Genomic DNA, 63195 nt, shown 5'->3' with positions numbered 1-63195 from the left:
GAAGAAAATATCTAATAAAATAATTTTAAAAATATATATATTATGGTTTGCTTACAATATCTGGTTTATTTTTCTTAAAATTATGATCTCCAGTTCCATCATTTTTTTTCCTGAGAACAGTATAATTCTGTTCTTTATAGCTGGAAACTTTATAGATGGAAACTCAATTGTGTATATGCATGTATCACATTTTCTCTTTCAATTCATCTGCTGGTAAACACTCAGGCTGGTTCCATATCTTGACTGTTGAGAATAAGTGCATCAATGTACTTAGATATCTGTGAGAACTGAGATCCAGGAGTGGATGAGGGGGTCACCAAACAGGGAGACAGACTCTAGAGACCAGTACTGAGGTGCAGATCTACTGTTTTGCTCATCAGCAAGCATTTTTAAAAAACAACCTTTGGACACATGGGGAATCAACGCTAACTCTGGAGTAGCCAACTATCCCACTGTCACTATGGGAAGTGCCGACTGCCAGCACTTGCCAATCCTGGGGGACTTCTCTAAAGATGAGGGAAGCAGCCATCGCCCTGTTCCAGGCCCATTCTGAGGTTCTACTAGTCTGCTAGGATTTTCTATTTTGTGTCACATGGTAGGCCAGCTGACATGGGCACTTCTCCTATTAGGGCAGTATGGAAGCCCCTATCACCATCCACTGGGCCCCACCCAGGGGCCATAACACCCTCCAATATCTGAATGTCTATGGTATGCTAATTTTCACTCCTTAGTGAAGTGGAAACTTAAGGGTTCTTTGGAGAGTCAGTTGTGTTGAATGGTGTTTTGCTGGAACAAACATGTGAAGGAGTGTTTTCCTGAAGTGGACACAGGTGAAAGACTAAAGCAGACTGACTCACAAAGGTATGTTTCACTAAAGTAGACACAAGAGAGATGTTCTGCTAAAACAAACACGTGAAAGGACACATGATAAAGGAGTCTTCATTAACAATGAGCATATATTGTGATTCGTGCATCTTGTATAATTGAGCTCCATTTGTTGGACTCTGACGGAATCGGGCTGATTGGATATACATGTTGAAGCAAGACATGTTGAGGCAAGTCCCACGTTGAGACAAGACACATGATGTTTGTAGGATATAAAAAGGACTCAACAGAGTGGTGGAGAGAGAGCTGGGCTTGCTTATACAGCTAGCTATATAACACTAGTGGGTCTTGATTCTTTGCTGATCTTCACTTCTCTGAGAGAGACACAACAGAGGACTTCTCCTGGTGTTCTTGTTAGTCTCTCCTATTAACTCAAGCTGAGGTTGAGGCCTGGCTGTCTCTATTAGATCGTGTCACCTCTGTTGTTAACCAGACTCTACCAAACTAGACTACTGGTATATCTGTGAGGTGTTTACAAGTAAATCAGGCATAGAAGATACCATAGAAGAAATAGACACATAGATCAAAACAATGTTAAATGTAAAAAATTCCTCACACAAAACATCCGGGACATCTGGGATACTATGAAAAGACCAAACCTAAGAATCACAAGAATGGTAGAAAAAGAATCTTAGCTCAAAGACCCAGAAAATATTTTTAACAAAATCATAGAAAATGTTTTCCTAAACTAAAGAAAGGCATGCCTATAAAGGAACAAAAATCATACTGAACACCAAATAGATTGGACCAGAAAAGAAAGTCCCCTCACCACATAATAATCAAAACATTAAATGTACAGAACAAAGAAATATATTTAAAAGCTGCAAGGGGGGAGGACAAGTACCATATAAAGGCAGACCTGTTAGAATTACACCTACTTCTCAGTGGAGACTCTAAAAACCATAAGGGCCCGAATAGATGCACTGCAAACTCTAAGCATTCCAGACTACTATACTCAGCAACATTTTCAATCAGCATAGATGGAGAAAACAAGACATTCCATAATGAAGTCAAATTTAAACTATATCTATCCACAAATCAGCCCTATAGAAGGTGCTAGAAGGAAACTCCAAATCAAGGAAGTTTAACTACACCCATGAAAACACAGGAAATAATCTCACACTTACAAAACTTAAAAAAAAAGGAATATCAGTATCAATGGACTTAATTCTCTAATTAGAAAGACACAGGGTACCAGAAGGGGTGTGAAAACAGGACCCATCCTGCTTCATACAAGGAACACACCTTAACATCCAAGATACACATCACCTCAGACTAAAGGGCTAGAAAAAGAGTTTCTAAGCAAATGGACCCAAGAAGCAAGCTGGTGTCGTTAGTCTAATATCTTATAAAATAGACTTCAAAGCCAAATTAATTGAAAGAGATGTGGAAAGACACTTCATACTCATCAATGGAAAAATCCACCAAGATGACATTTTAATTCTTGACATCAATGCCTCAAATGCAAGGACATTTACAATTGTAAAAGAAACATCACTAAAGCATAAATCATACATTGAACCTCATACATTAATAATGGGAGACTTCAATACCCCATTCTCACCAATAGACAGGTCATCCAGACAAAAACTAAACAGAGAAATACTGGAACCAGTGAATGTTATGAATCAAATGGACCTAACAGATACCTGCAGAACAATTCACCCAAACATGAAAGGGTACAACTTCTTCTCAGCACCTCAAGGAACTTGCTCAAAAAAAAATGGCCATACTCAGTCAAAAAGCAAGTCTCAACAGATACAGGAAAATTGAAATAAGCTCCTCCTATCCCACTGTTAGGACTCTCACAAGAACACCAAGCTATACAACCATAACATATATGCAGGGGACCTGGTGCAGACTCATACAGATTCTGTGATTGTTGCTTCAGTCTCTGTGAGCCCTGCTTAGTTGATTCTGTGGGCCATGTTCTCCTGGTGTCCTCAGTGCCTCTAGCTCCTACAATCCTTCTCTTCCTCTTTTTTTGGGTTCCCTGAGATTCACCTAAAGTTTGGATGTGAGTCTGTGCATCTTTAAGTCCAAGGCAGTGTGATTAAGAATAACATCAGTACACGACAAACCCAACAGGTACTCATAAACAAAATAGGCATCCCATCGCTTGCTGGATGAAGCCTCTCTGATGATGATTACTCGATAAACCTTGTCTTTTTAAAAGCATTAGCTTTTTACAAAACACTGAGGTTGTTTTTTTAAAATATTCCCCCAAAATGAGATTGGGATAACACTATGGAAAGTTTGTCACATAGCATTCTCAGGCGTAGTTTTATTTAAGTTATTTGAGTATGTTTTCCTCTTTTTCCTAATGAGGAACTTTAAAAGATTTGATTGAGGTTAGGAATTGAGCCTTTTGGATAGTGCTTCAGAATGACTTAATCATGGTTTGTGTTACTGCACAGTGAGTCCATCTGAGTGTCTTAACAATAAAGCTCACAACTTTGATAGTTGCTGCATTGTTCCCACATTTGTGTAATTAGTGCTGCTGCACTGATGTGTAAAGAGATAGAGAGAGACTATCAACATTATTATTGCAGTTTCCTGTCTCCTGTGAAAATCACTACCAGGATTCCCCATGCTATCCTTTATCCCCAAAATGCCTATTTTGTCTATAAGTACCTAGCCGGTCTGTCATGTACTGATATTAGTCTTAATCACACTGCCTTGGACTTAGAGGAATGATATCCTAGCAGTAGCTGATCAGGGTCCCCTCTGCTCTTATACTCCCGTGTATATTTGAGTAAGGTCTAAGTACTTTGAGGAAACCTGGGAAATTAAAATGCCATGTGACCTTCCATGTTTAAAGTAGAAGAGTCATGGAAAAAATAGCCTCCATACCATGCAGTCCTGCACAAGGGGCGAGAGATCCTGGGAACACAGGAGAGCCTGATGCAAAGGAGTAGCCCTGTTTTATGAACTTGAGAATAACCGCCCCCACCCCCAGGTTTCCTGCCTAGATGACAGACAAGAGAGTGTTTCTTTGTAAGTAGAAATGTAGATGTTTGATATTCTTGTGGCATTCTTGGAATGCTATTGATTCTTCTGAGTAAAGTGGATTTTTTTCTGAGTAAAGTGGATTTTTAATTGGATAACTCATCAAGAATGGAAGAACACTGAGAAACCTGCTAGAAAAGGGCTAGATAACTTTAGCTAGGTTGTTTGTAGAAATACAGATGCTGAAGACCAGCAGTGGGGACTTAGAATCAAGTGTGGATCACAGAAATAAATAATTTACATCACTCTTTTTACTTCTTTTGAAACTGGACCTGTGTAGCTCTGTTGGGTACTATTGTCAGTGACTATCTGTATTTCTACAAACAACCTAGCTAAAGTTATCTAGCCCTTTTCTAGCAGGTTTCTCAGTGTTCTTCCATTCTTAATGAGTTATCAGATTAAAAATTCACTTTACTCAGAAAAATTCATCTTGACAGAGTCTATAACCACTTGTGAGATGGATGTCATGATTGAATTAATTGAGGTGGGAAGATCGTCATGCTGCGGGTAGTGCCATTCCTTGGTTGGGCTCCTGAACTGTAGAAATAGAGAAGGGGAGTTGAACAGTAAGATGTATTGGTCCTTTTCTCTGCTTCCTGACTATGGGTGCAATATGACCCAATGCTTCAGTTTCTGCCACATTGACTTCCATGCCATGATGGGCTGTACCCTTGAAGTGTAACCTAGAATAAACCCTTTGTCAAGTTGTCTTTGTGGAGGTATTTTATCACAGGAAGATAAAAATAAACTAATGCAGAAGTTGGTAGTGAGAGGTGGGGCTATTGCTATCCGGTCCATAGGCATTTGAAACTAGTTTCAGGAAGGATATGGGAAACTATAGAAGTTTGGGATAGATAAACGCTTGAATTCCAAAAGCACAACTCAATGAGTAATTCTGGTAGAATATTGAAAGATGGTGATGCTTGAAGAAACACTGACAGTAGAGACCAGGCTCATGTGGTTTTAGAGGTTGTTCTAGTAACTTAACACATCCTAGAGTCATCTGAGAAGGTTAGAAGTTGAGGGATAGTCCAGATTGGCCTGTGGGAATATCTGTTATATTGTCTTGATTGAGAATTTATGTAGGGGGGCCTAGCCCACTATGGGTAGCATCATTCCCTAGACAGGTGCTCCTGGGCTATGTAAGCATAAGCCAGTAAGCAATCCAGAAAACATAATATCCCTGTGGTTTATGTTTCAGGTACTTGTTTGAATTCCTACCCTGACTTTCCTCAATGATGGACTGTGACCTGGATGTGTAAGCCAAATGAATCATTTCCTGCCCTATGCTGCTTTTGGTTGGTGTTTTATCACAGTGACAGAAAGAAAACTAGGACAGACAGGGAAAATGATTCTTATCAGGAATTAGGCTGGGGGTGATCCATGTGATATTTTAACCATTAATAAGGCTTCTTTCTACTCAAGACCTTAGAATCTGAGTGAAGTTGAATTCAAGGTTAATGAACTCATTTAGCCCATAGAGAAAATTTCAAGGCAGTAGAATATTCAAATTGGTGCTGAAAAAGCAGCTGAAATTGAGATCAATAGCCTGAAGGTAAACCTCCTGTGTTGTACTGGGACAAAGGAAAGGTGAGCTGGTGACAAAATGACTCACCAGAGGCTCCAAAGGAGAAGAACCAACACTTCTCAAATTATTCCATTAAAAGAAAGCAAAGAATGTTACCAAACCCTGTTATGAAGCCAGTATTATGTTGATGTCAAAACTAAACAACTATAAGACAAAAATAGAAATTATGGACTAAGCTCCCTGAATAACATTGATGAAAATAATTCTCAACAACATGCTTGTAAACCAAAACCAAGAACATATCAAAAGGCTCATTCATTATGATAAATTTAGCATTATTTCATACATGTAGGGATGATGGTTCACCATATGCACATCAAAAATGTCACACAACATGCAAATGAACTCAAGGATAAGAATCCTAAGACCATCTGAGTAGACAGAAAAAGACTTTGACAAAATAAAATATTCCTTCATGATAAAATTACTGAAGAAAATGGGAATGGAAAGAATATATCCCAACATAACAAAAACAAAGTGGGACAAACTTACAGACATTATATAAAACATTTCTACAAAGATCAGGAACAAAAAGGAAGTCCATATTCCTTACTTTTGTGCAGTACAGGAAGTCTTAGCAGGAACAATCCTAAGGGAAACTAATAAAGGGAATACAAATAAGAAAGTGAAGTCAAAGTATCACTATTTGAAGATGATGTGATTCTACACATAAGAGATCCCAAAGTCTCCTCTAGAAAAAGTTTAGAGCTAGCCAGGCGTGGTGGCGCATGCCTTTAAGCCCAGCACTTAAGGCAGAGGCAGGCGGATTTCTGAGTCCCTGTCTGTCTCGAAAAAAACAAAACCAAACAAAAAAATGTTTAGAGCTAATAAACCCTGTCAGCAATTAGCAGGACACAGAATTAGCAGACAAAAAAAAATCACTACCTTTTCTTTATACTGGTAACAAACAGGAAGAGGAAGAAAGCAGGGGGAACTACTTTCATAAACATCAAACAAAATTACTTGGGAATAAATCTAATCGAGAAAGAGATAGAGCTCTATAGTGAAAACTTTAATACAAGAGAAGAAAGGATCTTTCATGCTCATCTATCAGAAGAATCAATAATGCAGAAACAGATGCCTTATCAAAAGTAATCTCAGATTCAATAAATCCCCAACTAATTCTAAACCCATTCACCATAGTAATATAAAAGGGTTGTGAGCCTAGCCTTTAACAGCTGAGCCATCTAGAACTGGAGATAGCCTCTGGAGGGTTCCAGACGTCAGGGAAAAGAGAGGCTCCCAGGACCCAATGGGGATGACTTTAGCTGAAATGCAAGTGAGATAGAACCTGTGGAGACCACCTCCAGTAGATAGACACAGCTCCTGGTTGAGGAATGGGGCCACCTACCCATCTCAAAGATTTTAGCCCAGAAATGTTCTAGTCCAGAGAAAGAACAGGGACAAAAAAGAAATAAGACTGAAGGAAAGGCCATCCAGGAACTGCCCCACCTGGGGATCCATCCTGTCTGCAGACACCAAATCCCAACACTGTTGCCATTGCTAAGAGGCGCTGCTGACAGGAACCAAATATGGCTGTTTCTTGGGAGGTTCTGCCAGCAACTGACCAATGCAGATGTGGATGCTTGGAGCCAACCATCAGACTGAGCTCTGGAACCCTGATGGGGGAGCTGGTGGAAGGACTGGAGGGGCGGAAGAGGATTGCAGCCCCATAAAAAGAACAACATTGGCTGGCCTGACCACCCAGTGCTCCCAGGGACTAGACCACCAACTAAGGAGTGTACAGGGAGGGATCCATGGCTCCAGATACATAGGTAGAGCAGATAACCTTGCCTGACACCAACGGGAGGGGAGACCTTTGTCCTGTGGAGGTTTGATGCCCCAGCATAAGGGGATGCTAGAGCAGTGGGACAGAAGAGGGTGGGTAAGCACACTCATAGAAGCAAAGGGGAGTGGGGAGGGGGTGGATGTGGGATGAGAGGTTTGTGGAAGGGTAACCGGGAAGTGGGATATCATTTGAGATGTAAATGAATAGAATAATTAATAAAAGAAAAAGAAAAATAGAAAAAATCAATAAATATTTTAAAAAGAAATATAAAAGGGAATCTTAAAATTCATTTGGAAGCATAAAAGATCTCAGGTAGTCAGTGCAACACTAAACAAAATTCAGTGAATAAAGTAAAATGCCACACTTGATCTCAAAGTACATTATAGAGCCATAGTAACAAAGAAGGATGATATTGGGAAAGGAAAACACTGATATGTAGATCAATCGGAAACAGACATAAAATCTATATAAAGCCATGAATTTTCAGCTACTTCATTTTCCACACAAATGCCAGAAACAATCACTGGAGAAAAGACAGTGTTTTGAAAGTGGTTCTTTTTGAAGGTTTGGTAAAAAGTAAAGTAAGCCATCCTGGACTTGGACATTTTTTAGTTAGAAAGCATTTTGTTTACTGATTTGATCTCACTGTTACAGACCTGTTTTTTTTTTTTTTTTTTGGTTTTCGAGACAGGGTTTCTCTGTGTAGCCCTGGCTGGCCTGGAACTCAGAAATCCACCTGCCTCTGCCTCCCGAGTGCTGGGATTAAAGGCATGCGCCACCACGCCCGGCGTTACAGACCTGTTTTAATTATTTCGTCTTGGTTTAATTTTGATAGGTCATATGAGTCTAGAAGTTTATATGTTCCTTTCAGAGTTTCCTGTTTAGGAGAGTATTGTGTCTCTTAATGATTTTCAGGATTTTACCAATATTTGTCATAGTAACTCCTTTTTATCTCAAATTTTACTCAGTTTGATATTTCTGTGTTTCTTTTAGTTTTTCTAAGGATTCCTTTTTATCTCATTTATCTTTTCAGAGAACTAATGCTTTGTTTCATTGATTCTTTGCAATTTTTTATTGAAAGTTCTTTCATTTCTGTCCTGATCTTATTTATTTCTTTCATTCTACTTATTTGGGGTTTGATTTGTTCTTGTTTTTTCAAAGCCCTAAGGAATATCTTCAAGTTATTTACTTGGGGTCGCTATGATTTTTTTTTTAATGTTAGCACTTATAACATCCTTCTTAGACTGGCTTCATTGTCTCCTATAAATTGAGGATTGTTTTTAAATTCATGTCTTATGAGAGTGAATTGATCTTCTTTATCACTTTTGTATTCAGTTTTATTTGAAGTCTAGTTTGTCATATTCTAGTATGGTCCCATATGCTGTTTCCATTTAGTTGAAATACATTTCCTCACCATTTTACCCCGAGGCAGTGTCTATCGTTTATGGTGAAATACACTTCTTGGAGGAAGTAGGTTGTCTGATCATTTCTTATTCCAGTAGGAGTCTCTTAACTATGAATGATCAATCTTATTAGTAAGATTAATTAATTTGGGGGGGCTGGAGAGATGGCTCAGTGGTTAAGAGTGCCAACTGCTCTTCTAAGGTCCTGAGTTCAAATCCCAGCAACCATATGATGACTCACAACCATCCGTAACAAGATCTGACTCCCTCTTCTGGAGTGTCTGAAGATACCTACAGTGTACTTACATGTAATAAATAAATAAAATCTTTTTTAAAAAAATAGAAAAAGAGATGAATTTCCAACATTTTGTTGATGCTGTGAAGTACTTGTTTTTTCTTTATCTTCATTTGCTTAATTGCTCTTCTAACACCCTTTGATTTTTACCTGTAGCCTCTTAGATGTGTATATTTTTATTTTCAGTCTAAAGAATTACTTTCCATGTCCTCTGTAAGTCTAGCTTAGTGGTCATAAATTCCTTTAATGTAATTTTGTCTTGAAATGTTTTTCTTTCCCTCTCAATAATTATAGATATTTAATACATATTTTATTAGTTCTTTGATAATTTCATACATGTTTTGAATATATTATCCTTCCCTCCTCCAATCCTTTCCAGATCTGTCCCCTTTCCCATCCCAATCCAATTGTGTCTTTTCCCCCATCAAGGCCAATTTGTGCTGTTCAAATACTCCTGAGTGTGTAGCCTTCCACTGGAATACTATAGATTTATCAGGGACTCTTGGAGAAAGCTGGCCTTCCCTCTCCCAGCATCTAACAAGTGCTAATATCTCCTCTGATTGAGGTGGAACTTTGTGACCAGCTCCCCTCTGGGCTAGAATTTGGTCCGGGTTGGGCTTGCATGGGTAAATACATGCTGTCACAAATTCTGTGAGTTCACATGCAAAGTTGCATTGCTGTATCCTGAAGCGACTGTCTCCTTGCCATCATCCAATGCCTCTGCTCTTTATGCTCTTTCTGCCTCCTTTTCAAAAATGATTTCTGAGCCTTTGGAGGAAAAGGTGTAGTACACATGTTCCATCTACAGCTAAAAATTCTATAATCCTCTACACATTGGCCAGTTGTGAGTTTCTGTGTTGATCATCATCTCCTACAACATGAAGTTTCTCTAATCAGGGCTATAAGATGCCTTAACCCAGAAATTAATCATATAATTCCTGATACTGTTAGGAATTAATTTAAAATTATATCTATTTATTAGAGTAATAGTAGTAGTTATCTTCTAGGGTCTGTGTTGTATTTAGTCATACATTCTTATCCCAGTAATGATGCCAGGTAGGGGTTCCATCTTATATAGTGGACCCTAAACAAAATCAAAGAGTGGTTGATTACTCCTAAGACTTTTGTACTATGATTGTACCAGTGGACACATCTTGCCTAGCCAGCCATTATTGTAACTCACAGGACTCACATCTAGGTAAAATTGATGATTACTTTTCTCCTCCAGCCCAGACTATAACAACTTCCTGCACTATGCAAGCTAGCCAGGGGGGATGAAGAATCCGGCTTCAAATCAGTTTGATTTCTCTGCATTCTATAACTCGGATATGTAGTGTCTGTAGCAGTAGAATCTTAGTATCAAGTGATGGAAGGTAACCAAGAACATCGAAAATATTCTTCAGTGTTTGGGGATCTTTGGTACCGTTGAGGCCAACAGCTCCAAGAAGAAGTAGCACACACTTGGGAATGGGCTTTTTATTTGTTAATCTCTGGTCTCTAGTAGGGTCATTGTCAATCTGTTATAGAATAACTCCATTTTAACTTTTTTAAACAATTTTTCATTAGATATTTTCTTCATTTACATTTCAAATGCTATCCTGAAAGTCCCCTATACCCTGCCCCCCCCCCCGCCCTGCTTCCCAACCCATGCAGTCCTGCTTCCTAGCCCTGGCATTCCCCTGTACTGGGGCATTTAGTCCCACTAAAATCAGGGACTAGACAAGGCTGCCCACTTTCTCCCTACCTATTCAATATAGTACTTGAAGTCCTAGCCAGAGCAATTAGATAACTCTTTTCATGCATTCTGCAAATATATTTTAGAAAGCTTCTACAGTAGAAACTTTACATATGATGGCTTTTTAGAAAAGTCTTTAGTATTATTTATCCCTCACAACTTCCCTCTTTTACTCTGCATTCCCCTCCTCCATTCCAATTTACCTCTTCCTGATCCATAATTCCTTTTTAAGCCTTTAAACGAGTGCATTCCAGCTCTCCTCCCTGGAAAGCATCTCTTCATGGCCCTTACAGTTTCCTGACCTCTATGTGAATTCCAAATAAAGCATACAGAAAGATTCAGAGCTAACATATACAAATGAAAGAAGAGGTGTGATGTACTGTCTTCCCAGGCCTGTGTCACCTCATTTAGAACGACTGTTTCCAGCTCCATCTATTACCATGCCAATTTCCTTTTTTTTTTTTTTTTTTGAGACATGGTTTTTACTGTTATGCCTGGTCTGGAACTCACTCTATAGACCAGGCTGTCCTCAAACTCACAGAGATCCTCTTGCCTCTGCCTCCTGAGTGCTGCTGGGGTTGTAGGTGTACACAACCATTCCCAGCAATTTCATTTTTCTTTTTTTCCAATTTTTTAATTAGATATTTTCTTCATTTGCATTTCAAATGCTATCCTGAAAGTCCCCTATACCCCTCCCCCCACCCCTGCTCCCCAACCCACCCACTCCCACTTCTTGGCCCTGGCCTTCCCCTGTACTGGGGCATATCAAACGTCCATTATCCATGTCTCATTGAATCAAGCAGAAGTGAGGATGAACAAGCAGCAAATATCTCTGTAGTAAGATCTAGAGTCCTTTGGGTATGAGCCCAACATTGGTATAGCTGGGTGATGTATTCCTGCCTTTTAGAGAACTACCACATTGATTTCCATCATGCTGCACCAGTTTTCATCCCTACCTGCAGAGAGCAAATGCTCCTCCTCCTCCTCTACATCCACGCCAGCCTTTAAAATCATTTGTTTTCCAAATCTTAGTCATTCTCAACTAAGGTAAGATGAAATCCCAAAGTAGTTTTAATTTGCATTTCCCTGATGATGTTGAATGTTCTGTTAGAGCAGTGGTTCTCAACTTGCAGGTAGAGACCACTTTGGGGGTTGAATGACCTTTTCACAGGGGTCACCTAAGACCATCAGAAAACACAGGCATTTACATTATGACTCATAACAGTAGCAAAATTACAGTTATGAAGTTACAATAAAAATAATTTTCTGGTCAGCACAACATGAGGAGGAAGTGTAGTAAAGGATCACAGTATTAGGAAGGTTGGGAAGCCCTGTGGTGAAGTTTCTCAGCCATTTGTATTTCATCCTTTGAAAACTTTCTGAATAGTTCTATGCTCTATTTTTAATTGGGTTGTTTTATTTATTCACATGTAATTTTTTAGTTCTTTGTATATTGTAGATGCTAAGCCTTTGTCAAATGTATAGCTGCTATGGCTTTTTCCTGTTCTGTATACTTCCTCTTCACTTGAGTGATGGTGTCTTTTGCTGTCCGGAAACATTAAGTTTCATGAGGTACCATTTATTCAATGTTGGCCTTAATGGCTGTACTATCAGGGTACTATTCAGAAAGTCCTTTCCTGTGACACTGAGAAAATAGGTATAGGTGATATATCCCAATATAATTAAGGCAATTTACAACAAGCCCGCAGCCAACATCCTTCTAAAAGGAGAGAAACTCGGTGCATTTATACTAGAATCAGGAACAATAGAAGGATGTCAACTGTGTTTGTTCCTGTTCAACATAGTATTTTAAGTCTTCCTAGAGCAATGAGACAAGTGAAGGAGATAAAGGGGATACAAAAAGGAAAAGAAGAAATAATGATATATTTATTTGCAGAACATATAATTCTATACATGAAAAAAAACCCAGATGAATCCACCAGACATCATCTGGTGGGTGATTAGCATCCCCAGAATAGTAGCTTTCCTTCCTATACACAAATGACAAACACACTGAGAGAGAATCAAGGTAACACTGCCATTCACAATAACCTCAATTTTTTTCTAGGAATAAATCTAAACAAGGAAGTGAAAGAGTTATATAATGAAAGCTTTAAATTGACATAAATACCAGAAGATGGAAAGACTTCTCATGCTCATGCATTGGTAAGATAGATATTGTGAAGACATCCATCCTACCAAAAGCAATCTACATGTTCACTGAAATATATATAATCCCTAGTATGAAAGTGCACTGAGGCGGTATGTAACAAGCACTTAAAATGTTCAGCTTTGTTGTTTCTCCAGACAACCATCTCAGGAATCTGTTATTTCCTGAAACCCTTTCAGGTCCAGGAAGCAAACTCAGGTTGTCAAGTGTCTCTTAGTCATCTTTCCAGCTCTTCAAAATTCTTTGTTTTTTTAAATTTTAGTTAATATTTTTTTTACACTCCAGATTTTATCCCCCTCCCAGTCCACCCTCTGACTGTTCCACATCCCACACCTCCTCCCACTCTGTCTCCACGAGGATGTCCCCACCCCCACCCCCCACCCACCAGACTTCCCCACTTCCTGGGGCCTCTACATCTCTGACTAAACCCAGACCTGGCAGTTCTCTGCTATATATATATATATATATATATATATATATATATATATATATATATATGTTGGGGGCCTCATATCAGCTGGTGTATGCTGCCTGGGTGGTGGTCCAGTATCTGAGAGATCTTGGGAATTCAGGTTAATTAAAACTGCTGGTCTTCCTACAGGGTCACCCTCCTCATCAGCTTCATCCAGCTTTCCCCTAGTTCAACCATAGGTGTCAGCAGCTGCTGTCCATTGGTTAGGTGCAAATATCTACATCTGACTCTTTCAGCTGCTTGTTGGGTCTTCCGGAGGGCAGTCATGCTAGGTCCCTTTTTGTGAGTGCTCCATAGCCTTAGTAATAGTGTCAAGCCCTTGGGACCTCCCCTTGAGTTGGATCCCACTTTGGGCCTGTTTCTGGACCTTCTTTTCCTCGGGCTCCTCTCCATTTCCATCCCTGCAGTTCTTTCACACAGGAAAAATTATGGGTCACAGTTTTGACCTTGGGATGGCAACCCCATCCCTCACTTGAAGCCCTGTCTTTCTGCTGGAGGTGGACTCTACAAGTTCCCTCTCCCCACTGTTCATCTAAGGCCCTTTGAGTCCTGAGTCTCTCACCTCTCAGGTCTCTGGAGGGTCCCCCCATCTCCTACCTCCCAAGGTTGCCTGTTTCCATTCTTTCTGCTGACCCTCAGGACTTCAGTCCTTTTCCCCCACCCAATACCTGATCATGTTCCCCTCTTCCCTATTACCTCTATGCTAGGAAATGTTGTTAGTTGGGTTGAAACTTTTTATTTTTTTATCTGGTGAGAAGTTTTAACCAGATTCTCAAGCCCCCTTCATCTTCACATGTCCCCATAATTTTCTATCCTGCCTCAAATGCTATCTTCCAAGATCACTAGTGTGGATTCAAACTGTGACTAATACTGAGCCCTTCACATAAACACTGCCACACAGTGAACTGATAACTGAGACCCTAAATAATTAATGAGTGGATAGCATTTAGAACATGAGTATGCTAAACAAAGTGATGCCCATGCCCACCAGCAACAGAGGGGAGACAGCATGAGAGTTCATCAAAGTACTCATAATGAGACAAAATTTATTTCTAAAACTTCCATGTAGTCGTTTGTAACTAGAATTGCTTGTCTATGACCAAAACTGACCAGAAAGGCGTACCAATTGCATGCTATTTCCCACAACAGCCTAGGCATGTCCCCTAATCATTTAGACACCTCAACTCATCCCAATACTGAATTCATGAACTAGTGATATGAAACAGAGTTGGGTTTTTTTAAAGGTATTTTAATATAGATTTTTATCTTGAAGGTTAAGGGAGAAGAAGTGCTCAGAAAGTAAAATACACATAAAAGTATAAGTGTGAGATTTTTCTAAAGAGAGTCTCAGGAAAGTACTGCTTAGTCATGCATGAGTATGGGTTTCTTAAGAGAAAGTTGTACTTCATTGTCTTTACAATAACTATATATAGGACTTAGATGGATTTTAAGGTTATTATTTTTGACAATTACTAAGCAAGATAAATGGAATCACAGAGTGGTTCCTGAGTATACCAGACAGGTTTGTGATAAGATCACAGGGATGTAGGGAAGATATAGTCCTCTTTAAAATTCCCAGAAAATGTTCAGAGTGAGACCCTACCCAAGATCATAGACATTCATGCCTTAAGTATAAATCACTGCAATTTTAACAAAAATATGCATAATTGAAATGAATACATTTTCCTAAAGTTTAACTTCCATTATTCCAATATATATTCATAGAATGAATATATACATACATATATTTATATATACATACAAGCTTCATATACACATATGTGAAGTTAAGCCACTTGGGCTGACAATTACCCCTGGAAGACCATAGACTGACAAAAACCCTAGTATTATTCAGAAATCAACATCATGGAGAGCCGGTCCCCAATGAATACATCTACATCACATCTACTGCATCTACGACTGAGGGAACATAACAGAAGAAGGGACAGGAAGATTATAAGAGCCAGAATACCAAGAAAGCTCCTGTGAAACAGTCTCTCGTAGAAATGGCCACATAAACAAGACTGAAATAATGGCAATATCACTGGGCATGTTAATTTGGAAAGGGGATACATTTTTATGTAGTCCCACCCTAAACAAATGCCTACAGGTAACTAAGGGCTGCTAGGAGAAGGAGAATTAGCCTCTTCCAGGCATAAGCCTTCTTATTAGTTATCTAGTACAGAGTGGTCAGCCTTAAACACATATGCACAGCAGCAACAAAAATGGATTCAGGAAACTGTATGTGTGTGTGCATGCATATATGCACACATGTATTCATGTATGTAACAATGGTACTCAAAGAAAATAGACTTAATTTGAGAGTGGAGAAGTGGCATAGGAGCAGTTTGAGAGAAGAATGAGATTGGAGAAATTTATATAATTCTATTTCAATTAAAAACATGTTTTTAAAAGGAGAAGGAAGTGTAATGAATGCCTCTCTTAGAACTTAGGACACCATGCAAAAAGGGTAGGTTGTTACAGGTTTACAAAAAAGAGAGAAGGGGCAGTCAACAGGATTTTGCTTATGTTTCATATCAAGGCACATCAAAGGGAAGGCTATTTCCTCCTAGGAACATTTTTCTTTCTCACAGGAGTTTCTTATCCTTCATTTTTAGTATGTTCTAGTACAGACTGCCCACAGGAGCAGCCTCAAACTTGATGATTTACTATAAGGACTCAAAAGCATTTTATATTCATAGGTCCAGTTTATTAAACTATCAAATATTTTATTGGCATTAGGTTTTGTGAAACAGGGAGTCACTCCGGAACCTTGATGTCCAGGGTTTTGTGTTGTAGTCAGCCATGGGTTAGACTGGGGACCTATCACTTTAAGACCAGATCCACACCTTAGGAAAGTCAAGCCACACTTGCCCCTCTGGTCTGGCCCTTGAGAGAAAGAATTGACAAGCCTGTTGTTCTGACAGGAAGACAATCCCAGACACTATTCCTTAGGAATTTGTATGCAAATCGTTTTCCTTATCTTTGTCCCTTTCTAGCTTGTGGAGATGGCAGAAAGCTTGTAAGCACGCGCTCTCTGCATCTGTTTCCGTCAGCTGCTGGGTGAAGTCACTAAGAGGACAGTCCTGCTAGCCTCCCGTCTGCAAGGATAGCAGAGTATTATTAATAGTGTCAGGGGTGCGCTCAGTCTCCTGGCATGAAAGGGAGAGGGACACAGCAGGAGGGGAGGAGAGAGGGAGAGACTGGGAAGACAGGAGGGAGGAGAAGCTCTATCGGGATATGATCTCCTGATCTCTGCTTGCTCAGCACCATGAGTTATGGCTCCCCATCTTTTGGAGAAAAGTTAGAAGGGGGATTTCTTTTTCTCCATCACATATTCTTGTGTTCTTTCTTTCTTTCTTTCTTCCTTTCTTTCTTTCTTTCTTTCTTTCTTTCTTTCTTTCTTTCTTTCTTTCTTTCTTTCTTTTTCTTTCTTTCTTCTTTCTTTCTTCTTTCTTTCTTTTTCTTTCTTTCTTCTTTCTCTCTCTTTCTTTCTTTCTTTCTCTCTTTCTTCCTTTCTTTCTTTCTTTCTTTCTTCCTTTCTTTCTTTCTTTCTTCTCTGCCATGCTTTCCATAGTGCCCACTTCTCTCACTCCTTACGTCAAGCTCTTTTGAAAGGTTCTCATAATGTCTTTAATGTTTTTCTGCCTCCAGGATGATGCACCTCCCTTCATAATGCTCTCCCCCACATCCAGGCCACATAAAAACTTATTTACTATTGCACTCTGACTTTCTGCATTGCTTCTCATGGTGACTTATGTCTAGACCACCCTGAAGCCTTCAGGCCATGACTCAAAGCCCTGCCAGCCCAGCCAAGCTGATAGATATGCCTATCTCCCAGAGCCATTTTCCCCAATGATGTTTTCCCCCTCCTGTAGAATGAATATCTTATGTATTGTATGGATCCATCACCTGTCAATTTAAAAGAGCTATGGCCTTTTAAAAGTGGTAGAATAGAAGGTGGGACATCCAGGAGGCAGGAAGAATTCTGAGGTAGAGCAAAGGCAGGAGATTTGCCTAGGAAGATGTGAGGAGACAGACACATGACACCTGAGCACAGGTGAGCAGCCACGTGGCAGTATGGAGGTTAAATGAAATGGGTTATTTTAGTTATGATCTAGTCAGAAAAGAGCCTCGCTATCTGTCCAAGGTATTTGTAAATATATTTTGAGTCTGAGAGTTATTTCTGGGAACATGGGGCTGCGAGGAAGAACCGGACTTAACTTCTACACCTCCTCTTCCCTAGTCTCTCCCCACACTGGGAGCTGCAAACTCTGGGATCAATCAATCCAATCTAATCCAGTCAAGACCAAAAATACTCAAATTTTCTCACCAGAAAATAGATCTTCGCCCTATGCTTTGCCCTTCTTGGTGGTTAAATGCAATCACGTTACATGTGTTTTTAGTGTGTTGTCATGTGCTGCCAAACTTGTTATGTTGAGGGAGTCAGAATGAGACAGATGTCTGATAAGCAGCCAGAGAAGGGCCATATCTAGGTAATAAAGATGGTAAACTCCCAAGATGGCAACTTCTTACTCAGCATCTTAATACACAGACAAGCAGAAAGACCTGACTTGGAAGCAACAAACAGAATGTTACCTACTTGTGGAGAGCTTTTGGGGGCCTCTTGACAGGAATCTGAAATTGGGTCAAGGAAAAGAAAGTGGGCTTCAGGCAGAAATTTGACAATGGGCCATGACAAGGAAGTAAGCTCAGGCAGAAATCTAATTTTAGGCTAGAACAGGGAAGTAAGTTCAGGGAAAAATCTGATTTTAGGCTAGATTGAGGCATGAATATGACGTTGGGCTAGGACAGAGAAGTAGGCTCAGATATCTTGGTCATCCTGATGAGCCCTTAGACACAGTGATCACAGGAGTGATTGTGGGGGACTTTGTTTATTGCCTTGCTTGTTCCTTGACTATTTGTGTTTATTGTCTTTCTTGTTTCTTAACCTAGAACTGACCTTATTACTTGCATGTAATTAAAATGGTATAAAAGCAGATTGGGAAAAAATAAAGCTGCCGCAGCCTCAGAACTGTCTGGGGTCATGCTACAATGTTGTCTAATTGTCTTCTTTCTATTTAATCCTCACTCCTGCCCTGGAGAACCTGTTGACTGAGCTGGCTTGGTCACCTACTTCACTCTCTCAATTTCTTTCCCTTCCTCTATACCCCAATCTCTAGTAACAAACAAATTTGAAGGGTTTTATCATAGAACAAAACTCAGCATGGAATTCTACTTATTATTGGCATGAAATTTCTTTTCCTTTTTCCAACTAAAGGTTGCTTTTTAAAGATGAACTTTTATACTTTTGTTTTTATATTGATATAATTACATTTCTCCCTTCCCTTTCCTCTTTTCAAGCCCTCTCATAATCCTAGAACATTGAGCAAAAGAGGTCTAAGAAAATAACACCACAACAATAAAATAAAAGGAATTAAAAAGCACTGTTTAACAATAACCCTTAATATTAATAGTCTCATTCCCCCAAATGAAAAGACATAGAGTAATAAGTTGGTTTTAAAAACAGGATCTATCTTTTTGTTGGCTCCAGGAAACACATCTCTCTATCACTAATAAACACAACCTAAAACTAAAATGATAGGGAAAGATATTCAAGGAAATGCAACTATGAAACAGGAAGTCATAACTATTCCAATATTTGAAAGAACAGAGCTCTTATAAAAACTAGTTAGAGGAAATAAAGAGGGGATTTATATTCATCAAAGAAAAGAATCCACCCACAGGATATTATAATCCTAAACACAGAGGTACCCAATTTCACAAATGAAACATTATTGAATATAAAACCACAGACTGGCCTGAACATCACACTAGTGGGTGATTTCAATACTCTGACCAATAGACAGGGCATCTGGAAAAAACTAAACACAGTCTTTGAGTTAAATAACAGTATAAATCAAAGACAGTGTATGTTTGTAGAACTTCTGCCCCAAATATAAAGAATGTACCTTTTTTCTCTGTAGCTAATGAAACTTTCTTCAAAATTGACCACATATTAGAACACAAAACAAGATTCAACAAATATAGGGAAATAATAGCTTGTTTTCTATCTGATCACAAAGGAATAAAGCTGTATTATCAACAGCAGTTGGCAAAAAGTACACACACCTATGAAAACTAAACAACACAATACCAAGTTAAAACTGAGTGAAAAAAGAAATCAAGAAAGATTTGATTTGAACTAATCAGTACCCCCTGAGCTCGTGTCTCTAGCTGCATATGTAGCAGAAGATGGCCTAGTCGGCCATCATTGGGAAGAGAGGCCCCTTGGTCTTGCAAACTTTATATACCCCATAAAGAGGAACGCCAGGGCCAAGAAGTGGGAGTGAGTGGGTAGGGGAGCAGGGCAGGGGGAGGGTATAGGGGACTTTCGGGATAGCATTTGAAATGTAAATTAAGAAAATATCTAATAAAATAATTTTTTAAAAAAGAAAGATTTGATTTGATTTCCTAGACTTAAATAAAAATATAAACATAACATATCAAAAAATCTGGGGCACATGTAAGCAGTCCTAAGAGGAAAGTTTATAGCACTAAATGCCCACATAGGAAACTGAAGGAATTTTATATTAATAACTTAATAATACACTTGAAGGTTTTAGAAAAACAGGAACATACAACATCCAAAAGTAGGAAGTGGGAAGAAACAAACTCAGGGTAGAAATTAGTGAAACAGAAACAAACGAACACAATTCAAAAATTTAGTCAAGAAAGATGGTTCTTTGAAAAGAAATTACAAGACTGGCAAAACTTTAGACAAATTAAGCATAACAAAGAGAGAGGATACAAACTAGTGAAATAGTCTTATTAAATAACAAGTATGAGAGAGTACCAGACCTAACTGGGCTGTCAGACCTACAGCGCCAGACTGAGGATGCTAAGGCATCCAGCTTTGTAGACCGAGCATCTACTGGTGCATAGTTTCTCCAGTGTGAATATAGCTATCGTTGGACAATCCAGACCACATCATATAAGCCAATCCAACAAATTTCCCAATAATACATATGCATTCTGTTCACTTCCAATCCTGTAGATAGCCCTAATACAGCTCTTTTATCATGAGTCACCTGGTAACAAAAACGAGCCCTGTCTGTATGTGCTCTTGGACTATTATGTAAGCTCTTACAGACTGAAAATGTCCTGTCTAAGCTAATCACAATCTCCAAGGCTAAAGCATACAAAAATAAGATTTTTTTTGGGGGGGGGGGTTGGTCAGTCTCGCAAGCACAGGTTATTACATAAATTTGTTTGTAAACAGGTCCCTGGTTATCAACTAATACAGTGAACTAAGCTCCCATATTGAAATTTAACATTTTTATAAGCCACATTCAGGAACTATGAGACACCTGATGATTATAATTTACCAGGTTCCCAGTGTATTTCTTTCCAATAGCCTGTGGCAAACATTGCCCCTTCAAGAATGTCTTTAGCCTGTGCTTTTTCTGAGGCACAAGGTCATTCTGCCCCGGGAACAAAACATCCCCAAGGACTAAAGCTGTTATATCAATCGGGCTTATTCACTTGCCTGAAATCTTTTCTCTGGGTCTTAGGATTGCTTCCATTTTGTCCTTGTTTCCCATTTCCAAACTCAAAAGTTAACTTACAGTGTTTGTTTAATATTGTATCCCCCCCAAATATCTGACCTTAGATTTTCTTAAGTATAATAAGATTACCATTTTTAAAGTCTTCTCCCCCCACCCCCAAGCACCAGCCCTTTATTGGACTCTAAAGCAATCTGGCTCTGGGCCCAGACATCTCCCATGAGGGTTTAGGACGGTGCCATCATTCTGTAAAGGCCCAGAGTCTACCAGACTTTGAGCCCCAAGTGAACTCACCAAGGGCCTTGAGGGAGCTAAAGGAAACAGACGGAGAGGGAAGGCAAGGTGCTTCAGTGAAGGCAGTGATATTATTCAGTCCCCCAGTGTCTCCTTGGAATGTACTGAGTCCTGAGGAAGACTACTTGGGGAGTGGAAACACCGAGGAATCCCTAGGCCCAGCAGCCCACATTTTAGATGGCAACTTGAAGGAAATGTTTGATGTCAGGGTTGATGTTGATGGTTTGGAAGATGCAGCTGTAACGATGGAAGGCCTCCCCTTCCAGCCCTATAGGAAACTTCAAAGTTCCAGGCTACATCTGAGTGACACCACATGATGAGCTTAGGACCTGTCATGAGAGAGAATGGGTCATCATAAGGGTAGAGCAGCTTGTCTTTCAGACAGGCAAAAACAGCATGCTCATTCTGTGCATTGACATCTCATTTTTGGGTAAGACTGAAGGTGAGCTGGTACCCAAACTCCAGGGCAGACATCCATAAGGCTGTTCAGGATCTACTCATTCTGACAGTTCTTCTGATGTCCTAACTGATGATAAGGAAGTTGAGAACCACCAGGCGCCTGGGAAAGCTACACTGCCTTCATTGAGCTGATTGAAGTCCACAGTAGTTGTTTCTCAGAGTGGTACCACACCCTCAATCAGCAATGCTCTGCCTCAGAATGTGTGAAAATCTATCTTTACCCCATTCACTGATGGCACTGAGAGTGTAGAAAGATTTCCAATGTAGGCCTTGGTGAAATGCAATCAAGTCTTACTTCAGACCCTGTGAAATATGCTTAACTATTTTGCTTTTGTCTTATATATACCCTTTTAAAAATAATCTTTTATTTTAGGACAAAAGTACCACCTAAATATCTTTTTGTTTTTAATCTGAAAGCATTTTCTTTAACTTTTTGTTACAGAAAATGTGTTCTTATAGTATATCCTTCTAAACATTATTGGCTCCTTTTGACTTGATTTCCTCTCTTAATATTAGGAGACACAACATATACACACTTTTAAATTAATTTATTTACATCAAATTCTGCCCCCTTCCAGTCCCCTCTCACAGAGGCCAGCAATCCCCCCACCCTTTGTACTCTGAGAGCGTGCCCCCCCCCCCGTGTATCTCCCAACCCTGGCACATCAGCTCTTTGCCATGGTAGGCCCATCCTCTCTCACTGAGGCTGGAGAAGAAAGCTCTGTGGGAAGCCTTATACCACAGTCAGGCTACAGTTTTAGGGAGAGCTTCTGCTCCAGTCAACATAAACAATTTTACCTACTTACTAAAAGTGAATTTAATTTGAATTACATTTGTGACATAGCACAACCTAAGGTTACTTGTCCATGCATTTTTAAATTATCATCTTCTTGTTCTTGTCAGATTTAAGCAGACTCTATTTCCATTTGAATTTTTAAATTTTATTTAATTACTTTACATCCTGATAGAAGCTTCCCCTCCCTCCTCTCCTCCTAGCCCCTCCTTCTCATCTCCCCTATTTCTCCCTTTCTCCCTTGATCCCTTTCTCCTCAGAGAATGGGAGGCCTCCTCTGGATATGAATCCACTTTGGCATCTAAAGTTACAGTAGGACTAGGCACATGGTCTTCTATTGAGCCTAGACAAGGCAGACCAATTAGGACAAAGGAGTCCAAAGGCAGCCAACCGAGTCAAAGACAGCTACTGCTCCAGTTTGTTAAAGGTCCCACATGAAGTCCAAGCTGTATATCTGTTACATATGTATAGGGGGCCTAGGTCTGTTCCATGCATGCTCTTTGGTTAGTGATCAGGTCTCAGTGACTCTGTGGGTTTTCTTGTGGTGTCCTTGACCCCTCTGGCTCCTTCAATCCTTCCTCTCTCTCCCTCTTCCACTAGATTCCCCAAGCTCTGCCTAATGTTTGGCTGTAGGTTTCTGCATCTGTGTCAGTCAGCTGCTGGGTGAAGCCTCTCAGATGACAGTTATGCTAGACACCTGTCTGCAAATATAGGAGAATGTCATTAATAGTGTCAAGGGTGGACTCTCTGAAGTTAGGCCAGGCATTGGTTGTCCTTTCCCTCTATTTCTGCTCCATCTTTACCCCTGCACATCTTGTAAGCAGGACAAATTGTGGGCTGAAGGTTTTGTGACTTGGTTGGTGTCCCCTTCCCTCCATTGGAAGTCTTGCCTGGTAACGGAGTGGCTAGTTCAGGTTCCATATTTTCTATTGCTAGAAATCTTAGCTAGGGTCACCCTAATAGGTTCCTGGGAGTTTCCCTTGTCCTAGATTTCTAGTTTGTCCCAGAGATGCCCATTTGGATTTTTCAAAGGGCTCTTTCACAAATTCTTCTCACTGCCTCACAAGTATATCTGGGAGCTACTGAATGTTACATTTTAGTAAAACTTGTCCATGATGATGGAGCTTTCAATGACCTTGGGGAGTGAAATATCTCATAAGCAAGAAAAAAACAGGACAGACAGTGCACAAACAGCTACAAATCTTTATTTATTAACAACATTATCATAGTTTGGGATACAGAAGATGTTTGTGTCACTGAAGAACTGAGCAAAATAGCAAATGGCTATGCTTTCTCGAGGACCAAGAAAAGAGAAAAGGAATCCAGTGTTACATGCTGCATAGGAGACTCAGTGTTGGGTCCAGGAATGGTATTAAGGCTTAATTTTATTGGTTAAAAGTTTTTACACGGGGAGTCGGGCATGGTGGCACATTCCTTTAATCCCAGCACTTGGGAGGCAGAGGCAGGTGGATTTCTGATTTTGAGGCCAGCCTGGTCTACAGAGTGAGTTCCAGGACAGCCAGGGCTACACAGAGAAACCCTGTCTCGAAAAACAAAAACAAAAACAAACAAACAAACAAACAAAAGTTTTTACATAGGCCAGGCAGTGGCGGCACATGCCTTTAATCCCAGCACTTGGGAGGCAGAGGCAGGCAGATTTCTGAGTTTGAGGCCAGCCTGGTCTACAGAGTGAGTTCCAGGACAGCCAGGGCTACACACAGAAACCCTGTCTCAAAAAATAAAATAAAATAAAATAAAATAAAATAAAATAAAATAAAATAAAATAAAATAAAATAAAAATAAAAAGTTTTTACATATAACTTAAACTATCTGATGACATTTTTTAATACAATGTCAAGTTAACTTTTTTTCATAAATTAAAAATAATTTGTTAATAATGTTTACATCTTGGGGCTGGAGATGTAGCTCCACAGTTAGGAGCACTTAAGGTTCTTCTAGAGGACTTGGGTTTAATGCTTAGCACCACATATTGGCTTGAAGCTGTTTGTAAGTCCAGTTCCAGGGGTTCCAAATGCTTTTCTAGCTTCCACAGGCACTGCATGCACATAGTTTACGTGCATGCATGCATACAAGCATACATGCAAAGAAAACATTCATACATATAAAATAAATTTGTTTTCAAAATTAAATAGTTATATCTTTAACAGGAATTGTGTGGGGCAATGGGCCACAGAATTGGAACTAATCATACGTATACTCTTGTCTACTTCATAGACCAATTTGATTTGATCCCTTTTCAGGGATTTATAGTGTAAACTTTTCACACAACATTTAATTAAAGGTGGATAACAAATATGCTAAATCATAGACATGGACGACTAACAGCTGGCCAGCAGTCAAAATGGCACATGAACACTACCGTGAGCACAGATAATATGATCTGAGTATGTTTGCATCTTTATATTTTTAAGCTGTAATACAGGCCTAGAGAAAGGAAAGGATCACTACCCTTGACCTGAAGAGGCAATATCATACACAAAGACTTGTGCTAGCAGCTGGCTTCAATTCACGTGGCTCCTCTGGGGAAAGTGGGCTGTGAAGTTTGGTATGCCAGCTGTGTCGAAGAAGTCAGCCAGATTGAGTTAGTAGGACATGCTGTCAGGGAGAGGCTAACTTTTCATTGTGTTTTGAATGCTCAGTATAGTGCTCCAAAGCATGTATGGAAGAAAGCACATGAACCTGATTCCTGGAACGAGTTACTGAATGATTGTTAACACACCCTTGTGTTTTTAACACACATCACCACTAGAAGCCAAAGTATTTAAACTACCTTAGGATCCTGTTCTTCCAGTGACAGAATCTTTGAAAAATAGTTATACCTCATGTATTTTTTTTTAGTTTGTTTCTTCATATGCAGTATGAATAATATTGTAGGATCCTATATGCTTTTTCTAAGAACAAACTCTGTACCAATATTACAGTGCTTGGCGTTTGAGTGGGTATATAAGTACATGAAATGAATAAAATATTATAATTAACATTTTATGTAGAATTTATCATTTTTACCAAGATCTGACTTTCTCAAATGACTATCGTATCACTACCATAATTTTAATATGACTCTTGTCCCTGTGTTTTGGCTACTGTTGAGTAAGATTAAGCTTCAGATTGAAATACTCTTTATATTAACTATATATAAAAGATATTTCCCTACTATGGACTCACTGATGTCAAATAAAGCTGAAATACTGTTGACACCATAGTCATCATTTTACATACATAATGGGTCTTTATGAATCCTTTGATGATGGATAAAATTCAGTCTCTAATTGAAAGCTTATTCATTACAGGCACAGTGTTTTTGTCCATTATGAATTTGCAGATGATGAGCAAGGATTGATTTCTGTTTGAAGATTTTCATGCAGTCATTGCAAAAGATTATCCAAGTCTTAATATAATTTGATCTAAATAAAAAGCATCATTATATTGATTACATTCAAAGGATCTGTTTACTTATATGAACTTTTTGGTGTTCTATTAAGATAAATGTCTCCAGCAACCCTTTCCCGTATTCATTACCGTGCAGTTTATTTCCACTCTGAATTCCCTCGTGCTTAGTAAGTTCTGATCTGGGCATGAATGCTTTTACTCATGAATTAGAATGAGGGGATATTTCTCTGCTACAAAGTCTCACATGGTTAAAAAGTCCAAGTTTATTCTGAAGCCTTTCCCATGTCCAATATACTCATTGTGTTTCTGAGCATCATGAAGTTTTGTATTTCTGAACATGCTTGGCCACTAACTACAATTTCTACTGCATGGGAAAACCTCTTCTGTGAAATTTCTTAGGCTGAAAGAAAATTTGAAGATTTCCCACATTTTTATAGTGATAATGAACCAAGAAATCCTTGGGAATGGAGTCTCTGGATATCAAGTATGACTGGTATCATGCTTGAAGATGTCATTATGTTCACTATATTTGTAGGACTTCTCCTAATTCTAAATACTCTGAGAAACCAGCTTTGACTGTTGACAAAATTTGCCTTTCAGTCACTGATCATACATACAAGACTTCCCATCAGAAATTCTTAAGTGTCTCACAAACCCTAAAACATTTGCAAAAGCTCTAGTCGCATAAATTACACTGTATGTTCTTTCTCCTAAGGAATTCATGCATTTAGCAAGCACTTAGCTGAGCCTTTTCTTTGTCATTGTTCTCAGCCTTTGTTCTTAGTAGCATTGTTCTTAATGGGTGGTGTGATAGCTAATCTTGCTTGTCTACCTGACCACATCTGGAATCAGCTAAAACCTGAGCACTCTTGGCATTCTCCGGACTATTTGAAGCAGGAAGACACACTGTAAATCTGGATCATGCCTTCTGGTGGTAGCCCCCATAGAACTTCATGGACAAAGACTGCTTTTTCCTCTGCTTGCCCTCTTGCTGGCAAGTTCATCTATCTTGTTGATGCAGCTGGTATTAAAATCCAACTTATTCGGGATTTCATCCTAGACTGAAAAGCAGCATCTCTCTGGGAATCCTTCAGAAGTACCAGCTTGGGACTGTAGAGGTATTAAGCTTCATGGATTAAACAACTACTGGATTTAAGTCTTTCTGGCATGAGACAGCTATTGCTGAACTACCCAGACACATCCTACAAGCAGAACTAAGTCCTCTTTTCATATGTATACTCATTCTCAGTTCAGCTATACAAGTAGTAAGTAATATTGTACATGCAACAGATTTCTGAAGAAAAGAGATGTATTAGATTCCTTTTTCCCTGTCAAACTTTTTATAGTTCCTCTTTTAAGTATGTTATTATATACCATGTCTTCTACACAGACAAGATTCTGACCAGCTTTTCTTGAGTTTTGGAACCATAATAGCTATACCAGTGGATGAAAAATTGTCTAAATTAATATCCAGCTATACCACTCTTGGGCATATACCCAAATGACTCTACGTCTTACTACAGAAACACTTGCGCATCAGTGTTCATTGTTGCTCTATTCTTAATAGCCAGTCATTGGGAACAGCCCAAATGTCCAACACCTGATGATGGATAATGAAAATCTAGCACATTTACACAATGGAATATTATTCAGCAGTTGAGGAGAAGTAAAATTATGAACGCTTTAGGTAAATGTATGGATCTAGGAACAATCATTCTGAGTGAGGTAATGCAGACCTCAAAACACAAATGTGTGTTAGCTTTTAGGCTTTAGAGATGTGTGCTTCAATCAGTATAACCACAGAAGTTAGATGCACAGTAAGAAATCAGAAGGGAAGAGGGAATCTTTCAAGGAAGGGGAAATGGACTATAGTGTTATAAAGAGATAAAGAAGAAATGAGAACAGGAGAATTAAATGGAGAGGAGGATGTGAAATCAGGGTAAAGAAGGGATTCTGGGGAGGAACAACTAATACTAAGGGCCTTTTGAGAAGTCATATGAAAACTTACTAATGTGCAATATTCCTAAATATATACATATACGAAAGGAATTTAAATGACACCTCCTGTGTCAGAAATGGGTTACATCTTGTTGATTCATTGGCCAAAGTGTTACCATAACCTTCCCCTGCCCACCTCAACATCAAAGGCTAATGCCAAAGGCTATTCTCACACAGGCTGTTCTCCACAACCTGATGATAAGGACCTGTTGTTGAAGACATCGCTGACTTATGTCATGAATAATCTTACTTCACTACAAACTTAAACCATAGTGATTAATGCTCATATTGCTAGAAGGTACTATGTACTCTGCATCCTACCAGAGGAAAAATGTAATCACCATTATCATCTACTTATGAATCCTTCAACCTATGACAGCAACCTGCCTGAAAGAGGTACTGGTGCAATGGTGACAGCAATGTTATGGAAGGAATCTTTTACTAGATTTAAGACCTACTCATTTTCTGTGGCAATATGAATAAGAAAGGAGGCAATGTGATATCCTATTTATTATTCACATCATTTATGTCATTTATAATTATATTAAATATATTTGGTCAATGACTTAAATAATCATCAGTGAACATTCCACTAATAAACAAATGTTGTCAGAAGGGACAAAGAGAGGAGTCCCTGTAAGTAGACCCTCAATGCACAAAGTTAGGAAGTAAGTCTTCACTTATTGCATCGTTTTCAAAGGTAAATAATGGAAAAAGAAAACATAATTTTAGACATTAAGTATACATTTCTGAGTTGCTTCCCAGAAAAATAGAATATTCATGTGGCCTTTGGCTAGCAAAGGCTCTCTCTAGCATTAAAAACAATGGAGAAACAATAGTAGAAAAGAGTTTGATGGTTTACATTTTTCCCCAAATAATTTATAAACAAATCTAATTATAAATACTTTAGTCCCTAAATATAATTTTCTGACTTGCTTAGAAAAAGAAATTTAGCACAAAAAATGCTATGTCAAAATAATTGTAATAGAATGTTATGATTTAAAAAAAAGTCTTGAATGGTCCATATTACTTAAAATTGTGCATGTGTGTGTGTAATGATTGGATTCAATGACTGAGGAGAAGGGGACACAAGCCCCCATCCTAACCCAAAAGCTATTGCCAACTGACAAACACTGGTAAAGGAAAAATTCCTTTTCTTCAACAGGGTCTCACTGGGTATACTAACCACACGTTAAGGGCAGGCCCGATGTCCATCAGTAGATGGCCAACACAAAACTAACTTAATAGTATTTTTGCAAATTTTTTTGACAATGCTTTCTGGGATATTTTTTAACCTTACAAGTCTTTTGCATACATATTATGGTTTCCTGTTTTTGAGTTTTTATAGCATTTTTGAGTGTACAAATATATGTGTCTGTGTCTAAATGTATTTCTTAATACTATTTGCTTCTTTTTCTGTTTGTTTGTTTTGTTTGTTTGTTTGGTCCTGTTCTGGTTTGTTTCCTTTTATTTTATCTTATTTTATTTTTTAGATGCCTGCTCAACTTCTAAAGAGGAAGAAAGGGTATGAATTTGGGTGGGGAGGTGGGGAGGTGGGAAAAGTCTGGGAGGAGTTGGGGGGAGAAGAATCCAGAAGTTTCTTTTCCTTGTCTCTTCTGGTAACCTTTACTTACTAGTGGAATGTTCATTGGTATTGATTTAAGTCATTGCCCAAATGCAATTGATATAATTATGGATTACCACATTAATGTAAGTTGCAAACTAGGCTGTGGTGGCACAGACCTTTAATAATCCCAGCACTCACAAGGCAGAGGCAGGTAGAGTTTCATGAGTTTCAGGCCAGCCTAGGTTACAGAGTGAATTCTAGGACAGGCAGAGCTACATCGACAGACCCTGTCTTAAAAACAGATATAAATAAATAAATAATATAAATTGTAAACAAGATAGCATTTTGCCTGTTTTCTTATTCACATTGCCACAAAATTATATGTGTATGCATTGATATATATATATAAACTTTTAGAAACCAAAATTAATGATAGAACAGTATTTATCATAGCTAAAATGTAAAATAGATGTGTCAATATGTACAGGCCTTCTATAGTAATACCCCATGATATAGAAATAAAAAGCGAACATAATAAGTAACATATTAGGTTATGGATTAGAAAAATTAAATATTAAAATATTAATTTTCTCTAACTTTATACACAGGAGTGAAATTCCTATTGAAAGTCAAGCAAAGTGGTTTTTATATTCCAAAACATGTAAAAACAATAAAAGAATAGGATGATTTGGGGGAAAAAAAATAAAGTTAGAGAAATTCTTCTACTTAATATTGATTAATGCTGTGGTGTTGATAGGTGACCAAACTTAGAACAGTGGCATAGGATGGAGGATGGAAATAAATAAAGCCAATTGATTCTTGACAAAAGTGGGAGACCAATACAATAGATAGAAAATGTTTTTAAACAAACCCAGGTTGTGGTGTAGGATATCTCTAACTCTAACTCTCCTCCCATCTGAGGGGGAAAGAAACAACCATCAACCTAAAGTTCACATCTCAAACAGCACACATAGCTTAGAGGCTATGAGTGGAGGCCAGCAGCTGCTCACTTGGTGCCTTGGTCTGAATGGGAATTATCCCGCATATGCTTCTGTGTTAGAACACTTGGTCCCCACTTGGTGGTGCTGCTTGCAGGTGGAACCTTGCTGGAGGAAGTATATGGGGGGGGGAGGCTTGTAGCTTGGCTGTTCCTCCTTTTTCCTGTCTGCTTCCTGTGTGCTTATGTAATAGCAGCTAGCTTCCTGCTCCTACCACTATGCTTTCCTGCCTGCTGCCCTGTCTTCCTCGCCATGACGGGCTGTATCATGTATCTTTCTGTAACTATAAGCCAAAATAAATCCTTTCTCTCATAAGTTGCTTTATGTCAGGGCATTTTATCACAATAACATAAAAGAAAATAATATACCTGACTTGCCTAAATGCCCTGGATTCGGTCCATGGCACCAGAAAACAAGGCAAATCTTCTAAAAATCCTCAAAACTAAATGGATGACAAACATTTATAATTAAAACTAGAAGATGTATGGAAGATAAAAGGCAAGTCTTCATATACTAAATATTTTTAAAGAGCCCTTAGAAATGCTATAAAACAACCATTTTGTGTCTATTTTGTTTGTTGGTTGGTTGGTTTAGGTCACAGTCTCACACTATGTAGCCCTAGCTGGCCTTAAATTTTCACTTCTCCAATCGTACCTTCCAGAATACTGGAATTTTAAGCCTGTTCTACCATTCATAGAAAACTATAATCCTTTCAAAAAATAATCAAAAGATTCCATGTTTCCTTTGCAAAACACTCTATTAAGAAAATAAAAAGCTCTCTCTACCAGCTGAGCAAGAGGCCCAAAGGAAAGGAAGCCAAGGGGAAGAAGGTGGCCCTGCCCCCCCCTCCTCACCATCCTCAAGAAACAGGAAGCCAAAAAGGTGGTCAATCCTTTTTATGAGAAAAGGCCCAAGAATTTCGGCACTGGGCAGGACATCCAGCCCCAAAGAGATCTAACGCGCTTCGTCAATTGGCCCCATTCATCAGGCTGCAGCAGCAAAGAGCCATCCTCTACAAGCAGCTCAAAGTACCTATGCCATTAACCAGTTCACCCAGGCGCTGGGCAGGCAAACAGCTACTCAGCTTCTTAAGCTTGCCCACAAGTACAGGCCAGAGACAACGCAAGAAAAGCAAAGGCTACTGGCCCATGCTGAGAAGAAAGCTGCTGGCAAAGGCGACATCCCAACCAAGAGACCACCTGTCATCCGAGCAGGAGTAAATACAGTCACCACCTTGGTGGAGAACAAGAAGACTCAGCTGGTGGTGATTGGCCATGACGTAGACCCCATTGAGCTGCTGGTTTTCCTGTCTGCCGTGTGCCGAAAGATGGGGGTGTGCTACTGCATCATCAAAGGAAAGGCCAGGCTGGGGCTCCCGGTTCACAGGAAAACATGCACCACTGTTGATGTTACACAGGTTAACTCGGATGAAAAGGGTGCTCTGGCTAAGCTGGTGGAAACTATTAGGACCAATTATAATGACAGATATGTCAAGATCCATCGCCACTGGGGAGGCAACGTCCTGGGTCCTAAGTCTGTGGCTCGCATTGCCACGCTGGAAAAGGCAAAGGCTAAGAACTCTCCACTATACTGGGTTAAATGTACACTAAGTTTTCTGTACATAGATATAATTTAAAATTTAAAAAAAAAAGAAAATAAGAAAATAAAAAGGAGATGTGCCTAACCCTCAAGAGACTGGAGGCCCCAGAGAGTGGACAGCTCTGGTAAGGGGGGGGACATCCTTATGGGGGGGGGCGGGAGGTATGAGATGTGGAACAGTCAGAGGATGGATCCGGAGGGGGATAAAAACCTGGAGTTTAAAAAAAAGAGTAAATTAAAATTTAAATAAGAAAGAAAGAAAGAAAAGAAAAGAAAAGAAAAGAAAAGAAAAGAAAAGAAAAGAAAAGAAAAGAAAAAGAGAAAAAGAACCAGGCATGGTGGCACATGAATTTAATCCCAGCACTTGGGAGGCATAACCTCTGTAGGTTCAAGGCCAGCCTGATCTACAAAGAGAGTCCAGGACAACCAGAGTTCTGTTACACAGAAAAACCATGTCTCAAATAACAAGAGAGAGAGAGAAGGGGAGAGGCGAGGAGAAGAGAATAAAGAGGACCTGGAAAGATGGTTCAGTGGATAAGAGCACTGGCTGCTCTTCCAGATGACCTGGGTTCAACTCCCAGCACCCACAGGGCAGCTCACAACTGTCTGTAACTCCAGTTTCGGGGGATTTGACACCCTCACACAGACATACATGCAGGCAAAACACCAAATGCACATAACATAAATAAATTTTTTAAAGGCTACTGAAAAAGAGAGAGAGGAAACATAAAAAGAGGGGGTGGGAGAGATGACTCAGCAGTTACCAGTGCTTACTGCTCTTCCAGAGCAGTCAGGGTTAGTTTGCAGCACCCATGTGAACCATCTGTGACTTCAACTTCAAGGGAGCCAACATCCTCTTCCAGCATTCATGGGCACCTTCACATACATATATACCTACCTACCTACCTACCTACATACATACATACATACATACATATAAAAATAAATGTTTTAAGTAAGAGTAAGATAAGCCATAAACTGCGAAAACTTGCAAACCACATATCTGACAACAGACTCATCAATAAACTAGAAAAAGTCGATATTCAAGGTTTAAATTAGTTGACTTATTCTCTTTGTTAATCTGTATACACACACACCTGTGTGTGTGTATGTGTGTGTAAGTATGGCAAATGTGTGTGGTACATGCGTACATGGGTGTGTGGAGGTACACACCCATGTACTCACAGAGGCCAAAGGAGGATGTCAGGTGCTTCTGTTTTATTCCCAGGCAAAGTCTTTCACTGCCAGACAGAAAGATCCAACAATCCTACTGTCTCCCCCCCCTGCCCAATGGGTGTGTAAAGCTCTAACGAGCTTTTTCCATGTGTGTTAGGAATTTTAACTCAGGTCCTCCTGCTTGTGCAGCAGTGATCTTACCAAGGTCCAACATATTTAACAAAAGCAGTAAAACAACCCAAATAGATGATGGATCAAAAGTATACAGAGACATTTTACTAAAAAGGAAACACGGGTGTGAAATTATCATACATAAATATATTCAGTTAGCCACCAAGTAAATGCACATTAAAACCATGGTGAGCTATTCCTACACACTACTGCTAAAAATTCTGACTACAAATGTCACCCAAGATTTGTAGAAATTGGTTAATGGGATGTAAAATGGTTCAGCCACTCTAGAAAAGATCTGTAACTTCGTGTAAAGCTAACACACTTACTATAAGCCCCTGAAATTGCACTGTTGTACATTTCACTCAAAGAAATGGATATCTGTTTACACAAAAAAAAATGTAAAAAAAATAAAATAAAAATTAGGGGCTAGAGATGGCCGGTTTTAGTCAGTTCAGTTCCCAGCACCCACACCAGGTGGCACACAACCACCTCTGTAACTCCAGTTCCAGGGAATACAACTCTCTTCTGGCATCCAAAAGCCAGCACATATGTGGCATACACACAGAGAAACAAACCCACCTACACTTTGAGGGGAAGTTAGAAAGACAGGCCTGCTCAGGGACAAACATCTGGATAAGAAATAAGAAAAATAGGAGGACTCAGGGGGTTTAATTTAAACAAACAAACAAACAACAAAGCCTATCTAGACTCCTGTTCCACCCCTCAGACTCTCACCTCCCAGTTCCCCTCCTAGCCCCAAGGAAAGAGCCTGAGCCTGTGAGCCTCTGGAAAGCTTTTTCCTGCTTTCCAGGCTTTTGTCTTTCCTGCTCAGTCCTTTGTATTTCCCCCCAAAGTGAACTCAGCTAACACCAGGATCCCTGTTACAACATGAACAAACAGACACAAAAAAAGAACGTTAAACATTTAAAAGAATGACGCAGAGAAAGATTTTTTTGATAAGATAAAACATGCAAAAATGCGTATGCTCCTGGTTCTTGTCAAATGATAAAAACACGACTCTTTGATCAAGCAGGGATTTAAACATCATGCTAACAATGCACCTCTGAGAGACCTGAAAGAAGAATGTGAAGTATTAGGCAAAAGAGTGTAATTTAAAATATTTCCACGTGCATTATTATCTTATTGACGTAAGAAGCTGTGTGCCTGTGCTTACAAATGCCATATGAAAAGGTAACAGAAAAGCCTTAGCCACTGCCTCAGGGTGGTGAGGATTCAAAACTGATTACTTAACTTCCATAGCATTTAGATAGTTCAATCCCCAATGATGCATATAAACTGTTGCCATAATGAATTATGTCGCTGTATACGACAAAAAATAATAAGTGAATTTATCGGGCAAAAAAAAAATTTCCTCTCTGGCTTCTCGCTTTAGCAATGGGGTAGATTGTGTGATTCATTCATTTATCAAACAATCTTTATTGAGAATATAAAACGTACTAGGTAGGCATTGTTCTTCGTGCTGAAGGTACAACAATGAGTAAATTGGGCAACCTTCCATATCCCTAAAGGAACTTCCAATCTCATGTGACAAAAAGAACAAAACTAAAGGAAACAGTAGTGAGAGGAGATAGATAGATAGATATGAATAAATTTTGAAATAATAATTTTGAGACTATCAAGAGATATCCACCTGGAGAAGGGAGGGGCAGCAGGGTGCGAGTCCATAAGGCACAGGCTGGATCATGAGGGAAGATAGAGACGTGGAAGCAGATAAAATATAAAATGGCACCTCAGACCTCCTTTCCTGAGTCTGATCACGTCCCACTGCAGACACTTTACAGAGGAAGTGCTGAGGAAAAACAGGCAGCTGACAGGGGAGGTTGCTATGCAACAGATGAGGGAAGTCATCCAGCCTGGCAGAATTGATGTTGGCCCTTGGGGACAAAATGCTGCAGTCCTTCCTAGCATTAGCTTTCTTTCATATGCAGGCTCCTCGCAGGAGCTGACGCCACAATAAATGGGAACCGCGCTAAGGTCTGCCTGGGACTTGGGAAGCGGATGGGTTTGGATTGAGTCATTGCGCATCTGTATGCCATCTTTCTGCGTTGGTTTCCCCAGCTGTCCTGGAAGCACAGCTGGCTGTGTGTCCTTGGGCACGACCCTCTTTCCGGGATTCCTGTTTTGTGTACTAGTGAGTAAACCAGGCTCAGAGAGGTCCACTAAAGTGACTATATCTCAGGGGGCTCACACAGCGAGGGACAGACAGGCCAGACACTCCTCCCGGAATTCTAAAGCAAAGGCCAGCTTCATTCTGCAAGACCAGGGCCGACACACCTGAATGCTCTGGCCTCTCCAGCAGTCACCAAGAAAGCCTGCGGGTCTCCCTCCTGGAGACTGCCCGCTAAGAGGAGCACAGAGCGAACCTGAAGGGTCCCCACATATGCCAGGTCTCCTAGAACACAAGCCTTATTCCCTTGGAACAGGAGAGAGGACAGCTTGTTATACCAATAGAGGATGAAGGAGTGCCTCCGTTCTCAGACCCGATTTTACACTCAGGAAAATCCAGGCCCCTCATGGATGGTTTTACTTGTCTTTTAGATGAAGTCTCAGAGTTGCACAGCTGGCCTGGAACTCATGGCTTTTCCACAGTCCCCAGAGAGCTGGGATCACCAGCGTGCGCCACGGTGCTGTGACAGATTCTGGCCTGTGTGTTACCAGCTCAATGCCCCGTTCGTACAGTGGACTGGGCTTCTGCGTTAGCTACCTGGTGGGTTAAATGAGGATGTTGCGCTCCATCCATCTCCCCAAGACTGCCTGCGGGGGAAAAAAAAAAAAAAAAACAAGCCCCAGGACAGATCCCACGGCCCGATGCCTTTCCCTCACCTCTCTGACCCACCCCTCAAGAAAGGTTTCGATGGGCACAACCTGCCAAAAGGGCGAGAGAAAAAGCTCATTTTCTGAGTCCAGTGAGAGGAAACCTATGGATCCCCCCGGGGCGACCCTGGCTCTGGTATCTCTGCAATGTATATATTTTTCTCCCCCTGGCCTTTAAGGTTTCTGCGTCGCAGAGTGGGTGAACTCAGCAGAGGCCTAGCGTGTTTCGAAATAAGAGACCCCCGCGGGGGCCAACCTACGGGGCTGCAGCGCACGGGGGTGGGAGGGAGCTGCGGACCTGGCTAGAGAGAGTTCGGGAAAAAAGGGCGGGACTGAGCAGAGACGCATTGCGGAGAAAGGTAGGGGGCTGGTGTGTCGGGCCAGGGGGTGGGACCAAAAGGCGCTGCGCATCTGTTGAAGGAGTGGATGCGTAAGGAGAAGGGGAGGAGGAACCTTTGTACACTGTCAACCTGGTTGGCGGTGGGATAGTGTGTTGGCAAGGAGGCGGGCTCTCCTCCAAGTGCACATGCGCGACAAGGGCTCCGGGATGAAGCTTTTGTTGGGAAAGCAAGCGGGACTCTTATTTGGACAGTGACCTGCTGCGCATGCGCGGCGCTTCCTGAGGCGGTGGGTGGTATATTAGGCGAAGAGGCGGGGTCGCCCGAGCTGCCGCGCTGGCATTTTCTCCTGGACGCGGAGAGAGTGCGGGTGCCGAGAGGCAGACAGAGCCATTCCCGATCCTCTTGAGTCGTGAAGAAGGAAGCGGCGAAGGGATTGGGGTTCGGGCCTGAGGCAAGGTGAGGTTCGTCCCCAGACCGGGCATCTGCCGCCCCCCCCCCCCCCCCGGCGCGGCACCCTTCCGCCATTCTTTTATCCCGGTCCCTTCCCCTTGGATTGGGAAGCCCCCTCCTCTGCCTGCTCCCAGATGCATACCCTGCTCCCGACCCTTTTCTAATTTGGACCCCCGGTTCGTCCCCCCCCCCCCTGAATCTTTTACTCAGTTCCCTCCCCGAATCCCGTTGCCCGACCTTGATCCCGTTAGACGCTTTCCTCTGGATTCGGAACCTTAATTCAACTTTTCGGATGCCAGGCTCTCCCCGCTCGCCCCCCCCCCCACGCCCCGCCGCCCCCTCAAACTACCGCATCCACAGCTCGTCTCTGACTCCAAAACGGCGGCGCTCAAGCTTTGCCCTGGCCGCTTCGGAGATGGGAGATGGTCTAGCGGGACGACCGGTTACTTTTCCCGCTCCGGTTAGGCCCGGTTCTCCCCCCTCCCGACCGCCCCCCCGGACCTGGCACCTCACCCGCCCCCAGCATCAAAACACACACGCACACACAATTCGGTCCTACGTCTTTTCCTTCTGTAGTGTAATGCCCAGCTCCTCTCTCCCACACCCCCCTTAGGCTCTGCTCTTGCCAGGGAGACGAGAGCTATGGCTCAGAAACCGGACGGCGGTGCAGGCCTCCGCGGCTTCCAGGTGAGGACCCCTGCTCCCAATTCCTCCATTTTAACCCTGCTGACAGATTACGCCCACCGCCGGCCCCTTAGGTCGCGCGAGTGGCAGGATCTGATTTTGCCCTTCTTCCGGCCTAGACTCCGCGGGCTCTCAAATTTCTAGCGTTTATCGAATACGGGGGGAGGGGCGGCCCTTTTCAGCCATCGGTCCCTGCTTAGAGAAAGGGGAGACCCTGTTAGTCAGGGCATTCTGCCCAGAGAATGCGGGTTGGGTAAGGAACCATTTTTTTTCCATAACCCTGACGCGTGTAGAGCAGTCTGTCGCCCCATCCCCCAACCTCTCGCCTCCACCCTCCCTTTCTCCACGCCGCGAGACTCCCCCTCCACCTTCTCGGCTTATCCTCCTCAGTTCCTCCCTCCTCGGGTCTTGAGCTCCCCACCTCAAACCTAACCAGTCCGTCTCTAAACCCATTTGGGGCTCAGGGCTTGCACCACATTCTGCACCAGCCCCTGCTGCCACGGACTGTCCCTCACCTTGCCCTGCCCTCTCTACCCTTAATTAAATTTTGTTCGCGCCCCACCTCCCGTTGACCCGCCTCTGCCCCCACGTCTGAGAACTGTGACGCCTGTCTACAGCTCCCCTGCTGCGTTGCGCCGCGCCCCTCCTTCTCTGGTCTGCCTTGTAAGGCTCAGGAATTGAAATGTTGCCCCTCCTGTATTTGCAGGCTGAGGCCTCTGTTGAAGACAGCGCCTTGCTTGTGCAGACCTTGATGGAAGCCATCCAGATCTCCGAGGCTCCGCCCACCAGCCAGGCCACAGCAGCTGCCAGTGGGCCGAATGCTAGTCCCCAGAGTTCACAGCCCCCAACTGCCAATGAGAAGGCTGATACCGAGGTTTCAGCAGCTGCTGCCAGGCCTAAGACAGGCTTTAAGGCCCAGAATGCCACCACAAAGGGGCCAAATGATTACTCTCAGGCACGTAATGCCAAGGAGATGCCCAAGAATCAGTCTAAGGCGGCCTTTAAGTCACAGAATGGCACCTCGAAAGGTCCACATGCTGCCTCTGACTTTTCCCAGGCAGCACCCACAGGCAAATCAGCTAAAAAGTCTGAAATGGCCTTTAAGGGTCAGAATAGCACTACTAAGGCTGGCCCCGGTGCCACCTACAATTTCCCTCAGTCTCCCAGTGCCAATGAGATGACCAACAACCAGCCTAAGACAGCTAAGGCTTGGAATGACACCACTAAGGTCCCTGGAGCTGATGCCCAGACCCAGAATGTAAATCAGGCCAAAATGGCTGACGTAGGGACCAGCGCAGGTATCTCTGAAGCTGACGGTGCAGCAGCGCAGACATCAGCAGATGGCTCCCAGGCTCAGAACGTGGAGTCCCGGACTATAATTCGGGGCAAGAGGACCCGCAAGGTGAGATTGCAGCTAGCTTCCCTTTGCTTTGGGCCTTTCTTTGAATTGCCTTGGCTCCAAACAAAATAAAGGGCGTGTATTTATCTGTACTTTGGCACAGTTGTAGGGGACGCTGAGGTAAATATTATTCCTGAGCCCCAGTTGTCCACAGGTTGATGATGAGTTGATACAAGGACACAGGCAATATGTGTGTAGGTCATCTTACATTTTGACAGTAAACACCATGTTTTATGCTAGGCAGGCTCACACAGAATCGCCATTCTTGAAGATGTACCTCACTCTCTAGAGAGAACACAGTCGGGAAGAAACGAGTTCAGGGTGAAACCAAGCACTGCCAGTGGTCACACAGGAAAAGGAGAAACCCGCTTCCACTTTGTTTGGTTGGTTTTTTTTTCTTTGTCTGGTTTGGAGATGAAACGCCTGTCTGAAAGACAAAGAGAATCAAAGTGACCAGTGGCTAGTGAGGGATAGGTGAGGATGCCTAGGTACTTCCTAGGATAGCAACTGGGAGGACCCTGGATTAGTAGTGACCCTGAACTTTTCTTCTAATTATACAGGTTAATAACTTGAATGTGGAGGAGAATAACAGTGGGGATCAAAGGCGTGCCTCACTGGCCTCTGGGAACTGGAGGTCTGCTCCGGTTCCAGTGACCACTCAGCAGAACCCACCTGGCGCACCCCCTAATGTGGTGTGGCAGACACCACTGGCTTGGCAGAACCCATCAGGCTGGCAAAATCAGACAGCCAGGCAGACCCCACCAGCAGCACGTCAGAGTCCCCCAGCTAGGCAGACACCATCAGCTTGGCAGAACCCAGTTGCGTGGCAGAATCCAGTAATCTGGCCTAACCCAGTGATCTGGCAGAATCCAGTGATCTGGCCAAACCCCATTGTCTGGCCTGGCCCAATTGTCTGGCCAAACCCAATGGCCTGGCAGAGTACACCTGGATGGCAGAGCCCACCCAGCTGGCAGGCTCCACCTAGTTGGCAGAGCCCTCAAGATTGGCAGGGCCCTCCAGATTGGCAGGTACCACCTGACTGGTCAATGCCTCCTGACTGGTCCTTTCCCTCCGACTGGCCTTTTCCACCTGACTGGATCCCCGCCGACTGGCCAATTCCACCTGACTGGCAGAACTTACGACCCTCACCTAATCTGAGATCCTCCTCCAACTCTCGTGCCTCACAGAACCAGGGTCCTCCACAGCCCCGAGATGTGGCCCTTCTTCAGGAAAGAGTAAGTGCTGTACCTGTGCACTTAGTTTACTGCAGCCCTTCCATTTATAATCAGCCACGTTTTCTGCAAACATGATTTTAATTATTTCTCCCCAGGCAAATAAGTTGGTCAAGTACCTGATGCTTAAAGACTACACGAAGGTGCCCATCAAGCGCTCAGGTAAGTCCTTCTGTCCTTGATGTCCTGTAGGGGCTGACGTCTTTTGCTTATTCTGTCCCCTCCCTCCCATAGCTGATTGGACTTGTGAGGACCCTGACCAGGCTACTGTCAGCAGGGCTGGCTAAGGGGCTGCCACTGGATGGTCCAGCTCCATCCAGGTGCTTGCCTTCTCTCCTACAGAAATGCTGAGGGACATCATCCGAGAATACACTGATGTCTATCCAGAAATCATTGAACGCGCATGCTTTGTCCTGGAGAAGGTAAAGAACCAGGCCTGAGAAACAAGAATGATGGCAAGGACAGGCTTTACAGGGCTGTGACTGCCTGCTTGCTAGGTTCTCCTAACTGCCGTCATTGCATAATCTGTTTCCTTCTGTAGAAATTTGGAATCCAGCTGAAGGAAATCGACAAAGAAGAACATCTGTATATTCTCATCAGTACCCCTGAGTCCCTGGCTGGCATACTGGGAACGTAAGATGGGAAAGGAGATGGAGTATGGTCTTTCTAAGTGATGCTTTTTTTCCCTAAGAGTCTCAGTATTCAGTCACATAGGAGGTCATGGGCAGAGTGGGGGCATAATGATCTCTACTGAGGAATACTGGAGAAGCTAAATTGGTAAGCTTGTGGGGTATTTCATGCAGATGACTGCTGGGTATGTATATATCTATATTCTTTTTATACTCCTCCAGGACCAAAGACACACCGAAGCTTGGCCTCCTCTTAGTGATTCTGGGCATTATCTTCATGAATGGCAACCGTGCCACTGAGGGTAAGTGACTGGCCTTGGAGCTGGGGGTCGGCTACAGCCTGATTTTCCATGCTCACTTTCTATCCCTTGTCTCCTCTCGCCGCCTATCACAGCCGTCCTCTGGGAAGCACTGCGCAAGATGGGCCTACGTCCTGGGTATGATTGGGCTCTTTGATCTGAAGTATCATTTAGCAGCAGGGGAGGTACCAGGGTGGCGTTAACCTCTTGGGGGAGTCTAAATTATGGTGTGGATAGGTAGGAAAACAATCTTTAACTCTCTCCTTCTTTACTCTTCTTCAGTTCTCTGATTGTCGTTTTCTTTTTTACCATCAGGGTCAGACATCCCCTCCTTGGTGACCTGAGAAAACTTCTTACTTACGAGTTTGTAAAGCAGAAGTAAGTGGTCCTTGTAATTCTGACTCTGCTTGATCTGCATCAGAAAAGGTTCTCTAAGCATGACTTATAGCGCACCTGTGTCGGTTCACAGAATTACTCAGAAGTGTTGACTGAAGATACGCTCTCTCAGAGGTAGAATGTTTCTACAGCATAGTTATAAGAGAGGCCTGTCCACTATTCTCATAGCACACATTCTCAGGAGAGGGTGGTCCAAGATTATAAAAACCTGATGCAATAACTTTAGCATAGTTTTTTGCAGACTGCCCATAAACACACTCTTTTTTCTTTTTCTCAGATACCTGGACTACAGACGAGTGCCCAACAGCAACCCTCCTGAGTATGAGTTCCTCTGGGGCCTCCGCTCCTACCATGAGACTAGCAAGATGAAAGTGCTGAGATTCATCGCAGAGGTAATGGGGGGATCGAGGCTAGGTTAACCTGTGGAAGAAAGCTGGGTGATGGTGCATGTTTGCAGTCCAGTGCTGGGGAGGTGGAAATGGTGCCTCACGGGGGTTCACATGGGCTCACGCACAGCCTGCTTGTTAAGAGACCCTATCTCAAATAATAAGATGCATGGTACCTGAGGAACAACACCCAAGGTCGGCTTCTATCCTTGCACATACCTGCACATGTATGTGCACACACATAGCAACACACAAGAAAACCTCAGCTCCGCAATTTACAGATATACACTAGTCATTAACTTATAGACATTCTGCTGCATAATAGATACCCAGGGCTTACTCATTACATCTAGCTAAACTTCATACACCCTGGCAACCACTGTTCTAATCTACTCCTATGAGTCTAGTTTAGATTGTCCGCTTATCAATAAAATTACATTACTTGTCTCTTTGTATTGTCTTACTTACTATAATGTCCTTCAGCTTCACTCATATGGTCACAAATAGTAGGATTTTCATTTTTAAAGGCTGAATAGTATTCCATTATATGTAATACAGTATTTTCTTTTTGCATCCCTCTTACTGATTATGGATTGTTTTTCTTTCTCACTGTAGGTTCAGAAGAGAGACCCTCGTGACTGGACTGCACAGTTCATGGAAGCTGCAGATGAAGCTTTGGATGCTCTGGATGCTGCTGCAGCTGAGGCAGAGGCCCGGGCTGAAGCAAGAAACCGCATGGGAATTGGAGATGAGGCTGTGTCTGGGCCCTGGAGCTGGGATGACATTGAGTTTGAGCTGCTGACCTGGGATGAGGAAGGAGATTTTGGAGATCCTTGGTCCAGGATCCCCTTTACCTTCTGGGCGAGATACCACCAGAATGCCCGCTCCAGGTTTCCCCAGGCCTTTACTGGCCCCATCATTGGCCCCAGCGGTACTGCCACCGCCAACTTCGCCGCCAACTTCGGTGCCATTGGCTTCTTCTGGGTTGAGTAAATTGTCAGGTAAGTGAATCACTTTGAATTAAGCAGGTAGGGTCAGTGGGGGAATTGTATTCACATCCATCCCTACGTAGTAAGGAAACCTATGGTGGAGAAAAGGGAAGTTCAGAGAAGTACTCTTCGCTGTTTATGTTCATTATTGATACAGCTAATTGAATTATTTTCTCCTTTTCTTATATTCACAGATACTGCTCATCATTTGCAATAGTTTTCCCTGAGTGAGGCTAACGCCTCAGATTCCTTCAAAACACGCTATCTAGAGAGCCACATCCTGTTGACTGAGAGTGGCATGCAAGATAAATTTATTTGCTATTCTGTCTTACTTTTTTTTTCCTTGTGTGTTGTCAAGTTTTGGTATCAGAAATAAATGTTGAAATTGCAAAGTGAATTAAGTGTGTTCCTCATCTTTTTTGTATGCATATCCAGAGAGAAGGGGAGAGGGAAAATCAGCTTTCAAATGATGGAAATGTGGGTAGGTCCAACTAATGGTTTGGAAACCAAAGGAGGGACAAATGAACACAATTGTCAATGAAACCTAAGGGCTGGTGTAATAGTTTATTTCACATAAGGAGTGAATGTGATGGGTATGCTGTATAAGAAAAGGAATGCTGAAGGCAGGTGAATGGTCAAAACAAATACCTATAAGAGGTACCTGGGTGGGAAAGAGGACAGGGAGGGGGAGAGGGAAACATAATGTGGTACGGGAAAAACAGGAGGTAGAAGGTGTGGGGACCCTCTAGAATATACCAAAGACCTGGGAGGTGGGAGACTCAGGACTCAAAGGGAGGGAACCTAGATGAAATGCCTACAGTGGGGAGAGGGAGTCCACCTCCAGTAGAAAGACAGGGATGGGGTTGCCATCCCACAGTCAAAACTGACCCAGAATTGTCCCTGTATAAAAGAACTGCAGGGACAAAAAAAAAAAAAGCGACTGAGGGAAAGGAGGTCCAGTAGGACCCATCTCAAGGGGCCGTTCCAGGACCTGACACTATTACTGATGCTATAGTGTGCCCTCTGAGAGGCCCAACAAGCAGCTGAAAGTCAGATGCTGATTCTTATACCCAGCTAATGAACAGAAGCCAGGGACCCCTATAGTTGAATTGGGGAAAGGCTGGAAGAAGCTAAGGAGGGCAGCCCCATAGGAAGACCAACAGTCTCAACTAACCTGGACCCCCAAGATCTGTCAGACACTGAGCACCAACCAGGCAGCATATACCAGCTGATCTGGCCCCAGACACACATATACAGAGGACTGCTGGGTCTGGGTTCAGTCAAAGAAGATGCACCTAACACTTGCTCCGCTTAATTGGAGAGACATTAGGCCCTAGGAAGTGGAGAGGCCTTGGTGGGATAGGGGTGAGGGGGGTGAGGGGAGTGAGGGGGTGAGGACATCCTCTTGGAGACAGGGGTGGATGTATGGGATGGGGAACGGTTGTGTGTGTGAGGGGGGGTAAACTGGGAGAAGGATGAAGTCTGGAATGTAAAAAATGATTAAAGAATAAAAATAAATAATTTTTTAAAAGTCAGAAGTAAAACCCCCAGTGGTGTGAGAGTGGAGGATAGCAGATGAATGGTCGGTGGCTTAGGATTCCAGGATGTTTATTACATCCATGTGGAAAGTGAAATAACTAGGATAGAGGCAAGAATAGTATAACCCCATGAGCCCACTGCCAGTCTCTTCTGTAAGGAATGCCCATAACCACATTAGCCAGAAAGGGCTGAGCTAATAGATTGATTACCTCTTTACAGTCTGGAAATGCAGCCTGTCCGTTAGGAGCCTCACAGTTGACACAGGATCGGGGAACTTCATCACACTTACAGAATTTATAAAAGAGGCCTCAGAAAGCTGCGAATGGATATCCCAGGGTGGGGTGGTACCCAAAGGGCTTTCCCCTTCTCTGAGGAGAAAGAGAGAGGTAGTGGGGGGAGGGATCTGTAAGGGTGGGACTTGGAGGAGAGGAGGGAGAGAGAGGCCTGGAATCTGAATGTAAAGTGAATACGTAATGAAAAAGCCCTTGGTCTTGCTGAGGCTTGATCCCCAGTATAGGGGAATGCTGGGGAGGGGGCAGGAGAGGGAGGAGCACCCTCACAGGGGAGATGGGGAGGGGATGGGGGATTTGCAGGGAGGGGGGGACCGGGAAGGGGATAACATTTGAAATGTAAATAAATAAAATAACCAATAAAAAAGTTTAAAAAGGTATGAATAATTAATGAAAAAGTCAAGAATTTGAAAATTAAAAAGAAAGAGTATATGGGAGAAGGAAAGACAGGATGGGAAATAATGTAATTATCTCAAAAAAATTGTTTTTTTAAAAAAATAGTCTCTCAAGTTCCCAAGGAACTGAAGGGGGATGCAACCCTATAGGTGGAACAACAATATGAACTAATCAGCACCCCCAGAGCTCGTGTCTCTAGCTGCGTATGTAGTAGAAGATGGCGTATTCAGCCATCATTGGGAAGAAAGGCCCCTAGATCTTGCAAACTTTATATGCCCCAGTACAGGGGAACACCAGGGCCAAGAAGTGGGAGTGGGTGGGTAGGGGAGCAGGGCAGGGGGAGGGTACAGGGAACTTTCAGGATAGCATTTGAAATGTAAATGAGGAAAATATTTAATAACAAAATTGAAAAAGAAAAAGAAAAATATAGTCTCTCAAGCAGTGATAATGAGGGATCTTTGTTGCTTAGAAAACAGGGGTTGAGGCAGTAAAACCGCTCTAAGCAGAGCTAGGTGGCCTTTGGCTATGACCCGGACCAGGGACAGCTTGAGTTGCCCAGGCTTTCTCACCAGACACAGAACTAGGCCTAGACCATAACTTATGTAAACACTAGTATTTGGCCGAGCAGTGGTGGCGCATGCCCCAGCACTTGGGAGGCAGAGGCAGGCGGATTTCCGAATTCAAGGCCAGCCTGGTCTACAGAGTGAGTTCCAGGACAGCCAGAGCTACACAGAGAGACCCTGTCTCGAAAAACCAAAACCAAAACCAAAACAACTAGTTTTTGGCCAGGTGAACAAGGCAGGAGCAGGAAACGTATGTGATAGGGAAAAAAAGGGCAAAGACAATCTGGGAAAAGGCTCAATAATGGTCAGGGACAGTGGCCGTTATTCCTTAGGTTCGTGGAAATGTCCAAATTCTGAGAAGAGCCCAGGGTTAGCAGGAGGTTCGGGCCTCAGTCCCTGCCCTGCCTTTTGTCCTTTTAGGTTCCTCTTTGACCTGGGTGTGGCTCCTGGCCCTCTTCTCAGGCATGCCTGAAGAATCACCTGATACCTATTTGGCAGGGATTGTCTCAGCTGCAGGCTCTAGGGGTCTGGCCTGTGGTTCTTCTCGCTTCTGAGTACTCTCTGAGAGGGGCACGTGGAGTGTCTGACGTTAGACACAGTCTTTCCACCTGGGAGGGTGCTTTCAGCATGTGGTTCTTTAACAGTGGGTTTGAATCCAGAGCACCCCACTTTCCCCAGGCCTGTCCCAGTGCACACACTGGGACACACATGGTCTCCACATTCAGGTAAATGGATGTTGCTTTGAAGCTTTAGAAAAGAGACAGCCAGGGCTGGTGAGATGGCTCAGTGGGTAAGAGCACCCCACTGCTCTTCCGAAGGTCCGGAGTTCAAATCCCAGCAACCACATGGTGGCTCATAACCATCTGTAACAACATCTGACTCCCTCTTCTGGAGTGTCTGAAGACAGCTACAGTGTATATAGTAAATAAATAAATCTTTAAAAAAAAAAAAAAAAAAGAGAGACAGCCGGGCATGGTGGCGCATACCTGTAAACCTAGCACTTGGGAGGCAGAGGCAGGCAGATTTCTGAGTTCGAGGCCAGCCTGGTCTACAGAGTACAGAGTGAGTTCCAGGACAGCCAGGGCTACACAGAGAAAACCTTGTCTCAAAAAAAAAAAAAAAGAAAAGAAAAAAAAGAAAAGAAAAGAAAAAAGAAAGAAGAGAAAAGAGAAAAGAAAACAAAGAAAGAAAAGAAAAGAGTAACCCATAGCCCATAAACCCCCAGGATAATTATGTCTTCCCTGAAGCATTGCTATAACCCCCGCCATCACTACCCAGAGCCCAGATCCACTCTCCACATTATATCTGCCCGAAAGGAAGAGGAGTTCAAGTGAGCTGCAGGATCTGTGGGAAGGATTCCAGGCCCGAAAGCCCGGCAGTAAGGCCATCCGGCTCTTCCCCTGCCTCTACACTCAGCTCTAGTTGCTCCTTTGTACATGGGGGAAGAAAAGAGATCTCCCCAAACTCTTGCTGTGTCCCAGACTGTGAGCTAATGTATGTAAAATTGAACAAGAGTAGGGGCTGGAGAGATTGCTCAGCAGTTAAGAACACCAGCTATTTCTTCCAGTGGGTCCCAGTTCAATCCCCAGCACCTACATGGCAGCTCACAACTATCTGTATGTAACTCCACTTTGGGGGATTGACTCCCTTACACAGCCATATGTGCAGGTAAAACACCAATGCACATGAAATAAAAATAAATCATCATTTTTTTTGACAGAGGACTGTGGATTCTCCAAGATATGCTAGATCGAAGAGTCCTGAGCTGCTGGTCTGGGTGCTCACATCCAAGCAGGGTTGATTTAGAGGACAATGTGGTTATAGCAACACCAGAGATGTAGAGGCTACCAGGAAGTTCTAAGGAGCCTGACAAAGGAGTTTGAAAGTGTGTCACTGGGGCCTGGAGCTGACAAAGCAACACCAATGTTTGTTGGCAGCCTCTTTAGTTCCATGGGACTATCACGGGCTTCAGAATGCTCTTCCATCCTGTTCACACTCCAAACCGGATTTGATTCTGTTCCTTCTCTAAAATTCTACTGCAACTTGTATAGCTGGCAAGACATGAAAATATGGCTTCCAATTTAAGGGTCTTATGTTGTTGTAACAGGATGTAATTGTAATTTACTCTCAAATATATTTTTTTAAATTTCCGTGTGTGTGTGTGTGTGTGTGTGTGTGTGTGTGTGTGAGAGAGAGAGAGAGAGAGAGAGAGAGAGAGAGAGAGAGAGAGAGAGAGAATATCATCATATTTTGGGAAGACTTATTCTGGTAAGACCATAAGGGGCTATACTTTTAATAAGAGAAATTTGAAAAATGAGAAAGATTTGATGCACAGAAATTCTACATTCCTAGATTTTAAGATGAAAGAGCTACATAGTCTTTTTGGTTTTTCGTTTTGTTTTTAAGATATGGATAATTCTGTGAGCTCAAAGAACTATCCGGCCAGTATCCATAAAAGAAAAAAAAAGTATCTTTATTTATCTTTATAGCAGCAGGGTGATGACCCAAGCCAAACCGTTCCTGAACTTCTGACCTACACACACCTAGGCAAGAAGGACGACATGGGGCTGGAGAGATGGCTCAGTGGGTAAGAGCACCCGACTGCTCTTCCGAAGGTCCAGAGTTCAAATCCCAGCAACCACATGGTGGCTCACAACCATCCGTAACAAGATCTGACGCCCTCTTCTGGAGTGTCTGAAGACAGCTACAGTGTACTTACATATAATAAATAAATAAATAAATTAAAAAAAAAAAGAAGGACTACATGTTGTTTTAGCTACCTAGTCAGAGACCATCTTAGATGCATTAATAGAAAACTAGTATATTGTCTTTAGGAAATGGCATATCCAGATATTTGCTTGGCCTTTGAGTCTTAAATGATTGGCACAAGAACAAAACCCTAATATGTGTGGCTTTCCCCCGGAGCAGTGTCTTAAACAAATGGTTCCCCTTCGTGTCTTGTTTTCTTTCCTTCTCCAGTCTTCCTCCAGTCTTGTGAGCCTCTGATATCTTCCTGATGGAATTATTTTATTTAATTTTTTAAAAGATTTATTTATTTTTATTTATATGAGTACACTATAGCCATCTTCAGACACACACACCAAAAGAGGGCATCAGATCTCATTACGGGTGGTTGTGAGCCACCATGTGGTTGCTGGGAATTGAACTCAGGACCTCTGGAAGAGCAGTCAGTGCTCTTAACCGCTGAGCCATCTCTCCAGCCCAATTGTTTTATTTACAAATATAAGGAAAAGAGAGTCATTGATACTAATTCCACCTTTTCCACTGATGTGACTTTGGGCAACTATTTCCCCTCTCTGCATCCTCATTTACCAGTCTGTAAAGGTAGATGAGGAAATAAAGCCATTAGGGAAAGCTAAATTTCTATCTACTATCCTATATTTCCAAGCTATCTTTGCTATTGTGTTGAAGTCATAAGACCGTGTCTGGCCAGTGTACCTCCAGGATAAGATACCTATTGGGAAACCATGGTCAAGCAAACTGCTGGTGGGAGATCTCCGGATGACTGTTTGGGTGTCTTCATGGTTAAGACTGGTGCAGAAGGCATGAGAGCAGGGAAAGACTGAGATAAGCTCTCAGTCTGGGGCCTGGCCTCAAATTTCTCTGTCTCTGCCACACCAAATACAAAAATACAGTGTTCTCCTGTATGAAAATTTCAAAACCAAATCTAACTAAACAATAAACAGCCATAAAGAATGAAGAAACAACCGGGCGTGGTGGCGCACGCCTTTAATCCCAGCACTTGGGAGGCAGAGGCAGGTGGATTTCTGAGTTCGAGGCCAGCCTGGTCTACAAAGTGAGTTCCAGAACAGCCAGGGCTATACAGAGAAACCCTGTCTTGAAAAAAACAAAACAAAACAAAACAAAAAAGAATGAAGAAACAGCTGGGTGTGGTGGCACACACCTTTAATCCCAGCACTTGGGAGGCAGAGGCAGGCAGATTTCTGAGTTCGAGGCAAGCCTGGTCTACAGAGTGAGTTCCAGGACAGCCAGGGCTACACACAGAAATCCTGTCTCTAAAAACCAAAAATAAATAAATTAATTAAATAAATAAAATAAAAATAAAAGAAAGAATGAAGAAACAGTCGCCTGAAAGGGCACTTTGGCATGTGTTTTATAATTTGGAAATCAAATAGCTCCTTTTAAATTTTATTAACTTTAATTTTGTGTTAATGTGTACTGATTGTACACAAATCCAGCCTTTTATCACCACAGAGCAGATACCACTCCCAACCTCAATTAAGCATTATTCTGTATTGAGATCTATGTACTTTAGTTTTTATTGCTGCTTTATTTCCAGCTTTATTGAAGCACAATTGTAGAGCTATATGCACCATACATAGTAATATATATATATATATATATATACATATCTATATGTATATATATATATGCACACACATTGTAAAATGTTCCATAATAATTTAATTAATAATATTCATCTGCTCCTGTAGTTAGGATCTAAGATTTACTCTTTTAGCAAATTTGAAGTATACAGGCCAGTGCTATCTATTGGTACTGTGCTATGTATTAGCTCTCTAGATTCTTATTTACTCTGATGAACCAAAAATTCATACTCTTTGACAACACCTGCCCCCAAAATTCAGGTCCTGGCTCTCTGCTTCTGACTGTTTAAAGATTTCACATATAAGGAGGTCATGTGGTATTCACCTTTCTGTGCCTGGCTCAGAGTTTAATTAGTTACGCTACACGGGGGGATAATGCTCAATCTCAGACGTTATCTGTTGCCAGATAAAACTAATGCCAGATGTAGGATACCTCCTCTTAAGTTGTTATCCACAGTTGTTCCAGAAATCCCCAAATTAACACAGCCATTGCTCTTGGTTGGCCACCAGAACCTGATTGTAAATCATTACAAACTTGGCTCTCACGACATGGAGAAATCAGGTGGGACTGACCAGGAAGCGTCCTACCTGCTCACTAGCTTTCCTAGTGCCAAGAGGTGCTAATACAAGTTTCTGGGTGACACAAGTCATCAACACTTTTCTCCAACTCTGAATCCTGTGAGCTACAATAACAACCAGCACAGCAAAACACACCCATGGTTGCAATAGTGGCATAAATGTTATTGGAGTAATCAACTGCATTCTACTCTCTGGTTTGCTTTGAGATCTACTCTACAGGATGAAACATGTGTCTGGTTCAGTAAATCTGGCCAGGAACCCAGGGCTGGAGAGCTCATAAGCCCCAGGTGGGAATCTACCACTATCGTTTTGCTAAATAGACTTAGTGCCACACTCTTCTCTAAATTTGTATCTTTTTATCCATTGATTAGTATAACTTTCACTCCTCATAAGCGAAATTTCTTTGAACAGTGGGCAGTGGTTAACACAGCAAGTCACAGCTGGTTAACGTACAGAAACTAAGTGTCCATGTTCAAGCATAAAGAAGGCATCTAAACGGCCCCTCCCAAGGATCATGAAAAATGCAGGAGAATGGCAACGGACAGAGTATAGGAGCCAGACATCAGGGAAGAACAATGCCTTCTAGACATGACAGGACTGCTGGACCCAGAAACTCACAGCTACTGTGGTTACCTGCAGGAAGACCAACCCATTCAGCATTCCAGAATGTAGTGGAAAGGAACGCATGCACTCTTAGTCCTAGCTGATAGCTAGGGAGTCAGCTGATAGCTGCTGGGAGCCTGGGAGTCTTTTTTCCTTAAGGGTGTGGTGGCCTGGTATGAGGCTATGAGCAGCACGAATTTGACTTGGTGGATAATTTAAAAGAAATGACGACTGGAGAGATGGCTCAGCAGTTAAGAGCACTGACTGCTCTTCTAGAGGTCCTGAGTTCAAATTCCAGCAACCACATGGTGGCTCACAACCATACATAATGAGATCTGATGACCATTTCTGGTGTGTGTGAAGATAGCTACAGTGTACTCACATTAAATAAATATTTAAATAAATAAACAAACAAACAAATAAATAAATAGAAATGAGACTATAGTGGTGCACACACCTTTAATCCCAGCATTGGGAGGCAAGGGCAGGAAGGGTCTCTGTAAGTTCAAGGGCAGCCTAGTCCTTGAGTGTCCTGGAGTGATTTCCAGGACAGTTAGAATTACATACTGAGATCCTGTCTCAGAAAAAAAAAGAAGAGGGAGGGAGGAATGAGGCAGGTAGATCTGAGAGGAGCTGGGAGATGAGCCAGGCTGAATCAAACTACACTATTCATATATATGAAATTATCAAATTATATATATATATATATATATATATATATATATATATATATATTGAAAGTCCATTACCACTAATTATTAGCTAAAATCACAGCCACATTTGCTCAGATAACTCCAATAACCAGTGTTAATGAGGATGTGGGTAGAATAAGGGAACCTGGGTACATTAGTAGGAATATAAACTAACATATGAATTTAAATTTGAGTCAGTCTACAAAAAGCATAGATTTAGATGTAAATTGTACTATACTCATAAATCATCTTAGGGGGTATATATCCCTACAGTGTTCCTTTTCTTGTTCTGTCCATTTATTTGGGTCTTCTCAGATATCTTTCATCAACAGTTCTGTCATATACATATACATGATTTATTAGTTTGTACCTCAGTGTCTCCTTTGCTTTGAATTAATTGTAAATGATATTGTGTTTTTACTTTTCATTTCTACATATAAATTAGACAAGTGATTGATTTTGTGCATAAAGTTATTTTCTCGCATGTTACATATCAGGGAGGAGTAGGGTCTGAGAAAGAAATGCCAAGTCAATCTGTAGGTAAAAAGTTATTAGAGAACCAGACAAAGATGTGAGGGTGAAGCAAGAGTCTCAACCTGCTCAGAGAGAGCAGAATTAGCTCTTTCAACGTCCCTCATGAGAAAGTAGGTAGGTTGTGCCCAGAGAAATGAACCCAAGGTCGACCAATCTTACAAAGTTAGACTTAGAAACGTTATGGTTTTTATATTTCTGAGTAAAATGGATAGTTTTAAAGTTCCAAGGGCATTCCCAGATAAGGAATGCTTGGAAGGACAATGGGCCTAGTTAGCATTCAATGAGACAGTTCTGTTCACAGCCCTTCATCACTTCAGGCTTGTTATCTGGAAATGCTCAGTCAGGGGAGGAGGAGAAAGAGGAGGAGTGGGAGAATGGTGGAACACTGAGCTCTTGTGAGAATTGTAAAAGGAGAAGGAAAAACTTCAAGAGGACTGTGGGAGCCTGCCTGGCAGTTCATGGGACAGGTGTGGGGGAGAAAGAGAGACAGACAGAGACAGAGAGACAGACAGAGAGAGACTGAGAGACAGAGACTGAGTCTGGGAGGCACCTTATAGCAGCTAGAGGATTTTTTAATCTAAGATTTCTAATCTTTTTGTTTATAAAACAAAATCAAGACTGAGGAATGATTTTATAGAAAAGGGGATTAGAGGTGTCTAAAAGATTAGCGAGCATTAAAATCTGTCTGGCTTCTTTTCACCGGAGTAAGACATTATTCAGTGAAGAGTTCCCCTCCCTAAATTTGGTGGTGAGTTGTCAGAAGTTAGCCTTTGAGCCCAAGGCATAAACTGGGAGGGTGTTGTCCACACACCTTCATGTGGCACGTGGACTGTGATATGTTTCTGATGCCTATAGTCTGGCTTTTGAAGCGAAGTTGGCTAACATTTCCACTGCATCTCTGGCTAGGACTAATTTACTTTTTTTTTTAATTTTATTTAATTTTTTTTTACAGCCCAGGTTTTATCCCCCTCCCAGTCCACCCTTCTACTTCCACATCCCATACCTCCCCTGCCCGCTGTCTCCACGACAATGTCCCCACACCCCACACCCCACCAGACCTCTCCACTCCCTGGGACCTCCAGTGTCCTGAGGGTTAAGTACATCATCTCTGACTAAACCCAAACCTGGCAGTCCTCTGCTGTATATGTGTTGGGGGGGCCTCATATCAGCTGGTGTATGCTGTCTGTTNGGTGGTCCAGTGTCTGAGAGATCTCTGGGGTCCAGGTTAATTGAGACTGCTGGTCCTCCTACAGGGTCGCCCTTCTCCTCAGCTTCTTTACTTTTATAGAAGCAGCATTCCTCCTCCAAAAAGAGGCAAAATTCTTCCTTTTCTCCTGTCGGAATAGCTAAGCCTCTTCTATTTTGGATGATAAGCACTACCAATGAGTCTATCTAATCCTGAATTCTTACTGGACTTTGAGAAACCTCACCAAGACTTTCGCACAAATCCTGAGATAAACATGATACTATGTTAAGGATGCAGCTGAGTCTCCTATTCCTGTGCTGATACCTAATGGTATCCCCAAAGCCACTAGTAGAGGGATAAAAAGGGATCATCTGTTTGTATATGTAACCAATTAGGGGAGCTGGAACTCTTCAGTTATTGAAAGCCACATCTATACTTGAGCATTAGTGTATTAGAGCACAAGTACCAATCCTGTTGCTAGGTAAAACAGAGGTGGGCTAGGGTGCCACTAAGGAAGATGTCCTACATGAATAGACAGGAGGTAGAGATGGGGAAAAATGGAATAGTTGGTATTTTTTCTTTTCTTTCTTTTTTTGTTTTTTGTTTGTTTGTTTTGTTTTGTTTTTTGAGACAGGGTTTCTCTGTATAGCCCTGGCTGTCCTGGAACTCACTCTGTAGACCAGGCTAGCCTCGAACTCAGAAATTTGTCTGCCTCTGCCTCCCAAATGCTAGGATTTTTTGGGGGGAGGGGATGGGTTTAATTTCCCATTCTGAAAGAGAAGCATGGCAGCAGGCTCAAGGTTTGAAATATCTTGAAAGAACAGGACTTTTTCCTATCTAGATAATATGATGAAGGAGGTTTTAGAAAGGGAAATGATCCTTTTTCCAAGTTTTTGTGGATTCTCCAGTTACCAGTGGCCACAAGAAAAGGTCAGTGATTGAACCTGACTGTCCCTAACCATTATGAGGACGTGGTAAGAACTATGCCAGTAGGTAGTAAGGTGACTAGGGTCTGAAGAAAAAACTAATAGTAAGTATTTCCCCTTTGCAGTGGGCAAGATTCAGCAGCTGACCCAGTAGGGGAGTTGATCAGAGGTGGGTCTGACATTCATGATGAAATTGCACACTGAATGATATGCTGTCTCCCTGTAAAGGCTGTCTTGTATACTTGAGGGAAATTTCTGTTACCAAGGAGGTATAGTGAGGAGCCTGATGATGGGAATCCTTTTGGCCATAAGTTTAGAAAATTTAGAGATGCTTTAGATATATATGTATCTTATAATTTGGAAGTATTGTCCGTCAGAGTAGTGGAGTCTATCCTGTTAGTAAAAGTAGGTCCCTTATATTTAGGGGTCCAGAGTGGCCCCCTGTGATTTTGCCCAAGCCAGCAGAGATTCCAGTGTGTGAAGAGAGGAAAGGAAAAGACAACCATCAGGCCAGAGGGGTGTCGGGGTTATTAAGCAAGTAATGGATGAAATTACACACACACACACACACACACACACACACACACACACACATATATATATTCTAGAAGAGATTAAGAACTTCTTCCATTGGGGATGAATAGGGAAAATGGAGTAGAGACTGGAAATCTGGTAGTAGAATAATCTAGAATCAAAAAACAAATATAAGGATTTCAACTCAGCATTATGTGAAATCTGTGAGGTCCTCCTTTATACGTCAGTTATGAAATCCAGTACTTTGGGAATTGTGGTGTCTGAGGTTTGTTGCAAAAGAGAACTCAGAAATTTTCTGACAGAAGTCTTCTTCCTTGAATACAGCAACATCAGAGGTAGGTGGATACAAAAGGAAGTGTTCTTATCTGGTTGCTTTTTGAATAGGAGTTTGAGGTCCTCCAGGAGGTCTCAAGAATGGGCAGAATTGCCCAAAAGGTGAGTCTCCAAGCCCCATCCTCTGGGATCAGCAAATGTTGAGCCAGTATCCGGTTTAAGTATGCAGGGGGCGGGGGGGGGTTTCCTTGTAATCTCTGAGCAGGCTGTAACCTATATAATTGAATCCAAGAGCTGAGAGCCGGAGCCTACCAGCAGTGGGGATGATGAGAAGGATCAGGAAGAACCTGGACCACCGAAGCCAGAAGTGTTTGACAATTAGGGTTTGTATGTCTCCTACGTACACTGAGAGATATGGTAATCGAAAGGAATGCTTCATTAGGAACTTATTAGCAATTTGTCTTACTTTTATATTTTTTATATGTATAGGTGTTTTGCCTTTATGTATGTCTATGTACCACATGCATGCCTGGTGCCTGCAGAGGTCAGAAAAGGGCATCAGATTCCCTGAAACCAGAGTTACACAGGGTTGTGAGTCACCATATAGGTGCTAAAAATTGAATTCAGGTCTGGGAAAGCAGTCAGTGCTCTTAGCCACTGAGCCACCTCTCCAGCCCCAGCAATACATCTTAATAAAGGGTGTGAGAGAGGAATCTGGCTATAACCACCTAGGGCTTGAGAGGGTAAGGAAGAAAATGTCTGATCCAAAAAAGCTTTCCATTCATCAATTTAAAAAGATTTAGGCTTGAGATATTGAACAGATTCTCATGAGAGTGATAAGATTAATCCAGTTACCTTATGTTCATGTCATTAATTTGGTAAAGTGGTTTTTATGCAGGCATTTATTTTCTCTACCTTATCTTGTAGTTGTGGCCCATAAGGTTGCACATCTTCCAGGTAATACAAAGGGGTCTGATGAGCCCTGTGTAATTTTAGATAGGAATATGAACCCATTGTTAGAATGTAGGAAGGTGAAAAATCCATATCTTGATATTATTTATTTGATTAAAATATAATTATCATATCTTCTCCTTCAGATGTACAGGGAAACCATCTCAAGAAAGTATCTCCTAAGACAATAAACATTTTGTCTACTTCATGGGTAAAGTCAATGTGCAAGTCTTAGCCAGGGATTTGTTTTCTGGCTTGATTGGTAGGGAAGAACAGATCCCTAATGAGCAATGGGGTAAAAACTTCTGACATATAGGGCAGAATTGAATAACCTCATAGAGATCTCTAAGAAGAAAAGAGGCCTCAATTAGTCAAAAGAGGAGGTCAGTTCTTGGGCAATGACAAATAACAGTGAACGGTTGTTAACAGGCCAAGCTTTTTCTTCTTAGGTAAAATTACATTTCTCCCTTGGTGAACCAACCTTGATTAAGGTGGCACCCTCTTGAGGTAGTTTTGCTTTTTCTTTAGATGAGTAAGAAGAGTGGCTAAATGGTAAAGCAACTAAGCGATGGGGCAGTGTAGAATGTAGCCTCCTTGTCAGCCTCGTAGGCCAGTAAGTGAGTCCTGTTTGGAGTTTCCATCCTAATGGAAAATAGCTGCCTGCTGAGTTAGGGAGACAGTCTGTAAATTTTAGGATTAGAGTGTTATTAATGATAGGTGCTCAACCCTTTGGAAATCAGAAAGTTTATATCTTTCCAAATGGGAGCATGCGAGTGAGTAATGTGGAAACCATATTTGGAGTCAGAATGAATATTTGCTGATGATCCCTTGGGGGGGAGAAGGGGGAGAGGGAGAGAGAGAGAGAGAGAGAGAGAGAGAGAGAGAGAGAGAGAGAGAGAGAGAGATCTGTTTTTTGAGTGAGACCTCAGTGAGTGAGTGCTATGTGGAACTCTGAAGAAATAACTTGGATTTTAAAGAAATGTCCCTTTGAAAGTGAAACTCCTTATCCTTTTTTGGGTAAAAAAAATTAATGTGACAACATAGGAAATACAGACAAGAGGGGGCTGCTAAGAAGTTCGTCAGGACATTGGAGAAGAGTGCTAGGAGCCACAAAGTTGTCCGGGGCCTTATTGCAATGTTTGTGTTCTAGAACTTCTGAGGAAAGATTGTTATGCTCAGCTGTTGAGCCATCCTGGTAAAGACTCTGCCCAGGTAAAGGCAAAAATGTCTTGTGAGGAAGAGTCAGGTGGAACTTTTTTTAAGCATCCGTAAGGTCAGTCCCAGTAAAGTGAGATGTTTGTACAAAGACAGAGAAAAGGGGGCTAGGAACCACAGCAAGTCAGTAAAATCACTTCATTAATGCCTCTGAGGTCCTAAAGGATGCACTATCAGCTATGAGGTTTTTTCGTTTCTGTGGTTTGGTTTGGTTTTGTTGTGTTTTTTTTGTTTTGTTTTGTTTTGTTTTGGTTGCTGTTGTTTTTAGCTCAAATGGGCATGTGATCGGTGGGGAGTTGGCTAGCCTGAGAAGGCTGGCATTGAGGAGAGTGTTGATTGGTTGAATATATATATCTTTAATAAGGGGGTAGTATGTGGCTAGCAAGGGATATTTAGTGTCGCAGACTTGGATTGTTAAAGGGTCTGGAGGTAAGAGGGCTGGTGAGAGGGCAATGAGGAGGAGAATTCACATCTGTGCTGTGAGTGGATAATACAGAGATGACAGCGTGGAGCTTAGAAAGAATGGGAGGGAGAGAATCAGGAGTGAGTGGAGGTTACTGTTTCTAAAAGAATAGGAAAGTGACTGCTTTTTAACAAAGTTGTAGATAAGACCATCAGTCCCAACAACAGAAGTGGAAGATCTGAACCTTGGTCTGGAATGAACTGCTTCATGCTTAAAAGTGAAGAAATCTGCCCGCCTGCCACCACCATGAGGCTTACAGTGTATTTTGCATTAGTGAGGGCGACAGCAGCTTCCCTGTGTAGATAGCATCAATCCTCAGTGCTGAATCCTCAGGGGTCAGGAATTGAATAATCCAACTCAAAGTTTAAAATAACTGGTTCCCACCTAGGGGCTTGAGGATAGCCAGATGTCCCTTAACCTTGAGGTTCTTTGAGGGTTTGTGGATTTGAGCAAGCTCTGGGCAAGTGTTGCTCTTGGCCACACTTGAAGCAAGATCCTAGAGAAACCCCATCAGGAAAGACACATTTTTGTTGGCAATCCTGAAAAGTCGGTTATAAGTAATTGGTATTTGGCCTGACTTCTTTTCCATTTCTGTTGTCTCTATTAGTAAAAAAAAATCTTAAAGAATGATTTAATAAAGTCTTTCTAAAGGGACTAGGGGGCTCCTCTAGTTTTGGAGGTTCCTTTTCTTCATCTCTGGGGAGGATTAGGTGATGATGAAAGTATGTAAGTTTGAGTGTTACCCATTATGAGGCCCAGTGAATCAAGCAGGTCTAGAGAAAGGATGTGTAGGAAGACAAGTACCCTTGCATTCCTCAGTTTTGTTTCAGAAGTATGGCCAGGTTATGGACAACAGACTAAGACTGATGGCAGGGACCCCTGGACTTAACAGATCTGACCAAAGGGAACAGATCAAAGGCTAAAGAGCCCCTGATCTAGCGCTAAGATTTGGGGATCAGGCAGAAATCCCAGGGGGTGAGTGAAAGAATAAAGATCCAATTGAGAGAGGGACTAAAGTCCTGTATTGGAGGACAATAAAGGTGTTGGATGTGCAGAGAGAAGCAACAAGGCTGGAGGCCTCCACAGAGAGCCATCTCAATGCTATCTCTCGCCTGGGTTTTTCATACCAAACGTAAGATTCAGGGAGAATCGTGGTACAAGAAAAATGCATAAAGTCCAAACCCCCTTCAGAAATGGGGTTTATTAGAGAGCTCACTAGAGTGGAGAGAGGGAGGAGCTTTAACACACTCAGCAAAAATGCTGCCATTAAGGTCCCTTGGGAGAAAATAGGACAGAAGAAAATGGTTCCAAGGTTAGCTGCCCTCACCAAATCAGACTTAGAGACATTATGTTGCTTGTTTTTCTGGTCAAAACAGGCATTTGTAAGTCCCAAGGGCATTCTTGCAGATAGGGCCATCCAGAAGAACAATGGGTCTAGCTATTACGTGATGAGATAGTTATGTTTACAGCCCTTCTCCATTTGGGGTTTGCTATCTGAAAATGTCCTGACCCAGAAGGGAGGCAGAAGTTAGCTCTTTGATCGCTGTGAAAGGAGGAAGAACAACTGAAGGGGAGTGTGACTATATCAGTGACATTCTACAGAGTAACGCCTGGCTGAAACTTCCCCTTGGAAACATCTGAGAGAGAAAGGACTGTATGTGGGTGGGGGCCGACTCTGAGAGTCTCTCCAAAGCAAGAGAGGTTCTGCTCTAATACCAGCAATTTGCTAGTCATCTATTCATTTTTAAGACGTTTTTGCAGAAATTTTGGGATTTTTCTCCAGACAATAGATCATCTGCAAGTATTCATTTCCAATATGCATGCATATATATAAAATCTTATTGCACTTCATAGAATTTCCAGCAGTAAACTGAACAAGAATAGTACTATTATGTACTTTTTAATGCTGTTGATGTAACAGGGAAGCCCTTCAGGCTCTTAACTATATGGATTTTATGTAGGTAGTCTTTATTAAATAGAAGAAATTTCTCTCTAAAGTTTTCTCAGAGTCTTTATTAATAGTGTTTGATGCCAGGCTTGGTGGTGCACGCCTTTAATCCCAGCACTCAGGAGGCAGAGGCAGGTGGATTTCTGAGTTCGAGGCCGGCCTGGTTTACAAAGTGAGTTCCAGGACAGCCAGGGCTACACAGAGAAACCCTGTCTTGAAAAACAAACAAAACAACAACAACTACTACTACAAATTAGTGTTTGATGTGTTTTGCTAATGATTTTTGGTATGATTTTCTTTTACCCATTTTGTGAATTTCTATTGTGAAAAAAAATCCCACATAGCGTAAAATTCAGCATCTATGCCAATAGTGATCGTACAACTGAGTAAGGCATCGTTACCTTCACCTCCAGAACATGTTCATTTTGCAAAATTGAATATGTACATTAATAAGCAACTTATTTTTCCTTTCTCCAATCCACAATAATCACCATTGTGCTTATTGTGTCTATGAATTTGACTAGTCTAAGTATGCCACATAAGTTTTATTTTACACTATATTTCTGTAATTCATTTTGCATTTAGTCTAATAAACCTCTAGGCTCACCCATATTGACAAACAACTGCTGCGACATCACGAGCAGTGATAGCTGTGTCCTGTCGAGAAGACAGCACTCCTAGCTCCTAGACATCTTTTGGCTCTGACACTATTTCTACCTCTTCTTCCATGATGGTTTTTTGTTTGTTTGTTTGTTTTGTTTTTTGGTTTTTCGAGACAGGGTTTCTCTGTGTAGCCCTGGCTGTCCTGGAACTCACTCTGTAGACCAGGCTGGCCTCGAACTCAGAAACCGCCTGCCTCTGCCTCCGGAGTGCTGGGATTAAAGGCGTGCGCCACCACGCCCGGCCCATGATGTGTTTTGAGCCGGGGGGGGGGGGGTAATATTGATGCTTTGGTTAAGACTGACCTCTCAGTCTCTCGTTCTCAGACCTTTAATCAGTTATGTGTCTTTGCACTGACTGATGTCTACCTCAAACGGAAGCTTCTCTAGGACTTGAGAGTAGCCCAGGTCTATGCGTATAAACACAAATATTTAGAAGGTAATTTGACATCATAACAACATAACAAAATGACTATGGCAGGTCCTATCTTAGGGCCTATGACTTCCCCAGCCTTTTGAGCAGGACTACACTCCCAGGCATAAATCCCCTTCTGTTGGGGCAGCCAGAAAATCCAAGTGGAAAGCAGTTAGGTACCCTTTAGCAGGTATGCCACTATTGCACTAACAGACACAACTTGCTTAGCAGGTCAGTATTGTAACATGCAGAGTCAAGCACTAGATAAGACCATTCAGCCAGCTCAAATCCCAAATTCCATAGATGGGGCATATGATTTCCAAGCCCCACCCCTTACTGAGAGGATATTGGCAGTGAGTAGTTCCTAGGGGAGGGACAATCATTTTTTTTTGAAGATGTGTCTACTGATAAGTTTCCTGTGCACCAGTAGACTACCCCATATCCAAGCATACATGAACAGCACTAGTTGAACTTAGTGGGTTATTTTAAAAAGACATGGAGTTGGGGGTGATAATTATATTGGGGGAAATATGTAAGTAGTTAGAAATGGCAAATGGGGGATAAATCTGAGCATATTTGATGGTATTTTCAAAAATAATTTTAAAACTTAAATGGTTCTTTCATTATCTTTTAAATCTGAATGTTATTCCATTATTTTACAGATGAACAACATTCTATTTTATGTACAAACTATGTTTTTAATCCTCTCATCTGGCAATAATATATCCAATAAGTAAGAATATTTGATCAAAGGGCTGGAGAGATGGCTCAGCGGTTAAGAGCACTGATGGCTCTTCTGAAGGACCTGAGTTCAAATCCCAGCAACCACATGGTGGGTCACAACCACCTGTAATAGAATCTGACGCCCTCTTCTGGGGTGTCTGGAGACAGCAACAGTGTACTTACATGTAATAAATAAATCTTTAAAAAAAAAGAATATTTGATCACATGATAGTTCTGTTTTAATGTTTTAGTGGAACCATCCAACTGTTTTCCGTGGTGCTTGCAGCAGTACCAGTGGTGAATAAAAACCCCAGTTTCTTCTCTGGTTAGTTTATGTTTTTGTAAACATGGGGTGATAGATTCCACGGTGCCTTTTATTTGCATTCTGCAAATTGTTAATGATACTGAACAGCTTTAAATATGGTTTTTGGCCATTTGCAATATTATCTTTATAAAATGTATATTCAAATTCAAATCTTTTGTTCATTTTTAATCTGATTATGTTACTCACTAGGACTTCTTTATGTATTCTATTGTTATTCAAATATATGATTTTCAAGTGTATTTTTTCGTTCTTTAGGTTGATGTTTTGCTGTGCTGTTTGTCTTCTCATGAGCAAACATGTTTCAAGACAATGTAGTAACATTTGTTTTTGTTGCTTGTGCTGTTGGTGTCATAACCAAAACTTTACTGCCAAACCCAATGTCCTGAAGCCTTTCCATATTTAAAGTATCATCCTTATATTGCTAACCCACTTTGTTTATGGTATGCGATAACAGTTCATGTTCATTTGCTGATGTATGTATATGCTATCCTTGCTCTACTGAGTGATCTTAACACCTTCGTGTCAAGGATCATTTAACCACAATGTAATTAAACTTTCTGATGTTTCCTTAGTCTGCATATCTGTCTTCAAGCTAGTACCATACTGTGTTCGTTTGTTTGTTTTTATGGTTCTGGAGAATTAAAGTGAGGTGTTGCATATGCTAAACAAACACACTGTACAACTCAGTTACATTCCTAGCCCTTTGATTTGGGAGACGGAGTTTTTCAAGCCTTGAAGTTGTGATCCTCCCACAGGGCCTCCCAAGTACTGGGGTTTTGGACATATACTGCCATGCCTTATTTAAGGCTGTTTTGATTACTCTAGTTTTATTATACATTTTGAATTCAGGAAAGGTGGTTACTCCAGTTTTGTTCATTTCTTTTCTTTTTCTTTCTTTCTTTCTTTCTTTCTTTCTTTTCTTCTTCTTCTTCTTCTTCTTCTTCTTCTTCTTCTTCTTCTTCTTCTTCTTCTTCTTCTTCTTCTTCTTCTTCTT

The 63195-nt window shown here is 41.8% G+C and overlaps 1 protein-coding gene and 1 pseudogene across 1 annotated transcript; one reads left to right on the top strand and one right to left on the bottom strand.

Moving 5' to 3' along the window:
- Positions 1-21378: 21378 nt before the first annotated feature.
- LOC110314407 lies at positions 21379-26055 on the bottom strand (annotated as a pseudogene).
- Positions 26056-36832: 10777 nt separating this feature from the next.
- Positions 36833-43417, top strand: Maged1 (MAGE family member D1). Its single transcript, XM_021187810.2, has 13 exons — positions 36833-37012; positions 37620-37693; positions 38397-39092; positions 39650-40324; positions 40420-40483; positions 40664-40743; positions 40863-40954; positions 41173-41252; positions 41345-41387; positions 41565-41627; positions 41923-42037; positions 42647-43032; positions 43215-43417. The coding sequence occupies exons 2-12, from the start codon at positions 37649-37651 to the stop codon at positions 43022-43024; spliced, it is 2331 nt and encodes a 776-aa protein (XP_021043469.1). The 5' UTR covers positions 36833-37012; positions 37620-37648; the 3' UTR covers positions 43025-43032; positions 43215-43417.
- The last annotated feature ends 19778 nt before the right edge of the window (positions 43418-63195 follow it).

This window comes from Mus pahari, chromosome X, assembly GCF_900095145.1.
Source record: "Mus pahari chromosome X, PAHARI_EIJ_v1.1, whole genome shotgun sequence".
In the NCBI taxonomy this organism is placed as follows: Eukaryota; Metazoa; Chordata; class Mammalia; order Rodentia; family Muridae; genus Mus; species Mus pahari.
This window is presented reverse-complemented; position numbering and strand designations above follow the sequence as displayed.

Coding starts and splice junctions, on each gene's coding strand:
- Maged1 (XM_021187810.2), top strand. CDS start 37,649: ATGGCTCAGAAACCGGACGGCGGTGCAGGCCTCCGCGGCTTCCAG. Junction 39,093..39,649: donor GGGGCAAGAGGACCCGCAAG/GTGAGATTGCAG, acceptor CTAATTATACAG/GTTAATAACTTGAATGTGGA. Junction 41,253..41,344: donor TGGCAACCGTGCCACTGAGG/GTAAGTGACTGG, acceptor CGCCTATCACAG/CCGTCCTCTGGGAAGCACTG.